We start from the raw sequence: 60,948 nt of genomic DNA, 5'->3' as shown, positions 1-60,948 counted from the left end.
TGTGATCAGGTGTCCACAAACGTTTGTGCATATAGTATGATGCCATATAATACCATATGTTAATATTTCTGTGAGACTGGGTTGATGATAGGCTGCATAAATCTTCTGGCAAAAGCTAGAAAGAGATCATGTCTATCATTCTGTGTGCTTTTTCCCCCATATCTATTGTGCTTAAAGTCAGTAAGCTTTGTAAAAACCCTAAAAAATACCTTTAAACATTTATTTACAATAAATAATTGTATGTATTTGGCAAAAAAAAAGTCATAATAGAATAATATTCAGTCAATAATAATCAAATGATTCATTGAATTGTAGTCACTACAGTGTAATGGGTTTCTATGATCATTCATTTGTTTATAAATGCATCTTTAGATGTATCTGTCCAAATCATGCAATCCTTTCGTCCTTATCAAACTAATTAAACTGTTCCAAACCTAAACCTTCCCCTTTCTTTCACTTGGCATTGTTTTACCAAAAGTAGGAAGATAAAGTTTTTCCCAGACTCATGTATAATACTATCATATACATCTTCATCATTTTTCTCTGTGTGTCCTCCAGCAAGACAGCGGTCTACATACACAGTAGAAATCTGCTGACATCATCGTCCAACATCCATTTGCTTAAAAGAGCAAAAGGGGGGGTGGAAGAATTGAGTGATAGAACAAGTGAGAAGAGAAGGACGAAGAGGCTGTAGAATAGCAAAGCAGAGGATATGCAGAAAAAAAAGCAAGAGACAAGGAGTAGAGAGTAAGTGAAAGATAGAGTGAGGGGAGTAGAGATATAAAGTGAGGGAGGGTGTTACAAAAGGAGATAGAGGTTGTGAGACTGCAGGTGGAAAGGGAAAGAGAGAGAGAGAGAGAGAGAGAGAGAGAGAGAGAGAGAGAGAGAGAGAGAGAGAGAGAGAGACAGAGGGAGAGGGGTTGGGCTGAGGACTCGCTGCATTCAGTGGGAGCACTGCAGCTTTCTCTCAGATTCCACCCATCCTTCTGCAGCCTCTCTCTCTCTCTCTCTTTCCCACACACATAAACACACTCAGCAGCCAAGCATCTCAGCAACATACCCTGCACTCATTTGCAGCCTCGTGAGCTCCTGTCCTCCATTTCTAACAAGTGCGTCAGAGGCTGGGTAAGGACCAACATGCCTGGGGATACACAAGGCATGCTGGACACGGATGCAGAGCTACCAGGTGAGACATATGAAACAACATGAATTAGGGAAAGATAAAAAAGAAAGCGATAAATCGAAGAAGTGTGTTTGGCGTTTATCATGATTGCATGGGAGAGTTTGGGATTATGGTAATGTTTGTGAAAGTGTGCAGCTTGTTAGTGATGTGAGCAGAGAAATGTCTTGTGTCTAAAAGAGAAGAGTGGATGCTTTCTATAGGAAGTGTGCAGTTTCTGGGTAAAATAAGAAAGAGAGAGAGAGAGAGAGAGAGGTTGCGTTTGGCCGCACCCTGAAACAGCATCAGCATTGTCCCAAAAGAGATGCTGTAATACATCCAGAGCATGACACAGCATCACTGAGGACCCCTAGCTTGAGAAACAAGTGGCCAAAACAAATGCCTGCTGTAAAAATATGATGTTGATGCATAAAAATGGCTTTTTTTTTGCATAAGAATTATTTGGGGCAGTAGCATTCTTGCTTTGTGCTGTTGCTGCAGTGATACAGCATCTCAGATTAAGTATATTTAATATCTTTGTGTAAATGATATGTATGTGACGTGAATTTATATATATATATATATATATATATAAACACTAGACTCTAGATTTTTGTTTTGCAGTAAACAACAAGGGAGTACTTTCCGAATGCAGCTATAATTGAGGTCAATCTTAAAGATGACCAGGGTGTATAAAGCATCCAAAATGATGGCAGAACACAAGCGTGTGAGTGTGTGAGGTGGCCTAAAAAATAATCTCTCTTGTGCCAGTGTGTCACCACTATCTTTAGCGTACTGAGCAAATTAGATGAGATGAGCAGATAGTCCTCAGTGGAATAACACAGACTTAGAGTAATGCATAGCACTAATGCGTCTTCAGTAGTTCTAAGATGAGATGGTTGTAAAAAAAACAAAAACAATCAAGCATTTAAAAGAAATGAACTATACTAAAATAAAAAAAGCAGCTTCTTTCAATCCATGAAAATGGCTTCTTTCGAATTTATACTGACACTTGGGAATTCTTTCAGCATCCTATTTCATCCAAGGTAATGTGATCTGACCGTACATTCACATATTATGTTGCATTGAAAAGACCAAAAAAAAAGCTTTTAGCTTTTTTTAAAGCAAGGGGTCTTTAAAAGGGGGCCATTATGACGAACTAGAGTGGAGTGACAAGTGCAACGTAAATAGATCTTGGCTGCTTTTGTTTGACCTTTTAATCTAACGTGGCTCATTACATCACACAGTCAGTTGAGGACGTATAGATTGGAGGATAATCTGGAAGCCGTATTTGGTGGAAGTGTATGCTGGGCATGTATGCTTTTTGCTAATTCTTGCTAAACATCCAAATAACAAATCGCTAACAACAAATAAATAATTATTCAAATATTAAATAAATAAATCATTATGTCTCAATCGTCTACTGTAATGTGAACACAGTATTTCACAAAGTTTTACAAAGGACCTGTAACAGACTCACATCACCCATGAATAATTATGGCATCATATAAATACATTTATTTTTTCAAAGCAATATTCATTTCTGGAGTGCAATTTCTGGAGTGCAATTTACATTAATGTACGTTACATTTACATAAATGTACATTAAACCCAGATGCCTGAAATATTGTGAGCTCTTTGTAGAGATTCAATGACTCCTTCTCTTTGTTGGTACAGTATGTGTTTTATTTTTGGAGCCACACACACATTAGGTTTGAGAAGCTGTATGAAATAGAACTAAAATAAAATTGTGGTTATTTTTCACATGCACAATTCACGTACTATGACTGTCTGGAGCAAAAAAATTGAAAAAAATTAAAAAAAATTGCAGAATGAAAACAGAGCTTACAACATCCAAAATTAAGGAAAGAAAGAAATATATATAGAAGATATTAATTATAAAAAATAGTAAGAAAAATAGTAAGAAAAGGTAAGCATTGAGGAATCTGAATATCATGTGATATCAGCATAATGTTGATTCTCCCTAGCATGCAAGGGACTAAATTATTTTTGTAATGTTTTATTTGTAATTATGGAGTATATTTAGCAGAGATGGGACTAATTCGCACAGCAGCACTTCAGATATAAGAGAAATACGCAGAAGCCGGTGAAGAAGTGAAGCTTAAGCTGTTATTTCTCTGGACGTGAGAGATACAGCCATGTCACATCAAAGTGACATGCTCCCAAGAAGTGATCTCAGTTGTTGTTGATAATTTTCAGTCTGCTTTGTAGACACGTCATACGCAGTGTAAAATAGAACTGTGCTGTGTAAAAGGGATTATTCATGGATCTATCATACTTTTTTCACACAATATCAATGGAAACACAGTATTAAGCTGGTAAAGATGGACAGACTTTGAAACAGCAATCATTTCAGTGTGTTTTTGTGTGTAATATTCTGACAACATTCTTAATACGCTCTTGATGATACCTGGTGATATAATGCACTGCCCAACCCTAAAACAGTCTTGAGATACTGCTAGAGCTAAAAGTTTGATCTTTCCAGTGAATTTCACAACCAGCTGCTATTTATCTTTTGTAATCAGAAACAAAGAGTGATTAAGGCATACTTCCATCCAGAACACAGTTTTTTGAGCTATGGGTTGCTTTCCAACACATTAAACCTTTCCAACACATTCCAACACATTTTTTGGGAATATTATTTACAGCATAAAACCAGTTTCTTTTTTGGACATTCTCTGTTGCTGTACCTTTCTTGGGGGTGTTTCCCACAATTTCTTACTTAGAGCCAAGCCTAACATGTGCTTTCCCTAGGCTAGGCAACCACATTTAAATTTTTTCCCAACTGATACTCATTCTGTATCATAGCACAGCACAGTCAAACTTACTTTTCCTCATACTTTTGCTCCCAGGTGACTATGAATGGTTATGAGTGTCGCAGGCTGTCGCTGTGATTGACAGGGAGGAGAGAATATGTTACGCCTACACAGTAGCATATTTACTAGTGGTTGAGTAGAAGATACCAGGAATCGTATTGTGTTGTACAACTAAAATGTGTGGGTTTTTTAATGGTTACTGTTTTATAAAAATTTTGCAGATACGATGACTATGCAAAAAAAAAAAATTGCCCAATCAATGCCGTGCTGAATGTCAGAGAGATTTGACTGAGTCTAGTTTTAATATTTATGTTTAGGTTTGTGGACAGAAACAACGGAAATCTTTTGTTTATTGCCTTACACCTTGTGCACATTCTGTTTTGTAAGCTGCAGGGGTTTGGTAGGGAAGGGCATCCAAGAAAGAGGTCATGCATACAAAGAGGGGAAGAGAGAGAAAGAGAGAGAGAGAGACTGCTGCATCTGTTTGTGCACTCCATGAGCAAATGCAACCCACACATTAGCAGTGTGGTTTTATAAGAACAGGAAGTCTTTTCTTTTATTCTTTTGCTACCCCTCAAACATACACACAATCTGGCAACAACATTATACTGTTTTTCATGCTACGAAATAACAGTTGCTCCGTGTGCCGGGTGTGACAGAATGATGTAATCATTTCGCATCATGAGTAAGCACAACAAACAACCCATAGCAAACATACGTATACACTGGCAGAGCTGAGAGGCTATCTGGCTCACATACGCACAAAGACACACACTAGCTGGGAGAAACAAATAGCAACCTGACAACCACAATCTGAATAACCACAAAATACGTAAACCCGAAAAACATTGCTGGTGTATGATAGAACACTAAGGTAACAATATTAAGTTTGCCATAGCCTAATTTTTACACAGAAATTTCCCCACTGTGGGACGAATAAATTTATATCTTATCTTATCTGATCTTATTTTATTTGGCAGAAATTTTATTTAGATCATTCACTCTAAAACAAGATCCTGGCAACCCCTGATTATTTTTAGACTAGCCCAGAAACTAGCTTGCCTGCAGACTGTTTCCGCCTGTGACCTTGTTCTAAATCTCACACGAAGGTGTTGATTGTGTCTGTTCATGTTTGTGTATCATATAAATACCGCGCAATTATTCAGGTATCTGCAGGTCTTAATGTTAGATAAACCAAAGCCATCAAACCAAACAAATGACATCTTTAAATTACTAGCCTTTGTATGTGATCTGCAACTTGTTTTAGAGTATATTGGGTAAATAGTTTACACATAAACAAGACATAAAACCCTTTTCTGAGAAAAGATCGAGTTCTTCAACCAGATCTCGATTCAGTTAAACATTTATGGGAGATTTTGAATTATCAGATGATGCTCCACATCAATATCACTGGAGGCTTTGAATAATACACATCAAAGTTGCATTGAAGCCCAGAACCTTACTAAACCACTTTATGTTGGTTTTTCCCTCTGTACACACAATAAATTACACTGTCTGTGTGTGCGCTTGCACGACTATTCTGCTGATGGTAAATTAGATTCCTCCTTTTACTGTCAGTACTGTCAGTCTAGGTTTGCCTTGCATGCAGAATGAGGAAATACTTCAATGAGGCAGTTCTTCAACAGGCATTTTAATTGCTGTTTCTCGCTATCTAACTAAGCTCCTTACACAATCACTACCCTCTAGAGTGATGAGATAATTCAAATAGCCTTCTTTAGGAATTATCGCTACAAAGCTGCTGGTGTGTAGCCCAAATTCATACGTAATGCCTGGACCAAAATTGAAAGAATGTTGTAGGTTTTTTAATGTTACTCTAATATTTATTTCGTTAAAAAAGTAAGGGTCTTGAGACCTTTTGAGTTTTACATTTACATTTATGGCATTTGGCAGATGCCCTTATCTAGACTTACTTAACTTATCTAAGCATTTGAGGGTCAAGGGCTTTGCTCAAGGACCCAGCAGTAGCAGCTTGGTGGTGCTGGGATTTGATCTGATCCTTCCCTGAGTCCAATGCCTGAACCACTGAGCTACCGCCTCCAGAGTTTTAACTCCAAATTTAGGCTGTAAATTTTAAAATGTATTTATTTTTTATTTTTTAAAGACTGAAATCATTTATTTAAATCCTATCAACATTAGTCATTGTGACTGTTAACGAAATAGATAACTACTAAGTGCTATACTTATATAGTAGGTTTGTAAATAGATTTAGTTGAAATGTGGCATCAGGTCTTTTGATCATTGATATTAATATGTTGATTTAATGTTCTATAAATTGAAAAACTCAGTGATAGTACAAGAAAGTCAGTAAACCTAAAGAACGTTTGTGATTTACTATTGATTTTATTTCAATGAAATGCCGAAAGCACTTCAGCGAGACTTCTTTCATTGTGGCTGACCTTTCCAAGTCATATACTGAATATTTGATGTGACATTTTGGAGGAATTCCTGAGTATGCATTCATGTCTGCAGCATCAGGAAGTGATAAAAATGTACAAGACCACATATAGCGTTATACAAAGGATTATGTTATGATTTACCAAAGATGACACATAAGCAAACTTATTGCTTATGTATTTCCTAAATTCCTAAAGAAATTCCTAAATCTCCCTCTTTTTCAGATTTGTCCAGGCAAACCTCAAGCTCAACAGCCTCAACTCCAACTGACAGTGCCTCCAGCCCATCACCGAGCACTCCACCCAAGCTCTCTCCACAATGCACCTCTCCCTTTGGACCTCGCTTAGTCATGTCTAAACCAAACACTTCTACTCGACCTCAACCAGAGGGTGCTAGCTTTGAATCAGATAAGCGCACTGTAGGCCGGCTAACCGGGCGGTTTGGTAAAGGTGGATGCAGAAGGGGGCCAGTAAAAATGGAGAGGATTAAAGTTCTAACTGGATCTGAAGTGGAGAGCGACTACCAAGAACCTGAGTCCATGGATGCAAGGGTTGTTATGGGACAAGAAGCATTACTGAAAAACCTGGAGACACAGACTGGTGTGCCTCAGGAAAAAAAGACAAGCAAAGAATCAGCCAGTTCAGAACCACCACACTCAGATACCCTTCTGGTAGGGAGACAGATGATGGTAGAGGAAAAAATTAAACTTGATACTGGTCAAGAGATTGAAAAACCAGACCAGATCAAGACAGCCCCTGAGCAAGAGAAAAGTCTAGATCAGCTACTTGAATGCCCAATTTTAGAAACCAAATCAGCAGATACTGGGCTAACCGAAAGCTGCACCTTTTTCCCAGATGATGAAGGAGACACAGTGTCACTATCTCAGGGTGAAGTGCCTTCCTTGTCCTTCTCCGAGCCCTCCTATCCAGTTGATCCTCAACGCATTGGTGTTCTTCCTGGACTTGACCCAGATCGTTATTACACAGCCCCGTCCACCCCGATTAAGATGGCCTATTGTTCACATCTTAAGCAACAATGGCAACCAGGCAATCCAAGCACAGGTCCGGGTTCACCAACAGATGAGTCTGATCTGTGCTCCCCTCCCACTTCTCCCTCCGGATCCTACATTACTGCTGAAGGTGGCAGTTGGACTTCCTCTTATAATTCTGGCACTTCTCACTCTTGTTCGCCTAATCTAACCGCTGAAGCTGAATTGCAGGAGGTCCCTGCCTGCTATGTGGGCTCTCTTTCTGAGATTGGGGATGAGCTGGGAGATGAAAGGGAGCACTGCCTCTGTAAACCTGTCATGCCAGAGCTAGATGAGAGTGAGGAACATGTGGAGGAACAGATAAAAAGAGAGAGTTGCAGGCCTCACTGGGTGACAGAGAATGTTTCACCACACAGAAGCAGCAGTGGTAGAACCACAACCACATCAGAACTTGAGGGAGGAGGATCCGAGGTCACCTTAGTCAAGGCCGAAATTCCAAGTGCCACTGACATATTACAGTCTTTAGATGACACAGAACAGGGGCTAGAGATGGACTTCAATGACTGTATCTCAGAGCACTTTGCCAGACACAATGCCCCTCTAAGCCTTGAAGAGGATTTTCCCTCAGATTTGGCATGTTCTTCTCCCTTCAGTCACCAGCAGGCAGCAGCTTCAACCACTTTTGAGACAGGCAGTCTAACCCCTGCCACTTGCTCATCAGAGATTTCAGACACTGATAATAACAGCCTGTATAGTGAGATGGGCTCTTCTGCTCTACTTTTCCATGGGTGCTCCAGGGATGATGGACCTTTAGGAGAGGGGATGATTCCTGCATCTATGCTACCAGTTCATGCCAGCTTAATTTTTCAGGCAGATTCAATGGAAATCACATTATTCCCTACAGAAGATGAACCAGAAAATGATGTTGATGCATATGCTGCTGGAGAGGAAGAGGGAGATGTGGATGAATATGATGATGAAGATGAGGACATAAATGATAACAGTGATTTGGAGCAGCATGTTGACGCCCTGAAGATTGTAGCAAGGGGTGCTAATGATCCAAATGAAGAGGATACATCGGCCTCCTTCCTAAATTCACTTTCTGAGATCTCAATAAATGATGGTGTAGATGAGTCATTTGCTTATCAGGATGACACCCAGGAGTCAATTGATTCAACGTCTTGCAATGGAGATGAAGATGATCACCTGTACAGTACAGAGAGACATGCCGAGCTTGCACAGCAATTTCCTGCACAAGAAGACCTTGTGCAGTCAATAAGCCATGCACGACCAGAATCCTCTGGAAGTGAGAGTGAAATGGAGATTTCCTCTGGATCTTCTGGGCCATTGAATGTATTAGTTCAAGAACATATTTCAGTGTGCACGGCGCATGCTGAAGACTTAAGCACGACACGTACTGAAAACATAAGCACACTTAATTCAAAGGCAGAATGTGCAAAGAAACTCGATTCTTCAAGGGATTCTTTAATTGAAGAGAATAAGCAGATAATGGATCTGAAAAATGAAGAAACAGACAACGCATTCTGTGTGGAGGCTCAACAAAGTGTCCATACAAAAATTCAAAGCTCAGGAAATCAAGCGAGCTCAGAAGAAATAGCTAAAGTTTCAGAGACCTACATTAAACCTATACTTTGTGTGCTTGGTGCCACAGCAGCAGGCACAGACAATAAGATAAATATTCAAGATGACAAAGATCTAGATCAGAAAAATGGAAATAACTCTGAATTCATTATTACCTCACTCCAGCTTAATGAGACAGCAACTAATGATCTCAACAAGGGAGTCCCTTTGTTGTCCTATCCTAAAGATGATTGTAGCCCCACAAACATACCAGTTTGTGCCTATCCCGAACTGTCTGAAGTACCAGATAACTTAACTCCGGCTGATATTTCCCCAACTGAACAGTCTCTTGACCAAGACAACCTGACCGAAAATCAACCCAGCACAGAGGATATAGGATGCGTTGGCTCTTTAAATATGTCCTCTTCTACTTACAGCATTCTCGCCATCTCACCAAAGAAGGAGAACTCCCGAAATAGCATAACAGAAAAGAGTGTTTCTGTTGAGGATTGGGTGCCAGAAGAGCCCTTGTCTTTAGACACATGCTGTAACTTTAGGCCTGAGAATTTGCTTATGTGTGAGATAGCTGGAACGCTGCACAATAAAGGGCTATCTGTAGCTCCCAACCTTTCGGCTCAAGATAACATCATGGGTGACCTTGAAGACAACAACAGCTATTGTGACTTGCCAGAAAAGATGGAAAATAATGAGGCTAGTATGCTGGAGTCAAATCTGTCCACTTGGAAATCCATTGAGGACCTTTCAGAGGCAGGAGGAGGTGAAGATGATGCAAACAACCTCCAGAGTCCAGACAATAACGCACTTATACAATGCCATCCAGGAAAAAAGCAGGAAACCACATGGAACAACCAAGAAAAGAGCTGTTCGCCCAGTATCCCAGGTGTACAATCAATGTGTATACCTTTAAATATCCTTTCACCCAATGAGAAAGATGAAAAAGACCAAATCACTGACACAGAGTTTAACATACCTGGGGAACCTACATCACAAATGTTTATAGACGGATGTCCTGACATTTTGCCTAAAGAGGAGCAAGTTCTTGATTCAGCTCAAGAACACGATGAAGAACTGATTGCAGGTTCTACCAACTCTTACAAACAAAATGATCTCTGTGGGCCCCACTCAGCAAATCAAATATCAGACAAACCGAGGGACACAAAAATTCCAGAACCCTCAAAAAAAATGTGCATGGAAAATACACATTCGGTAGTATTAGAGAACAAGGATGTATTTAAACTCGAAGGGGGCTCATTTGGCAAATTTGAACACAGAAGGAAATCTTCTGACAAGTCTCCGATACACAAGGAAACAGCTACCTGCTCTAATAAAGGGGTTACAAGTGGCGTGGCAAATCTAAATACCAGACAATTACAGTCTAACATTACAAAAGGTGAAAATCAGCCTAATTCTGGTAGTCAAGTGGCTCACAAAGAAATTGAACCAAAGACTGAAAGAAAGGGATGTACTTCACTCAAAGAAGAGGAGGATAAGAAAGATGTGGAAAAATGTCCTAAAGAGGCAGAAAATGAAATTGTCACAGAAAAAAGTTATGTTTTAGAAGTGAGCAAACAGGTGACTAAAGTCTCACAGAAATCAAATAACTCTGAATCAGAAAAAATAGAACCGAATACCACTATTGTCAGCTCTGGTCCAGAAAACACTGACAACAGCAGAACAGTTGCTGCCCTGGAGAAAAAGGAAGACGTCAAAGACAGTACTCCGGAACCTCAACAACAAATACACACAACTGATGCTAGAAGAGAGAAAACCAATCATCAAACACCAGTACAAACTATACTCCACCCTGCAGTCTCCAGCTCCAATACTCTTAAGACAAACCCTAATTTGGGAGAATCACTGAGTTCTACTGACTCAAATGTTCTTGGTGATTCAGATAAAAAAGAAGCACTTAATCTTGGCCCCTCAGAAGGACTGGAATCAGACAAAAGCACACAAGATGCCAGTGAAAACGAGGTCAGGTCTACTTTTGTAGAAGAAATTTTTAAACTCAGCAGACCTCCGGCTCCTTCCTCATCCGCAAATGTGCTGGATGAGGACCTTCCTGCACCTATACAAGAGTCCCAGGCTTCATTTACCAGTTCTCAAATACACAGTCTCCTCACTCATACCAAAACAGCACTAAATGATGGACATGCATCACAGACCCCTCTTCGAGCGATAAATGTGGAACAGCCAGATGTTGAGTCTGAGAAAGAATCATCGGTCTCACTTAGAATACAGGATACGCATCAAAATGTGAATGAGCAGTCAGGCTTACAATCAAAAACCTGCAGACAAGAGAAACCAGAAGGTGTGTGTTATTTGAAATCACTGCACTATTGTTTGTTAAATGTACAGAAGCAATATTATGCCGAATTAATATCTGGATATACATGGTTACCCTTAACAATAAAACAACTGATGCATTTTTTTTGTTCTTTTAAGCAGTATGTATGGAACACTGGCCAGAGTCACCTAAACGTACACAAACCCGCCCTACTCGATGTATAGGACACAGAGAGTGTAGTCCTGCTCACAGACAATCAGACTTGAGCAATGACAGAGAGATATTACCATGTATCACCTCTGCTTTAAATATCCCGGTGCAAGCACGGCAGACTCCACCTGAAAAGCACATTGATCACCAGGATGGGAGTTCAATCCACTACAGAACAACAGACTCAAAAGAAGAGGATCTCTCCTTAAAAAATACAAGTATTATTTTTTTTTGTCTTACTGAAAATGCATGAGCTCAATATTTCATTTTTAATAATCATGCCTTTTTAACTTGCATGAGTCACTTATACTAATTCATTGATTACAAAAAGTTTACACTGTCTCTATCTATCCCTATGTTTCAATTACAAAGTGGGCTCATGTAATGAAACTGACAGTGATGGATCAATTCCTGAGCTGGAAGAACCAAGCAGAAGCCTCTTAAAAACCTCAGACCCAGAAGTATGTCTATAATATGTCTTTATGTAGTTTATTTATAATATGTGTTCATACACATATGTGTAGATGCCGGTATGAAACAAGCTGCATGCAAGAAAAATGAATTTATAACAAAGTGTATCTGATTCGCCCTCTCTCAGATATCACATGCTACAAATGATGAGTCAGTGAGCAAAACTAAGCAGAGCCGAAGTGAGAAAAAAGCACGAAAGGTACACGAAAGGTTCAACTTTTAGAGCCTTATAACAATATTTCTCTTACAATAATGCCTGTTCTTGCTCTTTTTGCTAAAAATATATATTTTTCTGTTTTGGTTTGGATGTCTTTTCTAGGCTATGTCTAAGCTTGGCTTAAAACAGATCCACGGAGTAACACGGATCACTATCCGGAAGTCCAAGAATATCCTGTTTGTTATCACACGCCCAGATGTCTTCAAAAGCCCTGCATCAGATATCTACATAGTCTTTGGGGAGGCTAAGGTTAGCATTTTTGTTAGCTTTTAATCATTTTTGCAACTTTTGTCCAGTGGTTATTAAAATTAAACCTCATGTGAAGGTAAAAATTTCTAAAAACATGAATATAACTAAATAACTAAATACATATATAGCCATATGTGGTCCTTTTACAGAAGCGTTTTACAATTGCTAGAGGCACACAATTGTATAGGATGTGATAGCATCAAATTCTCCTTTCACTTGAACCAGAAGTCCCAAATCTGTTTCAACATGACAATGCCCCTGTACCCATGGGTAACATAGGTTGTAGTGAAAGAACTTAAGTGGGTTGTTATAGAGCTTTGACCTAGAGCACCTCATCTACATCAGTATATATATATATGTATGTATACAGTATATATATGTATGTGTGTGTGTGTGTGTGTGTGTGTGTGTGTGTGTGTGTGTGTATAGATATATATATTACATTTTTGTCTTTAAATAAGACCATTTAAAATGTCTTGCTTTATTGTTTTACACACCACCATTTTCCATTTTTAACTGTGAATTCATATTTTAAATCTGACACAGAATAAACATATGTTTCTCTGTCTTTAATTTCATAGAAAAATGGGATCTTACCTAATATTTCTGAAGGCTGTGGTCAATCTCTGGTCCAAAAATCTGCTTTCAGTTGCAATAATTTTATTTAAACATTTGATGACCCTAGTACAAGTACTTTTTGACAAGAACAATTAACTTTAGTGTAGGCTTGTAAATTATGCCTCAAATACATCAAAAAAACATTTATCCATTACACCATTACAGATTGAGGACCTGTCACAACAAGTTCACAAGGCTGCTGCGGAGAAATTTAAGGTTCCCCTTGACCCATCACCACTGACCCCTGACATCATGCCCAGCCTCACAATAAAAGAGGAGAGCGAGGAAGAAGAGGAGGTAAAGAAATTACACCATCTTTTCAATAGCTTTTTAGTAACTTGATGCTCATGATGTTTATTGAAATGTAATTGGCATGATGACGAATGGAGTTTGGAAAGATTTTATTCAGATTACCAGCAATCTTGTGGGCATGGTCTTTGTCCTTAACCTCACATAGCATAACAATTCCATTTGGCCACCTCTATTACACCGATGTCTCCACTGGCCTAAAATGAACAAATAATTTTATGACTATCTCTCAATCAGGTGGATGAGAGTGGACTGGAACAGAGAGATATAGAGCTGGTAATGGCACAAGCTAACGTGGCTCGCGCTAAAGCTGTCCGCGCACTACGTCACAACAAGAACGATATTGTCAATGCTATTATGGTAAGAATATTTCTTTTTATAGTGTATCATCTTATAAACATGTATATGATTTTTTTTTTTTTTTTTTTATAAATATAATACTGTTACAGGAGATTATTCAAAAAGGCTTCTACAAAATTTCTTATTCACAAAGTGTCTGTCTGTCTGTCTGTCTGTCTGTCTGTCTGTCTATCTATCTATCTATCTATCTATCTATCTATCTATCTATCTATCTATCTATCTATCTATCTATCTATCTTCAGGAGCTAACCATGTGATAGAAGAGGTCTTGCCTGCCCCAGCTTTTCTTCCTGGCATTCCCATCAACCTTTCCCAGTAATGCTGCAACATACCGTCAATGCCCCTTACCTGCTAAATAAACTCTATAAAAACTGACCTGTTTGTCGTTTCATATATTTAATTATCTGAAAGTCACCCACACAGTGTAATAATTGTGATATTTTTGATGCATGTCTACATTTGCAGTTTTTCCCAGTTGCTTTTGAGCATTTGTCAGATCAGAAATGAAATTCTCAAAACTCCTTGTTCAACCTCCACGTCATTTAGTCACATGTGCACATCAAATATACAATTCTTGTTGCTTTGATCAAATTGCGACTGCAGTAGTACATTCATTTACAGTTTTTCTCAGTTGCTTTGGAGCATTTCTCTAATCATACTTACTATTTGCAAACCAGTAAGTGCATTCTCATAACAATTTGTACAAAGCCCAATACATTGGATGTACTTTTCTTGAAATCCTTAGTTCTCTCTCAAAATTAAGTATTTGTGTCAAGGAACATCTCATTCCCATCAGAATGAAAAGTCCCTTTTTCATTGTTCACAAACAGAATCATCAAAATGTTTAGTCATGCTGTCAGTATGACGCTGCAGTTTCAGAATTTCTTGATATAAACTTATGTTTGGATCACAGTGACAATGCACAAAATGTTGTGTTCAAGTGTTCATTTTTGCATATTTGATTTATTTTGATTGCAAGAGACCAGACAGACAGGATTGACACTTTTACTATAATTTAAAGATTTTCGTTCGTTTTTTGGTTGTTCATCCATTTTCAGAATTTATAATTATTTGTTTTGCTCTGTCTGTATAGAGTCTTTAATTGAAGGTTCACAAGATTCACCTTTGACCTGTTTTAGAGAACCACTTGATCATTGGTTGATCTGATGCCATTACTCGCTGTCACTAGTAAAATTCAAGATTCATCTGCACAATTCATCAATCTAATGTTTTATAGGAAGTTAAGCTTGACAGATGATGACAACTGCTCTAACAATATTTCATTCAATGACTGATGCTCAGATGTGTTTGGGGGTTAAGACGATTCAAGATTGTAATATAATATATTTTGATAAAAATGACAAACAAATGATAATGTAGAAAACAGCAGACACTTGTAATGCTTTTATGATGTGCAGAAGTGACTACATGATGTGGAGGTTAAAGAAGTAGTTTTGAGAACTAATTTCTGATCTGAGAAATGCTTAAAAGCAACTGAGAAAAACTGTATTATATATATATATATATATATATATATATATATATATATATATATATATATATAATCCTTTGCTAATGGCTCAATTTCGGTGATGGCAAAACTAGAATTTGTGTCAAAGACCTGTTTTAAACACACAATATATAAGACCATGATATCTATTCATTCATAGTTCGATCTTCAGTAACTACCTACTCCTGGTCTATGCTTTATTCATGGAACAATGTGCATAAAAAGGATAAATACCCTGGAGTGGACACAAGTCTATTGTATGTCACCATGTCCATGTGCATTCACACTCATTTACACTTTGCGCAGATTAGCATAGAGAAATGCACATTCTGTCATGTTCTTGTGAGATGGAGGAAATCACAGAAACCAGTGTAATTAGGATGCTTGTTACTAATTTTTGTTTAAAATGTTCAAATATTAAGAACATTTGCCTCACACCTCCTAAGTTGGGGGAGTTAGTAGGGTGTTAGTAAAGTCTGGAACCGATGTTGGGGGAGGAGGCCTGGGGTGTATTCAGCATTCCATTTTATCCCAAAGGTGTTCAGTAGGGTTGACATCAGAGCTCTATAGCAGACCACTCAAGACCTTCCACTCTAACCCATGTTAAGCATATCTTCATGGCGCTGGCCTGGTGCACAGGGGTATTGTCATGCTGGAACAGGTTTGGGTCTCCGAGTTCAAGTGAAGGGAAAATATAATTCTACCACATTCAGTTGTGTGCCTTAAAGTCATGTTAACAGTTTGGGGAAGAGACACATAGAGCTGAAAAAGAGTGTGTGACAATGGGCCTTGTAATGGTTTGGCACCCTATCCAAGGTGTCCCCTGCTTTGTGCTTAGAGTTCCCTGAAATAGGCTCAACCCTATTTACGTCGTTCGGAAAATTAACAGATTTAAAAAAAATTTGCAAATGCAATAAAAAAATATAAAATGCAGTAACGCATTTTAGGCTGTTCATTGTTAATCGGCAGTTCACGAATTCACAAGCATTAGGAGTAAAGATTGATGACACACCACTGTATAAAAGATATGGTTTATTCATTTATTACATTTACGGCATTTGGCAGATAGTGTTCGTAATACTAGACCAGTTGTTGAAGAAACAGAGAACAAAGTATTAGATTAAAGTCAAGTCTATCGCTGCCATGTGGTCCAAAAAGTTATAATGTGTACAGTTCAAAGTGTTTTGTTGTGAAGTATACAGAATGAAAGATTTGTGAATTGAAAAAAAAACACAACTGTATGGTTAGACTAGCCAAAGACTAGTGTTTTTTAAATTTCCGTCTTCTAAGTAACAACAGATATAAAAAACTCCCATTGCTGTGTTATGAATGAAATGTAAAACTGAAAGACAAACTCACACAGACATGTTTAAATGTTTAGTGCTGTCGGTCATTCAAACAACAACCGTGAAAAAATACAGACAAAACACTAGCTTTTTTCTTTAATGGAAAGGAGAAACATTTGAAAACATGCCATAGGCTTATGTTCAGTGCTTCAGCGTTAAACTGAAACACCATGAACCATTTATGTGGACATTTCTAGAGCTTACCCTTGAATTTCACCTTTAACTATAATACAGGAGACTGTGTGTTTGTGTATGAGCACTAGGGGATTATTTATCTGAAATTACATGTCTAAAAATACATAGGCACTTATATTAGCTGAATGATCTTACAATACTGTAAAGATGTTCCAATTTTCAGGTTTAACATGGACTAAGCTTAGTATTAAAAATAAATGTAACATTCTAAGGCCAACTAAACTGTAAGGCATCAGTGTGTTTAAAAAAAAAAGAAAAAAAAAAGCCCTGTAAGGCTTCAATGCACTGCTTTCAGACCAGTGTTCAATCTGCCCTAACAATCCATGGACCTCTAGCTCCACATTCATGTCAGGATCAGCTCTTAGGAGGCAAGACATTAGCCTGAAAGTGGCCCTGATTAGTGATATTCCCAGCAGGAAAGTAGCGAGCCACCACAAACGTGGAGCCATCGGATGCAACGGCTTTACCGACACCCAGCTTCTTTGAGCTCTTCCACACCATCGCAGTGAAGTGACCTGAATAAGGGATGACAAATAAGTTACTTAGAAGTAGGAGCGTCAGAATGTCAGAGTGATTTCGTAAGCGCAACTGCGCAAAATATTTACGTATCAAGAGAGGAAGTGAAAAGGAATGGATAGCATTTATCACATTGAAAATGTTCTCTTGCTCAGCTTCCTTCCTTTAAACTTCCCCTTTTTTCGTCTCCATGGTGATTTGCTAATAAAATCACCAAATAATAGATAGTTCCAAGATAGAGGTGACACAATCCAACTGCCTTTAATGCTTGTGGTATGCTGGGAGATATTACTCATGAACAGTTTTGTTTATTGAACATCCTGGGCGAGGGGCTTTCTGGAAACACTTGTCAAATATAATGCTGCTTTTTTCTTCAAATGATAGCTTCAGCTTATTGGGATTAAAAAATATTTTCCATCATAAAGCCAAGCTAATTCAGGGTTAAATTGAAGAGCATGCTTACCAGTTCCTGAGGAGAATCCAGGCTGGTTAAAGTTGTACTGGTTCACTTCATTATACCAGCGATCAGACACATCCTTTCCTATCAGCAAAAACATTAGTACTGACTGTTAACATACCATTGTCATTTATGGCATTTGGCAGACATCCTTTATCCAGAGTCGAATTAACAGTTATTTTTACAACTGAGCAGTTGAGGGTTAAAAGCCTTGCTCAAGGGTTTCAGCTTGATGGTGTTGAGATTTGAAGTCACGATTGAATTCAATTTTAATTCAATTAATTTTTATTTGTATAGCGGCGCTTATATTATATATTTTTTTATTTTTATCACCACATAAAACTATTACTATAATAGCGCTTTAAACAATGGACATTGTCTCAACGCAGCTTTACACAGATAATGTGGTGATAAAAATGAATAAGATGTTCTTTAGAGTGTAAGTTTGTCCCTGATGAGCGAGCCGGTGGCAACTGTGGCAGGGAAAAACTCCCTGAGATAGCATAAGGAAGAAACTTAGAGGAACCAGACTAAAGAGGAAACCCATCCTCATCTGGGTGGATCTAAGCTTTTAACCGAAGATTTGTACAAAAAATGCATGTTGCATTCCTTCTGACTTCAGACCCCATTTAGATATGTTTTAGTAAAAGTAATATAAATGTTACATTGGGATCAGTCATTTCTTTGTTCGATTAAATGGTTGATTATTTTTTATTTTTACATGCTTATAAAAGACACAATATTGTGAAATTACAAATTATAAGCACTCCTACCACACCCTGAAAGAGGAAATATGGACAAGATCTAGACCACTTTACGCAGTAATTTCACCTCATGAAATAAAGCTTAAATGTGCATTATCACAAAGCAGCTTTAGAGAAATATAGTACACGAATTAAGAATATAACTTTTAACATTTTTACAATCATAAAATAATTAATTTTTTACATTCATAAATGTTTTTCTCTAATAAAGGTGAGAAAGAAAAGTAAAAATGTCATTAGATTATATGAGGAAGAAACCTTGACAGGAACCAGACTCAAAACTGAACCCATCCTCATCTGGGTGATAGTGAATATTATGTATCTCATTTACAAGTCCACCAACTAACTTAGTGTTTTCCTAAAATGTCCCTACATTATCCCTCAAGTAGCATTAGCATAGGCAACTGACAAAACATAGCATACGCTGTTGCTGCCATGTACTGGTTTGGGTAATTAAAAGCAGCTTTTTCAAGCAAAATCTGTGTTTGAAAAAACACAGGGCCTCATATTTATAAACTGGCTACACGAAAAACCCTGTACACAAGTCTCTCAATATCTCAGTATCTTATAACATACTGTATTTTAAAGAAATACCTATGAGCCAGCAAAAATGCTCAATGAAGTAAACGCATCGTACCAAACATTTAGGAAACATACAAAAATATATTTCATTTGCACTATAAAGACAACAAATATACTATATATTCAGGCTCACACAATCTTTTTGTTTCTGTTCAAACTCTTTCTAAACTTTAATGTATGTTTGTCACACATTATGAATCACCCTGGACTGGTCAGACATTCCATTCCGCTTAGTCAGCATATTAACAAGGCTAACATGGAGAGTGTCACTACAAAATCAGTCCCAGCTGTTGCAAAGGGAAGAGCAGACAGGGGTGAAGAGGAGGTGCAGCCATGTTTAAACAACATTAGCATTTGCCATGTTTGGAACAAAATCTCAGTAAGACTTTTTTCCCCCATTAAGTCAGTATTCTTACCGGTTTGATCATAAGATGCCCAGGCCAGATTTTCCCCACAGTTTCCTCTACTGGATTCAACACTGTGCTTTAAAATCCTGGTGCTAGCCAAACTCTCTGAATATCTGAAATAACAAAGTGGGTGGTGATACGGAACAAAAACAGACCAGTGTTAGTGTGATCAGAGTAGCAGGCAGGAAAATAATCTATTACACTGTGTGAGCAGTCTTACCTCACCGCCTCTCTGCAAAGTTTTTTGCTGAGCTTCATTGGCGGCGCTTGATGCTTCTTTCTGTACTCGTTGTGAGACTTCAGCACCTCCTCGTTGAACGTCTTTGAGGCTAAAAGAGAGATTACAAAGCCACAGTCCCAATAATAAATGATACAGCTGCAGTATAAGATTTGCACTTAACATTTGTTTATTCGGGGGACTTTTGTACTCCAGAACGCTGATTATCTATTTCGTACAAGGGACCCCCATTGTACGATGTCCCACAGATTTGTGACTGCATGTTGACAATACACTCACTGTAAAGACACACACCCATGTTACACACACAGAATTACAAAACTTATTTTATACTTCACCAATAATGTCTTTTTTTTTGTTGTTAAACTTAACCATAACCTGAGCCATGTTAGTTAAAGGGAAATAGATCATATTATATAAAGGCATGACATTTCTAAGCCTCATTTTGGCCACATTGGGTCTGCAGGATTTGAGGTTTAAGTAACTTTAAGCTATGTATTTTCGAAACTTGACTTTAGCACCAAAAGCTAAACAATCCATCCTTGTAAGAACAATTATGGCTACTTAATGGGCCTATTAATAAAACCAACTACATCATACTAGATGCTAAACAATGCAGTGCCTATGGTCTCCATCTCACACACAAAGCAAGCCAGTTTAATATAATTGCATACATGATTGTCTGTAAAAAAGACTCTCATTAAAAATAACAAAACTGTGACATAGTAATCTGAAATTTCATAATAAATCCAGGTTTTCTTACCTGACTTGCCCATGATGAAGAGAGATTCCTTTCGTGGCCTTGTGCTTTTTCACTGCTCTTGGCAGCTTCCACCCTTTCTCTTTCTCTCTCTCTCTCTTTTTCTCTCTCGCTTCCTCTCCCTCTCCCCCTCTCTTCTCAGACTGCTTTCAAGTCTTGCTGTCCTGCAATTCATCCACTTGCTAGATCTCACTTAACCATGAACACACACTCTGCAGTAAGCAGTTCAAAATCCAGACTGTGAAAGTGCGTTACCTTTCACTCCTTTTTCTTTTGTATCACATTCCCTCCTCTCTCTCTCTCTCTCTCTCTCACACTCTCACTCTCTCTCAGTCCTACTCTTTCTGTGCATGTGAAGACAGCAGAGAGAAGGAAACCTCTTTGATTACATCATCACTATGAGCCATGTGACCTTATATGGGACCTTATTTGGGGCTGCCTGCTTTCACATGGAAACAGTAATCCAGAGCACAGCTGTAGGCTTACAAAAGAAGGGCTCAACTGTTACAAGCATGTCTGATCAACCGAGGGTCAGAATTACACAAGAACAGCATGCTATTACTTTTTGAGAATGTTTGCATTGTGTTTTTTCCCCATGCTCCTTCGTGGTTACACACATTATTTTTCATCTGTTGTTAAAGCTGGAAAAATATCAAGAGATTAAAAAATGCAGAATAATTACATGTATAAATATCCAAATAAATATGAATGTATAAATAATAATCAGTATAAATTTGAATATTGCAAGCGTTCAAATCAATATGTCATATTAATAATAAAAAGCTGCATAAAGCAGCTTTTGTAAAGAAGGGTCTGTAAAGAAGAATGGATGGATATTATTTGAGTAGATATTTTTGGCTACAGTCAAAGACTCAAACTCTTACATCTCAAGCACAATGATGGTCTAGATAACAGATTCCGTACCATAAAACGCTGATAGGTTGTAAATGGGTGTAAACATGTACAGCAAGATTATCATTACATACACACTTATCTTAGCACACACATTTGCTTTCCTAACACTCCATGCTTTGCTGTTGGAGTTTTCACCAAACACATTACCACCATTATCAAAAAATATTTTTGAAGCCTGTATGTGCTCTAAAGATGAGAGCCGACCACCAAAAACTGCTCAGCCTGTGCCATTTCTAGTAGATACAGCAGATACAGTGAACGGCATTACATTACAGTTCTAGTATAAACACACACTGAGCTACAAATGGATATGCTGGCAGCTCACAACACCCTGCCTTAGTGCACATTTGCACTCATTGCGTTGATCTCTTTCTCTTTATCTGTAAGCAGCATGCACACACAGACATATTTTTCATCTGTGCAGTGGACACACCCACACTCTCAATGAGAAATTGTTTAGGCGGGTGCCAGGAAGGTAAGCTAAATTTAAAGCTTTAATTCCGCTTAACAAAAGACTATTATGGGATTAAATTTATGACTAAAGGGTTGACTTTGTATGCAATATTATCCACTTGGGATTTCTGATCAAGAATTTCATGATGCACAAGTTAATCAAGAACTGGTTCCAATTGGTTACCAGGGATACATTGCTTCCATAAGTAATTTGCACAATTACTTTTCAAATAGTTTTGAATTGACATAATGAATGTTAACTATTTGATTTATACCATATATCTACCATTTAAAGGTGAAAAATATTTCATTGTGACAAAGTTGTTGGTTATCATTTATGAGTCCCAGATGTCCACGATTTCTTCTGGAGAAGCACAGAAGCACTTTTAACATTGAACATTGTCTCAAAGCAGCTTTACACAGATAATGTGGTGATAAAAATGAATAAGATGTTCTTTATAAGTGTAAGTTTGGCCCTGATGAGTGAGCAGGTGGTGACTGTGGCAAGAAAAAACTCCTCGAGATGGCATAAGGAAGAAACCTTTAGAGGAACCAGACTCAAGAGGGAACCTATCCTCATCTGGGTTGCACCAAATGTCCATTTATTACAGCTAAACATGTTAAGTGATGGTGATCAGATGCAAACTGTAGTCCTGAGTCAGTGTAGCAGACTGTTGATATTAACTACAGTCCAAATCCACCCTCAAAGCTTCTGTTCTTATTTCGTAATTTCGAAGATTATTTCAGGTGACTCTAGCACATCTAATGCATATTGAGGGTAATGGGCTGAAGGACATTTGTATTTGTAGATGTGGATAGATGCGGCTAAGGGTCATTTACATTTTCAGATCTGGATATAGCCGATGCCCTTATCCAGGGTGACTTACAATTATCTCATTTTAAACACTTTTGCTCAAAGCCCAGCAGTTACAGATGGTGGGCTGTATTTGAGATTGTGAAGTCCAACATCCTAAAGACTGTGCTACCACACTTGCCCACCATCAGGCCTTTGCTGATGTGAGACATCCGACTAATATGACTGTGCTTTACCAGTGTTACATTTTTTTACAGTAGCCATCATGCTTTTCAGATCTTCTACACTCTAACTGTGGTTTTGCAGTTTCAGCAGGCACATGGGCCTTTTGCAGGAAGGAGTAAAGGTATACCTGCATGCCGTAGAACTTACACGTCAAGCATCATGTCCTGTGACCCATAATGCAGAATTTTCTCATGTGGAAGTGGATGAGCTGCTTCTAGAAGATCTAGGTTCCACAAGAGACTGAGAGTTCTAAACTTTGAGACATTCAACAACATCTGTTAATGGCCTCACTGCCTTTGGCAATTGTACTGATTGTTGCTCACGGTATGCTCACCAGGCACAGGCAGAGACATGATTTTTGTCTTTGTGGTGCTAATGAACTTGCCACATGATAAGAAGAGGTCAATCACACTCTACATTTCTTGGTTTGTATTGGTAGGTAAAGCACAGGACTACAGTTTCTTTCACCTGATTACCATCTGTATTTGACCCAGATTAGTCAGGAAATGTGAGAAAAGACTATACTGGAGCAAACATGTTAAAGAGAAGGTGTTAGATTCCTCTCTATTGTTTTAAATTAACAAAATTTGCATTCTTGTCTGTATTTTAAAAAGCTAATGTCCATTAATTTATTTATTTTTACAGTCGGTAAATCGTGGCTGTGTCATGTTCCCGTAATTTTATTACATGTCCACTCATTTATAAAATCCACACACTGTTGCTCTGCTCAGTGACTTAATTCTAACCCAATTAGCTGCAACTCATTATTTTTATAGCTTGCAATGTTGTTTTTTATTTTAAAAGAAAAAATATTCCGTCTGGAAAAATAGTCCGTTCGGCAGTTCCGAAATTGTTCTGAAATTCCTCTGGCTACAATTAAATAACAGTACAATTTATTATTGGATACGTTAGAATTAAAATTGTAATCTTTCAGAATATTGAGGATCGTGTGCTTTGTGCTGATATGGAAAACTAAAAAACAGCATTTCTTGGCAAACCTATACAAAATATATATTTTAAATTATAATATATATTATATACTTAAATAAATGTTAAGAAATTATATATGAGGTGATATTGAAAGTTTTAAGACTAATGGTGCTGTTTACCACATCTGCAGTTAGAACAAAGAGCAAACATGAAATTCTGTGTGAAACTGGGCAAATCTGCCACAGAGGCATTTGAGATGACATATGTTGAAAATAGTGATGTTGCAATTAATAGTTTGAGGTGTTTTGAGAGGTATGTGTGCTCAAAATCATTAGAACATCACTGGAAGACAACAAGAGATCAGGAAGACCTTCTATGAGGTCAACCCACGAAATGTTGAAACTATTCAGCAACTTGTGCATGATGATCGTCGGAGAACAATCCGCATGATGTCACTTCCGTACCCACCCTACTCGCCATATTTGGCTTTCTGAAAAAGCCAATTTCGGTGTCGAAACTATTCTTCCTGATCTCTTTGTATAGCAGTACAGATTTACTGTCCTCTGAAAATAACTCATCACACAGCCATTATTATCTCAATTCTATTTAAACATGTTTTATTAAAATAAATAAATAAATAAATAAAAAAGGGGTGAAATTAAAATCTTCAACACAACAGACATTTATTCATGATTTCCTTTCTTTACTCAGATATAAAAAAAAAAAAATTGAATCATTAAACATTTGTTTTACTGATACGGCAAGTATCAAACCAAGAACCAAAATCTGCCATGATGCACACATCCGGCAATTAAAACCGTCCGTGTGGAAACATAGCAAAAGTTCTGCTTGGTGTCCTGATGATTTACGTAATTTAAAAAATCATCATTTAAAACATTTACAAGAATAATTTATTTGTTTTTAATGTTAATTCCCTGCAAAGTGCAAGCATAGCTGGAAAACTAAGAGAAAAAAAAATTATTTCTTGTATTATTTCTTGTAAAATGGTAAATTGCTGTGAATCTACAAATTACATTTTACTACACTGATGATTATATGCTTTAAATAGAAAATGTTAATTACCTGCATGGGAGCAATTGTATTGATTAATCAAATTTATTTATTAAAATTGATTTATTAAATATTCTGTTTTAGAAATACTTTCTACACAGTGTATATGTAGGCAAAATAATGAACAATAAATTAAGAATGATAAGAAGTACATTTACAGAAATATTTTCCATTCTGGACCCACACTTATACAAATTACTCAATATGCATGTGCACACCACATTATCAATTTAATAATACACTCAATCCCACTCCAATCTTCCGGAAAATAGAATTCCTTTCATAACTTTTATTGCATTTTCGTAATAGTGGGCAACAAAACTAACAGAACTGAACAGAACAAATAGACTTTTTAGGATACAAAAACAATGCTATCAAAAACACTTAAAGTAACAAATTAAATACAGTATCTGATCTATATGTTAGGAATATAACAAAGCATTTATGAAGGATTTGCATGTTCAAAAAAATGAAGGGCTTCAACAGCAGCCATCTAGTGGACATTATTAGAAAAACAGATTGTCTTTTCTCATGTCACCTGTGGCATGAAAACTTTCTAAGCATTATTTTTTAGTAAAAAAAATAAAAAATAACCTCAATGACCTTTCTACACAAAGCTTCACGGTATCAACAATCCTATAATATAAACGTCATCTGAATTTCAGCCTGCACCACCCTCTAATTTTCTGTGTCTTAAAAATTAATCTTTATCTTTGAGAATTCAGAATATTACAATGCTGTGGCATATTTTATTTTTATTTAGACATACTTTTAGATTTTAATGAAATGCTCTCGGTATATCGGTTAGAATTCCACAAACTTTTGTGAAACTATAGAAGCAAGGCAAACTGCATGTGATTATAAGTACTGGTTTTTCAATTCCTGTACCTCAGCCTCAGCCTCACTGAAAGACAATTGTGTTTCTCTTAACAAATGTATTGAAGCTGTCTCACATACACTTAACCTCTCAAATAGTTGTTTGCGGCCTACACCCAGTACCCAACGCGGTTTCATGTGAAAGGCCAGGACTATATTATCCCATACATAATATTCTGGCCTAATCAGCGGTTCGATATCAAAGAAACCATCATTCATTTTCATGCGATATTCATAGTTATCTGAGGGAGACTGGCAATTCCACGACATGAACCCTTTCCTGTACGCACACAGAAATGTATCGTCAATGGGTAACCGAGGGTATTTCCTATAGCGTGTTATATGTCGTGGATGCACCACAACTGAATATGCAATCTCTTTCTTGTAGAGCTTGGTGTCTAGAATGCGCAGAATTGGAGCAGTTTCACGGCAGAACTGCTTGCTGTAGGCACGCAGAAGCTCTCTGAGAGTAAAAGTGAAGCGAAAGTTGCCATAACGGGATTCCCTCTGGAATGCAGGTGAAGTAGTGAATTTTTCTAGGAAAGGATTTTGGTTCCGGCTTTGCCACGGGAAATTGTCCTCAGCATCGGCGATATCATCATCGGTCACTGAAAGACCCCACCAGAGAAAGTTATTATTCCCACGGAATCCTCCATCTTTCAAGATTCCATGTAGGGCGTCCTTTTCAGTTACATGACAAACATTGGATGCATGGAAAACACAATCCGGGTACATGGGAACTTTGTTTCTCAGGTAGCCGTGGTCTGGATTTTCAGCTTTCAGATCAGATAAACTCACATGATTCCCTTCATAATAAATGAAGTTTTTGGATCTGGAGTTTCTAAAAAAGTAAGAAAAAAAACATTGTTTTAATTTATCAGGCATTTCATTTGTATATGTTTTACAATTCTACAATATGATACAAAATACTACGATTAAAAAGTGCTTGTGTCAGGCTTATGTATTGTAATACTCCAAGGCATGTACCAAAGTGATGGTAAATTTGGTGTTTCTTCAATTCTAAACTAATTTCACTCCAAAGTAGGAGTTAGGACAAGACAATCCCCCCAAAAGGGGTTAACTGTCATATGGACAATTTATCTCTTATTTTATAATTCTAAGTAAAAAAGACATCTGTCTAAACAATCATCACTTGAACATTTGGGTGGTCATTCCTGTAACGACTTCGATAATGTGAGAAAGGAAAGTGATTACATCAGCCGTTATTTTTGGTTTACCTGTAAAGCGAGACCTCTAATTTGAAAAGCAGCATTAAATTTCTCAACTGATATTGTCCATAGTTCATTTTTCTCTAATTAATCTGAAGTGTATATACTTTGTGAATGGATCTGCTGAAGACTAAAATATTAAGGTACTGTACATTTTGTAATAATTTTTTATTTTTTTTTATCTGTGTCTGGTTATTATCATACTTTAGTCATTATATTATTGTTATATATATATATATATATAAAGGAATATCTTATCTTATAAATCATTATATGGTCGTTATTGTATGAGTATATTGCTTCATAACAAAAAAATATATTTTTTAAACGAATATAACAAATATGTATAATATGGGAGGTGGTGGCTCGGCGGTTAAAACATTGGACTTTGGATTGGAAGGTCACAAGTTCAAATCCCACCGCTACCAATGCTGGGCCCTTGAGCAAGGCCCTTAACCTTCCCCTGCTCAGTTGTAAGTCGCTCTGGATAAGGGCATCTGCCAAATGCCGTAAATGTGGTTCATTTCAAGTACAATTTATGTTTTTTTTATGAAGAAAAAAACATGCAGGATCTTTACTATTACATTTTAAAATATTTTAAAAGTATAAATTTGTTGAATTTTTATATCATACATCAGCAAAAGTACTGAAACACCTAGTCTCATTGTTATTAAGAGACGTGCATGTTTCTTTTGTTTCTATGTAACAAACAAGGTCAAATAAAAAGTAAGCTGATCAAGTAACTGATTCTTATGAGACCCAGTACTTGGTCTTCACCTATTATCCATTTATACTCATCTCTTGGTGAGTTCATATCCTCATATAGGTTTTCATACTATTGCAATGCAGATGGCACTCAACTAATTCTCTCTTTCCCCCTACACAACACTTGTTTCTGCTTTGAACCTCGCACCTCTGACCGATTTCTCATCATGGATCTTAAGCTAAATGACTTTCATCCAAGGAAATTTATCTCCACTTCAAGATCTTTTGTAATTTCTATGTATCTACCCTTCACAACTGCATGGTAATCACGAACGAATCAACTGTCATCTTTTAATCACATTGCATGTGATGCTCATGTTGATTTTCAAAATCAGAATTTCTGTCCACAAAGGCCTCACAGGTGCTTGTTTAGTCCCTCATCATCTGAACACTGGACAACTGCAACTTGCTCATGGCAGGTCTGTCTCTGAAAGACAATCTGTCTCTGCACCTGATTCAAAACGCAACTTTTCTAGGTTCTCCCACACCACCCCACTTCCAGCTGTAAACACATTCATTCTGATTCATTCAGTGGGTCGAGTAATTGAGTTTTTAGTTGTTTTGTCTCCATGAATGGCACAATTTTCAGTTTTTACTGCGTACACGATTTTATATTTGGATTTATAGTAAAGAAAATGAGAAACTTGATTTTTTTTTGTATCTTTTTGTTTTGTTATAGGAATGATGTACGATTTTCAATAGTAATCTTCGGCATGGAGAACATGTTACACATGCTACTACTTGGTTAGACACACACGACTGCAATTATAACATTATTAGGTTACGTGTATTGTAACTGTCAATACAATTAATAAATATTTATTTCCTTACCCCAAGTTTGCCATTGTCACGTCTTGTTTGCTATTCTCAGTCTGCAAAAGATCAGCTTCTTCCACACCCCTATGAAACACACACACACACACACACACACACACACACACACACACGTAAGTATTTCCTGTATAATAGAAATATGCAATACCATACTTTCAAGTCTAGTATTGTCAATATATGCCTGCAAAATACAATACAAATGTTGATTGCTTCATCTTGCATACTCAAATGCTGTTTTGTTTTTGTTTTTTTTTGCTTTTTTTTACAGAAAGAAACCCAACATGGGGGCATTTGTTGAAAGGAGAAATCCCCCATGCATTCCTCAACAAGCAGCCATTATAATATTTTAAATTAAAGATAGTTAAACTCACTATGTGGCTTTTGTACTTTTTAAGTACACTTTTATACATAAATACCTGAATTCAGGTTATTGAAAATTAAACATTTTAACCAAAACCAGGTTAGCTTCTCTGTGTCCTGCTAAGTACTCATACTATATATTAATTCAAATATTAGCCTAACAAGATGAAATATGTACTCACCAATTTAATGAGTCAGGTCTGGTTGTCTGAGTAGTTTTGCAATCTGTGGAAACAATGCAGCTCAAACCAGTATAAAAAGACACACAGCTCCACCCCTGCCTTCCTTTTTGCATTTTTGCCTTCCAACTGGCCCAAAACTTCCAAAACTTCCATCTTAGCCATGCAAATGAAGACTGAGATATATATATATATATATATATATATATATATATATATATATATATATATATATATATATATATATATATATATATATATTTTTTTTTTTTTTTTTTTTTTTCATTTATTTTATTATTTTGTTTTTTGGTTTGGTTTGGTTTGGGTTTTTTTGGTTTTTCCCCCACCAGAATTTAGGAGTTCATTTACAATATTTTTTATCCAATTATTTATTTAAGCCACCCTCTGTTTCTCTTTTATTTTTTCCCTCGATTTATTTATCTTGGTTAAAAATAATTAAGAAAAAAACCCAAATAGTCAAAGATGAAAGAACTATTAACATTAATTTTGCACATAAACATTACACTTTTTTGTACAGGAATACATGCAAATTGGCTTAATATATCTAATACCATTGACTGATACACACACACACACACACACACACACACACTCAAAAATAATTAATTTAGTGCTGAGAACAATCTACTATTTAAATAATATCTGTCTTTTTCTGTCATTATCATGTCAATAGTCCTCATTTATGAATCTTTCAGTAAAGGTGTGTGTAAACTAAAAATACATACTCTGTACTCACGTGTTAATAAATTAAAATTACATGTACGAAATAACAAAATAATAATTCGCTAAACTTTTCTCAATAAATGATATATCAAAAGGTAACGTTCATAGAGAGCTGAAGACAAAATAATGTATAATGATGTCAAATCACTTCTACCTTCCAATAATAAGTGTATACAGTGTCTGATCAAGATATATAAAAGATCAGAGAGATAACAAGCACTTTAGTGTCAACAATGTTGTGCCAAATCATCCAATAAGTCCCGTGAGTCATCTCGAAACCTATAACTTATTACCATGTGGCTTAGATATTATGGTGGTGGTTGGAAACTTTAATTCAGTGTAAGGTGAAATGAAACCTACAGGCATGTCTCAACATGCCTAAATATAGCTGTTCATGACGAAACAAAAACCAAAATTTGCTTAATGTTTCCATTTCTTGCCGAATAAATGGCTGTGGTTTGAATAGAACATTTCTGTCGAAATAAAATATGAAATTTAATTGAAGCGTTTACATTTGATAGATGATCAGAACGTATAATACCAGCTGAACCAGACAACTCAACTAAATCAGTGAATAATTTGTGGCTTTCAGACCAGGCTTATACCAAAGCTAAAAAAACTTCGAAACTCAAACCAGTTCAGAAAAACCCACAGCTCCACCTTTTTACTGACTTTTTAACTTATTTATTTGTTCATAAAATCTGGATACGCACTCATCACATTCAATCTTCAGACACTTTTAAATAAAGACTGCTGTGTTTCTAAACACATATGCTGTATTTTCCCATTAAGAGTATGACCATGAAGAGACCATTGTCATTTCTATATTTTAAAGAATAAACTAAAATTTAAAATAAAACAAGAATACACATATTTTAGAGTTACACACACTCCCTCTATCACATTAGTGTTATTGTAGTGGTGAGAATGATCAACCCCTCAAATAATATCTGGTCATTGGTTCATTTCCACTGCCTGAAAAATGAAATACAGTCCAAAACTGTGTACTATGGTGTATTTTAAACACCATATAACACCATTATAAAAAACAAGTTCATTTGATTAAACAAAAATAATCAATTTACGATATGTTAATCACAGTTCTGCTACTTTGCTGTGTATTTCTTTTGGGTGAACCCATATGTTATCAGACAGATATGTGTATGTGTGTGTGTGTGTCTCTGTGTGTTGTTTGTGCACCTCAAGCAGCCCAGGGAACCCTTAAAGAGACAATGGTCGTGGAATTCCAGAAAGTTAGGTGTTTTTGCGAGGGAAATCCCTGCCTGATGTAAGAACCATTTTAAAACTGTATGAAAGTGTGTGCTGACACTGAGTTCACAACAGATGCACAGCTGACCAGGTTGGCTTTGTTTCTTTATAGTAAAGATAATTGGTATGATATAACCTTATCTGCCAGTAACAACTCTCCACCAACGATCAAAATAATAATTATAATTATTGTGGGAATAATCTATGTACATATATTTGTTTTGGATACAACCTTTGCTCTGAACAAACCGTTAAGTGTAAGTGTTTAAAGTTACAGCACAAACACAGCCTTTTTATACTGTTTTTACAGCATTGATAACAACCCTTATTCTTAATTGTGAATGTTTACTCATCCCTTATTTTGTATTAGACATCAGCTACCTCGCCTGGCGCCATTATTTGCTAAAGGTACGGTACTTTCTCTTTCCAATGATTTAATGGTGGCAGAGCCCAGAATTAACGGAAACCTAACGGAAAATTGTTAATTGCTGTGAACCTACAAATTAAATTTTTCTACACTGATGATTATATGCTTTGTATAGAAAATGTAAATTATCTGCATGGGAGCAATTGTATTGATCAATCAAATTTATTTATTAAAATACATTTATTAAGTATTCTGTTTTAAAAATACTTTCTACACAGTGTATATGTAGGCAAAATAATGAATAAAAAATTAAGAATCATAAGTAGAAGTACATTTACAGACATATTTTCCATTCTGGACCCACACTTATACAAATTATTCAATATGCATGTGCACACCACATTATCAATTTAATAATACACTCAATCCCACTCCAATCTTCATAAAAAATTCCTTTCATAACTTTTATTGCATTTTTGTATCAGTGGGCAACAAAACTAACAGAACTGAACAGAACAAATTGACTTTTTAGGATACAAAAACAATGCTATCAAAAACACTTGAAGTAACAAATTAAATAAAGTATCTGATCTATATGTTAGGAATATAACAAAGCATTTATGAAGGATTTGCATGTTCAAAATATTAAAGGGCTTCAACAGCAGCCATCTAGTGGACATTATTTTAAGAAAACAGATTGTCTTTTCTCATGTCACCTGTGGCATGAAAACTTTCTAAGCATTATAAACAGCACTGACACCGAACACTTCTTTCAGTAAAAAAAATAATAAAATAACCTCAATGACCTTTCTACACAAAGCTTCACGGTATCAACAATCCTACGCATAACAAAAATGTATTCATATAAACGTCATCTGAATTTCAGCCTGCACCACTCTCTAATTTTCTGTGTCTTAAAAATTAATCTTAATCTTTGAGAATTCAGAATATTACAATGCTGTGGCATATTTTTTTTTAATTTAGACATACCTTTAGATTTTAATGAAAAGCTCTCGGTATATCGGTTAGAATTCCACAAACGTTTGTGAAACTATAGAAGCAAGGCAAACTGCCTGTGATTATAAATACTGGTTTTTCAATTCCTGTACCTCAGCCTCAGCCTCACTGAAAGACATTTTTTTTTTTTTTAACAAATTTTTTGAAGCTGTCTCACATACACTTAACTTCTCAAATAGTCGTTCACGACTTACATGCAGTACACTATACGGTTCCATGTGAAAGGCCACGACTATATTATCCCATACATAATATTTTGGCCTAATCAGCGGTTCGATTTTAAAGAAACCATCATTCATTTTCATGCGATATTCATAGTTATCTGAGGGAGACTGGCAATTCCATGACATGAACCCTTTCCTGTACGCACACAAAAATCTGTTGTCGATGGGTAACCGAGGGTATTTCCTATAGCGTGTTATATGTCGTGGATGCACCACAACTGAATATGCAATCTCTTTCTTGTAGAGCTTGGTGTCTAGAATGCGCAGAATTGGAGCAGTTTTATTGCAGAACTGCTTGCTGTAATCACGCAGAAGCTCTCTGAGAGTAAAAGTGAAGCGAAAGTTGCCATAACGGGATTCCCTCTGGAATGCAGGTGAAGTAGTGAATTTTTCTAGGAAAGGATTTTGGTTCCGGCTTTGCCACGGGAAATTGTCCTCAGCATCGGCGATATCATCATCGGTCACTGAAAGACCCCACCAGAGAAAGTTATCATTCCCACGGAATCCTTCATCTTTCAAGATTCCATGTAGGGCTTCCTTTTCAGTTACATGACAAACATTGGATGCATGGAAAACACAATCAGGGTACATGGGAACTTTGTTTCTCAGGTATCCGTGGTCTGGATTTTCAGCTTTCAGATCAGATAAACTCACATGATTCCCTTCATAATAAATGAAGTAATCGGATCTGGAGTTTCTAGAAAAGTAAGAAAAAAAACATGGTTTTAATTTATCAGGCATTTCATTTGTATATGTTTTACAATTCTACAATATGATACAAAATACTACGATTAAAAAGTGCTTGTGTCAGGCTAATGTATTGTAATACTTCAAGGCATGTACCAAAGTGATGGTAAATTTGGTGTTTCTTCAATTCTAAGCTAATTTCAATCCAAAGTAGGAGTTAGGACAAGACAATCCCCCCAAAAGGGGTTAACTGTCATATGGACAATTTATCTCTTATTTCATAATTCTAAGTAAAAAAGGCATCTGTCTAAACAATCATCACTTGAACATTTGGGTGGTCATTCCTGTAACGACTTCGATAATGTGAGAAAGGAAAGTGATTACATCAGCCGTTATATTTGGTTTACCTGTAAAGCGAGACCTCTAATTTGAAAAGCAGCATTAAATTTCTCAACTGATATTGTCCATAGTTCATTTTTCTCTAATTAATCTGAAGTGTATATACTTTGTGAATGGATCTGCTGAAGACTAAAATATTAAGGTACTGTACGTTTTGTAATAATTTAATTATTTTTATCTGTGTCTGGTTATTATCATACTTTAGTCATTATATTTTATATATATATATATATATATATATATATATATATATATATATATATATATATATATATATATATATATATATATAATATACATAAAGGTATATCTTATCTTATAAATCATTATATGGTCGTTATTGTATGAGTATATTGCTTCTTAAAAAAATATATTTTTGAAACAAATATAACAAATATGTATATTATGGGAGGTGGTGGCTCGGTGGTTAAAGCATTGGACTTTGGATTGGAAGGTCACAAGTTCAAATCCCACCGCTACCAATGCTGGGCCCTTGAGCAAGGTCCTTAACCTTCCCCTGCTTAGTTCTAAATCGCTCTGGATAAGGGCATCTGCCAAATGCCGTAAATGTGGTTCATTTCAAGTACGATTTGTGTTTTTTTTTTTTTATGGAAAAAAAACACGCAGGATCATAACTATTACATTTTAAAATATTTTAAAAGTATAAATTTGTCAAATTTTTCTATCATACATCAGCAAAAGTACTGAAACACCTAGTCTCATTGTTATTAGGAGACGTGCATGTTCCTTTTGCTTCCTATGTAACAAACTAGGTCAAATAAAAAGTCCATTTATACTCCTCTCTTGGTGAGTTCATATCCTCATATAGGTTTTCATACTATTGCAATGCAGATGGCACTCAACTAATTCTCTCTTTCCCCCTACACAACACTTGTTTCTGCTTTGAACCTCTCACCTCTGACCGAATTCTCATCATGGATCTAAAGCGAAATGACTTTCATCCAAGGAAATTTATCTCCACTTCAAGATCTTTTGTAATTTCTATGTATCTACCCTTCACAACTGCATGGTAATCAGGAACGAATCAACTGTCATCTTTTAATCACATTGCATGTGACGCTCATGTTGATTTCTCTTGTACAAAATCAAAATTTCTGTCCACAAAGGTCTTAAAGGTGCTTGTTTAGTCCCTCATCATCTGAACACTGGACAACTGCAACTTGCTCATGGCAGGTCTGTCTCTGAAAGACAATCTGTCTCTGCACCTGATTCAAAACGCAACACTTCTAGGTTCTCCCACACCACCCCACTTCCAGCTGTAAACACATTCATTCTGATTCATTCAGTGGGTCGAGAAATTGAGTTTTAGTTGTTTTGTCTCCATGAATGGCACAATTTTCAGTTTTTACTGCGTACACGATTTTATATTTGGATTTATAGTAAAGGAAATGAGAAACTTGATTTTTTTTTGTATCTTTTTGTTTTGTTATAGGAATGACGTACGATTTTCAATAGTAATCGTCGGCATGGAGAACATGCTACACATGCTACTACTTGGTTAGACACACACGACTGCAATTATAACATTATTAGTTTACGTGTATTGTAACTGTCAATACAATTAATAAATATTTATTTCCTTACCCCAAGTTTGCCATTGTCACGTCTTGTTTGCTATTCTCAGTCTGCAAAAGATCAGCTTCTTCCACACCCCTATGAAACACACACACACACACACACACACACACACGTAAGTATTTCCTGTATAAAAGAAATATGCAATACCATACTTTGAAGTCTAGTATTGTTGATATATGCCTGCAAAATACAATACAAATGTTGATTGCTTCATCTTGCATACTCAAATGCTGTTTTGTTTTTGTTTTTTTGCTTTTTTACAGAAAGAAACCCAACATGGGGGCATTTGTTGAAAGGACAAATCCCCCATGCACTCCTCAACAAGCAGCCATTATAAGCTTTTAAATTAAAGATAGTTAAACTCACTATGTGGCTTTTGTACTTTTTAAGTACACTTTTATACATAAATACCCGAATTCAGGTTATTGAAAATTAAAAATTTCAACCAAAACCAGGTTAGCTTCTCTGTGTCCTGCTAAGTACTCATACTATATATTAATTCAAATATTAGCCTAACAAGATGAAATATGTACTCACCAATTTAATGAGTCAGGTCTGGTTGTCTGAGTAGTGTTGCAATCTGTGGAAACAAAGCAGCTCAAACCAGTATAAAAAGACACACAGCTCCACCCCTGCCTTCCTTTTTGCATTTTTGCCTTCCAACTGGCCCAAAACTTCCAAAACTTCCATCTTAGCCATGCAAATGAAGACTGATATATATATAATATATATATATTTTTTTTTTCATTTATTTTTATTATTTTGTTTTTTGGTTTGGTTTGGTTTGGGTTTTTTTGGTTTTTCCCCCACCAGAATTTAGGAGTTCATTTACAATATTTTTTATCCAATTATTTATTTAAGCCACCCTCTGTTTCTCTTTTATTTTTTCCCTTAATTTATTTATCTTGGTTAAAAATATTTAAGAAAAAAACCCAAATAGTCAAAGATGAAAGAACGATTAACATTAATTTTGCACATAAACATTACACTTTTTTGTACAGGAATACATGCAAATTGACTTAATATATCTAATACCATTGACTGATACACACACACACACACACACACACACACACACACACTCAAAAATAATTAATTTAGTGCTGAGAACAATCTACTATTTAAATAATATCTGGTCAATGGTTTCTGTCATTATCATGTCAATAGTCCTCATTTATGAATCTTTCAGTAAAGGTGTGTGTGTAAACTAAAAATACATACTCTGTACTCACGTGTTAATAAATTAAAATTACATGTACGAAATAACAAAATAATAATTCGCTAAACTTTTCTCAATAAACGATACATCAAAAGGTAACGTTCATAGAGAGCTGAAGACAAAATAATGTATAATGATGTCAAATCACTTCTACCTTCCAATAATAAGTGTATACAGTGTATGATCAAGATATATAAAAGATCAGAGAGATAACAAGCACTTTAGTGTCAACAATGTTGTGCCAAATCATCCAATAAGTCCCGTGAGTCATCTCGAAACCTATAACTTATTACCATGTGGCTTAGATATTATGGTGGTGGTTGGAAACTTTAATTCAGTGTAAGGTGAAATGAAACCTACAGGCATGTCTCAACATGCCTAAATATAGCTGTTCATGACGAAACAAAAACCAAAATTTGCTTAATGTTTCCATTTCTTGCCGAATAAATGGCTGTGGTTTGAATAGAACATTTCTGTCGAAATAAAATATGAAATTTAATTGAAGCGTTTACATTTGATAGATGATCAGAACGTATAATACCAGCTGAACCAGACAACTCAACTAAATCAGTGAATAATTTGTGGCTTTCAGACCAGGCTTATACCAAAGCTAAAAAACTTGAAACTCAAACCAGTTCAGAAAACCCACAGCTCCACCTTTTACTGACTTTTTAACTTATTTATTTGTTCATAAAATCTGGATACGCACTCATCACATTCAATCTTCAGACACTTTTAAATAAAGACTGCTGTGTTTCTAAACACATATGCTGTATTTTCCCATTAAGAGTATGACCATGAAGAGACCATTGTCATTTCTATATTTTAAAGAATAAACTAAAATTTAAAATAAAACAAGAATACACATATTTTAGAGTTACACACACTCCCTCTATCACATTAGTGTTATTGTAGTGGTGAGAATGATCAACCCCTCAAATAATATCTGGTCATTGGTTCATTTCCACTGCCTGAAAAATGAAATACAGTCCAAAACTGTGTACTATGGTGTATTTTAAACACCATATAACACCATTATAAAAACAAGTTCATTTGATTAAACAAAAATAATCAATTTACGATATGTTAATCACAGTTCTGCTACTTTGCTGTGTATTTCTTTTGGGTGAACCCATATGTTATCAGACAGATATGTATGTGTGTGTGTGTGTCTCTGTGTGTTGTTTGTGCACCTCAAGCAGCCCAGGGAACCCTTAAAGAGACAATGGTCGTGGAATTCCAGAAAGTTAGGTGTTTTTGCGAGGGAAATCCCTGCCTGATGTAAGAACCATTTTAAAACTGTATGAAAGTGTGTGCTGACACTGAGTTCACAACAGATGCACAGCTGACCAGGTTGGCTTTGTTTCTTTATAGTAAAGATAATTGGTATGATATAACCTTATCTGCCAGTAACAACTCTCCACCAACGATCAAAAGAATAATTATTGTGGGAATAATCTATGTACATATATTTGTTTTGGATACAACCTTTGCTCTGAACATTAGGTTCTCATCTTCTGTTACATTTGCGGCATTTGGCAGACGCGCTTATCCAGAGCGACTTACAACTGAGGAGGGGAGGGTTTTAGGGCTTTGCTCAAGGGCCCAGCAGTGGCAGCTTGGTGGTGGTGGGATTTGAACCTGTGACCTTCTGATCCAAAGCCCAAAGCCTTAACCACTGAGCTAGCACCTCCACCGTTACATGTTACATACACATACACATATATGTACATCGCTAAGTTTCAGATTTTTCCCTCCATTACAGAACATTCTGTTCTCGTGGTTATCTTCTATTTTTTACATATCCAGACCTTTTGATACTCGCTAAATCTGCACGTATACTCTACATAGACGGTTCCTCTTTTTCCACAGACAGTGACCTTTCTTTCACCCTGTATCTGTGATATACAGCGGGGAAAATAAGTATTTGACACATCAGCATTTTTATCAGTAAGGGGATTTCTAAGTGGGCTATTGACAAACTTTCCACCAGATGTAGCCATCAAGCCAAATATTGAATTCCTACTAAGAAATCAGAACATTTAAGTATACAAGTTGAGTCATAATAAATAAAGTGAAATGACAATGAGTCAAAGTCAAACCGTTAAGTGTAAGTGTTTAAAGTTACAGCACAAACACAGCCTTTTTATACTGTTTTTACAGCATTGATAACAACCCTTATTCTTATTTGTGAATGTTTACTCATCCCTAATTTTCTATTAGACATCAGCTACCTCGCCTGGCGCCATTATTTGCTAAAGGTACGGTACTTTCTCTTTCCAATGATTTAATGGTGGCAGAGCCCAGAATTAACGGAAACCTAACGGAAAATTGTTAATTGCTGTGAACCTACAAATTAAATTTTTCTACACTGATGATTATATGCTTTATATAGAAAATGTAAATTACCTGCATGGGAGCAATTGTATTGATCAATCAAATGTATTTATTAAAATACATTTATTAAGTATTCTGTTTTAAAAATACTTTCTACACAGTGTATATGTAGGCAAAATAATGAATAAAAAATTAAGAATCATAAGTAGAAGTACATTTACAGACATATTTTCCATTCTGGACCCACACTTATACAAATTATTCAATATGCATGTGCACACCACATTATCAATTTAATAATACACTCAATCCCACTCCAATCTTCAGGAAAATAGAATTCCTTTCATAACTTTTATTGCATTTTTGTATCAGTGGGCAACAAAACTAACAGAACTGAACAGAACAAATAGACTTTTTAGGATACAAAAACAATGCTATCAAAAACACTTGAAGTAACAAATTAAATACAGTATCTGATCTATATGTTAGGAATATAACAAAGCATTTATGAAGGATTTGCATGTTCAAAATATTAAAGGGCTTCAACAGCAGCCATCTAGTGGACATTATTTTAAGAAAACAGATTGTCTTTTCTCATGTCACCTGTGGCATGAAAACTTTCTAAGCATTATAAACAGCACTGACACCGAACACTTCTTTCAGTAAAAAAAATAATAAAATAACCTCAATGACCTTTCTACACAAAGCTTCACGGTATCAACAATCCTACGCATAACAAAAATGTATTCATATAAACGTCATCTGAATTTCAGCCTGCACCACTCTCTAATTTTCTGTGTCTTAAAAATTAATCTTAATCTTTGAGAATTCAGAATATTACAATGCTGTGGCATATTTTTTTTAAATTTAGACATACCTTTAGATTTTAATGAAATGCTCTCGGTATATCGGTTAGAATTCCACAAACGTTTGTGAAACTATAGAAGCAAGGCAAACTGCCTGTGATTATAAATACTGGTTTTTCAATTCCTGTACCTCAGCCTCAGCCTCACTGAAAGACATTTTTTTTTTTTTTAACAAATGTATTGAAGCTGTCTCACATACACTTAACCTCTCAAATAGTTGTTTGCGGCCTACACCCAGTACCCAACGCGGTTTCATGTGAAAGGCCAGGACTATATTATCCCATACATAATATTCTGGCCTAATCAGCGGTTCGATATCAAAGAAACCATCATTCATTTTCATGCGATATTCATAGTTATCTGAGGGAGACTGGCAATTCCACGACATGAACCCTTTCCTGTACGCACACAGAAATGTATCGTCGATGGGTAACCGAGGGCATTTCCTATAGTGTTTTATCTTTCGTGGATGCACCACAACTGAATATGCAATCTCTTTCTTGTAGAGCTTGGTGTCTAGAATGCGCAGAATTGGAGCAGTTTTATTGCAGAACTTCTTGCTGTAGGCATGCAGAAGCTCTCTGAGAGTAAAAGTGAAGCGAAAGTTGCCATAACGGGATTCCCTCTGGAATGCAGGTGAAGTAGTAAATTTTTCTAGGAAAGGATTTTGATTCCGGCTTTGCCACAGGAAATTGTCCTCAGCATCGGCGATATCATCATCGGTCACTGAAAGGCCCCACCAGAGAAAGTTACCATTCCCGCGGAATCCTCCATCTTTTAAGATTCTATGTAGGGCTTCCTTTTCAGTTACATGACAAACATTGGATGCACGGAAAACACAATCAGGGTACATGGGAACGTCTTTCTTTTTCAGGTAGCCGTGGTCTGGATTTTCAGCTTTCAGATCAGATAATATCACATGATTCCTTTTATAAGGAATGAAGTTATTGGATCTGGAGTTTCTAGAAAAGTAAGAAAAAAACATTGTTTTAATTCATCAGGCATTTCATTTGTATCTGTTTTACAATTCTACAATATGATACAAAATACTATTATTAAAAAGTGCTTTTGTCAGGCTAATGTATTGTAATACTTCAAGGCATGTACCAAAGTGATGGCAAATTTGGTGTTTCTTCAACTCTATGCTTATTTCACTCCAAAGTAGGAGTTAGGACAAGACAATCCCCCCAAAAGGATTTAACTGTCATATGGACAATTTATCTCTTATTTTATAATTCTAAGTAAAAAAAGACATCTGTCTAAACAATCATCACTTGAACATTTGGGTGGTCATTCCTGTAAAAAAAGTAAAAGTAAAGCAGCATTAAATGTCTCAACTGATATTGTATCTGTGTCTGGTTATTATCATACTTTTAGTCATTATATACTGTATATATATATATACTGGCGATCAAAATTAGAGAACAATGTATAAACAATTGAACAATTCTGAAATAATGTAATCTACACTGCTCAACAGTTGAAGTTTTTGTTCTGTCTATTCCATGCTACCAGAACACCTTTTCCACAAAATAACTAAGGCAATTAAAAAAAAAACATTCTTTTGCAGAAAACACACTGATCAAAATTAGAGAACACTTTCAGATACCTCCCAGTTATTGGTGTTAATCTGGTACCTAGTGCTAATTTCCTTAATTATCTGTCAACCCCTATTTAACTGGCAGCCTAACTTCCAGTTTCACCGACTCTGCAAGATGGTGGGCCGTTCTAAAGTGACTGAAAGCCTCCGGCAGCAAGTTGTCCAGATGAAGGCCAAAGGGATGACCCTATCAGCCATAGCAAGACAAGTTGTTCGTTCTAAATCTGTGATTTCAAGAATATTGAATCTTTACAACATCACAAACTCATTCAAGTCCGCCAAGAAGGCTGGTCGTTTACGGAAGACAAATACAAGAGAGGACAGGATACTGCGGAGGATCTCAATGGGCAATCGTTTCCACACTGCAGCTGGAATTGCTCACCAGTTCAGCGCTGAACAGGGTAAAAGGATCTGTCTCGTCATACAGTGTCCCGACGTTTAAGAACATTTGGACTGAAAGCCCACTCTGCAGTGACCAAACCTCTCATTAGCAGAAAGAATCAAAAGGCTAGACTAAGCATGTTGTGTGGACAGAGGAGAACTGGTCCAAAGTTCACTTCAGTGATAAAAGCAAGTTTAATTTATTTGGGTCCGATGGGAAACATTATGTTCGGCGACAAACTGGAGAAAGACTGAACTCAAAGTGTGTAAAGAAGTCAGTGAAAAGTGGAGGAGGAAGTGTCATGGTTTGGGGAATGTTTTCTGCAGCAGCTACATGGCAGAGTGAAGTGATTTTTATCAGAAGCTTCTTCAACAACATATGGTTCCTTCACTGCGTTCATCACCCAATCAGCCCAGTCATGCAGGACAACGCTCCATGTCACACAGCAAAATGGGTAAAGCAGTTCCTTAAAACTGAAAACATTGAAATAATGACATGGCCACGAACTGTGGAGGAGACTGGAAGAAGAGTGGACCAAAATCACACCAGAGCAGTGTGAGAGACTAGTGCTGTCCTGTGGCCGGAGATGTGCTGAAGTCATTCAGAGCAGAGGCCTGTACACTTCCTACTAATTGCTGACTGTTGTAACCTTCAGAACATTTTGTTGTAATATTTTTCCATGCTAGTCATTGTTGTTCTCTAATTTTGATCAGTGTGTTTTCTGGAAAATAATGTTTTTTTTAAATGCCTTAGTTAATTTGTGGAAAAGGTGTTCTGGTAGCATGGTATAGACAGGAAAAAACTCCTTCAACTGTTGAGCAGTGAAGATGACATTATTTCAGAATTGTTCAATTGTTTATACATTGTGCTCTAATTTTGATCGCCAGTGTGTGTGTATATATATATATATATATATATATAAAATACTGTATACATAAAGGTATATCTTTTCTTATAAATCATTATATGGTCGTTATTGTATGAGTATATTGCTTCTTAACAAAAAAAAATATCTTTGAAACAAATATAAAAAATATGTATAATATGGGAGGTGGTGGCTCGGTGGTTAAAACATTGGATTTTGACTCAGAAGGTCACAAATCCCACCACCACCAAGCTGGCAATGCTGGGCCCTTGAGCAAGGCCCTTAACCTTCCCCTGTTAAGTTGTAAGTCGCTCTGGATAAGGGCATCTGCCAAATGCCGTAAATGTGGTTCATTTCAAGTACGATTTATGTGTTTTTTATGGAAAAAAAAAAACATGCAGGATCTTTACTATTACATTTTAAAATATTTTACAAGTATAAATTTGTCGAATTTTTATATCATACATCAGCAAAAGTACTGAAACACCTAGTCTCATTGTTATTAAGAGACGTGCATGTTCCTTTTGTTTCTATGTAACAAACTAGGTCAAATAAAAAGTAAGTTGATCAAGTAACTCTGATTCTCACAAGACCCAGTACTTGGTCTTCACCTATTATCCATTTATACTCCTCTCTTGGTGAGTTCATATCCTCATATAGGTTTTCATACTATTGCAATGCAGATGGCACTTAACTAATTCTCTCTTTCCCCCTACACAACATTTGTTTCTGCTTTGAACCTCTCACCTCTGACCGATTTCTCATCATGGATCTGAAGCTAAATGACTTTCATCCAAGGAAATTTATCTCCACTTCAAGATCTTTTGTAATTTCTATGTATCTACCCTTCACAACTGCATGGTAATCACGAACGAATAAACTGTCATTCATTCAGTGGGTCGAGAAATTGAGTTTTTAGTTGTTTTGTCTCGATGTATGGCACAATTTTCAGTTTTTACTGCATCCACGATTTTATACTTGGATTTACAAGGAAGGAACAAGTGAAGGAAATGAGAAACTTGTTGCTTTTTTGTATCGTTTTTTGTGTTGTTATAGGAATGACGTACGATTTTCGATAGTAATCTTCGGCATGGAGTTTCTATCCACAAAAATTAAAAAAGTTGTTTATTTTTCTTCCAGTTTCTGACAGAATGTTTCAAAAGCTAAACAGGCCAAACTTAATACAAGTTTAAAAATGAAGGTTATATGAGGTTCAAGTTGATCTGGTAAATAAGTATACAAATAATGCGAGCTGAACAAATGAATAAAATAATAAAGAATTCAAATAATTCAGGGATAGCATTATTCCCTCCATATGCTACTACTTGGTTAGAAAATAAGACTTAAGAAGCTGAACACACACACGACTGCAATTATAACATTATTAGTTTACGTGTATTGTAACTGTCAATACAATTAATAAATATTTATTTCCTTACCCCAAGTTTGCCATTGTCACGTCTTGTTTGCTATTCTCAGTCTGCAAAAGATCAGCTTCTTCCACACCCCTATGAAACACACACACACACACACACACACACACACACACACACACACGTAAGTATTTCCTGTATAATAGAAATATGCAACACCATACTTTCAAGTCTAGTATTGTTGATATATGCCTGCAAAATACAATACAAATGTTGATTGCTTCATCTTGCATACTTAAATGCTGTTTTGTTTTTGTTATTTTGCTTTTTTACAGAAAGAAACCCAACATGGGGGAATTTGTTGAAAGCAGAAATCCCCCATGCATTCCTCAACAAGCAGCCATTATAATCTTTTAAATTAAAGATAGTTAAACTCACTATGTGGCTTTTGTATTTTTTAAGTACACTTTTATACATAAATACCCGAATTCAGGGTATTAAAAATTTTAACCAAAACCAGGTTAGCTTCTCTGTGTCCTCAAGTATTCATACTATATATTAATTCAAATATTAGACTATTAGATAAAATATGTACTCACCAAATTAATGAGTCAAGTCTGGTTGTCTGATTAGTTTTGCAATCTGTGGAAACAATGCAGCTCAAACCAGTATAAAAAGACACACAGCTTCACCTCCTCTGCCTTCCTTTTTGCATTTTTGCAACTTTTTTTTTTTTCATTTTTTTTTTATTATTTAGTTTTTTCCCCCAACAGAATTTAGGAGTTCATTTACAATATTTTTTATCCAATTATTTATTTAAGCCACCCTCTGTTTTTATTTTATTTTTTGCCCTTGATTTATTTATCTTGGTTAAAAATAATTAAGAAAATAAACCTAAATAGCCAAAGATGAAAGAACTATTAACATTAATTTTGCACATAAACATTACACTTTTTTGTACAGGAATACATGCAAATTAATATATCTAAAACCACACACACACACACACACACACACACACACACACACACACACACACACAAAAAGAGTGCTGAGAACAATCTACTATTTAAATAATATCTGGTCAATGGTTTCTGTAATTATCATGTCAATAGTCCTCATTTATGAATCTTTCAGTAAAGGTGTGTGTGTAAACTAAAAATACATACTCTGTACTTAGATATTATGGTGGTGGTTGGAAACTTCAATTCAGTGTAAGGTGAAACGAAACCGACAGGCATGTCTCAACATGCCTAAATATAGCTGTTCATGACGAAATAAAAACCAAAATTTGCTTAATGTTTCCATTTCTTGCCAAATAAATGGCTGTGGTTTTTAACTTATTTATTTGTTTATAAAATCTGGATACGCACTCATCATATTCAATCTTCAGACACTTTTAAATAAAGACTGCTGTGTTTCTAAACACATATGCTGTATTTTCCCATTAAGAGTACGACCATGAAGAGACCATGGTCATTTCTATATTTTGAAGAATAAACAAAAATTGAAAATAAAACAAGAATACGCCTCATACACGTATTTTAGAGTTACACACACTCCCTCTATCACATTACTGTTGTGTAGTGCTGAGAATGATCAACCCCTCGAATAATATCTGGTCATTGGTTCATTTCCACTGCCTGAAAAATGAAATACAGTCAGAAACTGTGTACTATGGTGTATTTAAAAAAAAAAAAGTTCATTATAATAAACAAAAAGAATCAATTTATGATATGTTAATAACAGTTCTGCTACTTTGCTGTGTATTTCTGTCGGGTGAACCCATATGTTATCAGACAACTATGTGTATGTGTCTGTGTGTGTTGTTTGAGCACCTTAAGCAGCCCAGGGAACCCTTAAAGAGACAATGGTCGTGGAATTCCAGAAAATTAGGTGTTTTTGCGAGGGAAATCCCTGCCTGATGTAAGAACCATTTTAAAACTGTATGAAAGTGTGTGCTGACACTGAGTTCACAACAGATGCACAGCTGACCAGGTTGGCTTTGTTTCTTTATAGTAAAGATTATTGGTATGATATAACCTTATCTGCCAGTAACAACTCTCCGCCATTGATAAAAATAATAATAATTATAATGATATATTATTTATATTATTATTGGCTCTACTAATCACAAATGATTTAAATGGAACTAAAATGTGTATGATTTATTTTAAATCAAAGTGTGTCACATTCTGAAATACTGAATGAAATTTTTTGGCTAAATCTCTCTTTTAATCTAAAGGTGAATTTGGCTAATTGTGAGAACAACTCCAACCAGAACGGAAAACAAAGTCAAAACATTAAACGGAATTGTTTGACAGCACAAACACAGCCTTTTTATAATCTTTTTACAGCATAGATAACAACCCTTATTCTTAATTGTGAATGTTTACTCATCCCTAATTCAATAAATCAGGTATGTCGCATAGCACCATTATTTGTAAAAGGTACGGTACTTTCTCCTTCCAGTGATTTAATGGTGGCAGAGCTCGAAATTAACGGAAACTAATTGTGTTGGGAGCGAAACTCCCTTTAAGGCTGGCAAAGGAACTACTGACCATGAATGAGACTTATGCTTTTACCCACTCGCACATATTAGGCCTTACTTGTGGATATACAAAGTGCACTTTTCTTTGGTTATACTGAGTGGTAGAAATATTAAAAAATAATAGAAAAAGAAATAACATTGTGAATGTAAACAAATAATTAATAACATAAAATAAATCAAAAGGAATGACTAAAGAAATAACTAATAAATATAGCTGCAAGCAGCGATGGCGGGCCCTCGCACATTTGTGTATCGCTATACGGTGCCCCCCAGAAAACAATGCACAGTGTGCAAGTGCATCAAGTGGGTAAATATCAGTGGACTATTTTATGTTGTTACTGACCCATTTGGGGACTGTAAGTAAAAGAAACCCCACATTTTAGACAAACGGGGGCGCTAGTGGGCCACTTAAGAGACACACCCTTGTCCGACCTTTTTGGAGACACTTAACAGCCGACAAATGTGATGTATGTGTCAAATTTCAAGTTAATTTAAGCACGCCAAAAGCCTTAAATATGCCTGAAATAAAATGTAAGTTTGACGCGTTGCCATGAGAACAGCGTTCAAAATATCAAAAATCACTTTGCAAATTATCATCTACAATGTCTCCCCATCATGTTGATTACGTTTGGTGGCAATCGCATGAATATCCTAGGAGGAGTATTTAAAAGTTCACCACATGCAACTGTCAAAAAATCCACCTTTTGTGACTGACACACTTCCTGGGGCCTGTTGGTGGCGCTATGTCCAAGATTCACAATAGGCACATCGATGCGATCGGAATCCTTGGCCGAACATACACACTGCGTGTCGTCCGAATAAGACATTTTTTGCTTTAGATATTAGACACTTCCTGTTTCTCTGAATTCGCCATAAATTTGTCGCCTCGCCATGGCAGCACCGTTCAAAATATAAAAAAATCCCTTCACAATTTAGCAAGTGCAATGTCTCGGCATCATGTTCACCATGTTTGATGTCAATCGCATGAATTCCCTAGGAGGAGTATTTAAAAGTTCACCACATGCACTTATGAAACCATCCAAAATGGCCGACTTCTTGTTGGGCGGAGCTAATAGGTTTGATTGTGAAAGTTGTTCGGGTCGATGAGATCTATATGCCTACCAACTCTCGTACATGCGCGTACACATGTTTGCCCGATCTGTGCACGAATGTTTGTTTTTTAATTACAGGGGGCGCTACAGAGCCCCCCTGCCACGCCTGTATACCAGCCTTTGTACGGCCCTAGTGACAAAGGACTCTGACGTGTGTGCCAAATTTCAAGAGTTTTCGAGTATGTTAAGGGACCCCAAATGGCCCATGTGTGTAAAAAAAAAAAATAAATAAATAAAATAAAAAAATTAATTCTAAGGAAAACAATAGGGCTTCGCACCTCTGGTGCAGGCCATTCTGGCCTGCTCCTCGGTGCTCGGGCCCTAATAATGTGGCATGTGATATGTGCTACAAAAAAACACCATACTGGTTGGAAAAGATTTCATTCTGTCTAACGTCTTGTGCAGTTTTCTAGATTATAATTCTGTATACTTTAATGTTAACTTGTTTATTTGTGTCTTTGCCTAAAAAAATTGTATATATCAGGTAAAAGACAAAGTCTTTCTTCCCTGTTTGATTATCGAATCATTAAAAAATAAAAGGAAAATAATGTATATTACAGTCATTGCTAGTCCATTTCATCCTATTATACTGTTTGGCCTTGATGGTCTATGTTCTGAACAATGATGAAAGGAATGTGAAAGCTATCAAAATGCCATTTTTTCTGAGCAGGCCAATACGAAAGGGAGAAAATGTTATCTCAGTGACTGGCCATGACATGGTTTCTTGTCCCGGGTGGTCTGATATCTTCACACAACAGTCTCTAAAGTGATACAGAGCTGTGCAGACAACGAACAGCTGGGTGAAACTAGAATAATGGAGAATGAATAGACTGAGTACAGAGGATGCACTGACTAGACCTGGATGACAGCAAGGTAATGAATCTAAATAAAACTCAAATGTGGTCAACAGAAATGTAGTTCAGACCTTTGAGAACTCTTGGGATGAGTGTTTTTTTTTAAAATACTCAAAGCAGCTTGACTGAGATAGTATTTGTGATGTGAACATTAGGAGATCAACACTTCCAAAAACAGATAAAGTAAATAAATCAATTAATAAAGTGATTAAAAAGAAAGAAAGTAAAAAAGAAAGAAAACTCACCCTGCATTTTCACGGTTTTTACTTCTAAATAATGTCATACAATCAATACAGTCATCAGTGATGTAGAAAAACACTGGCTTTCATCAGCTATACAGAGGCATGTATTAATAAGAATTAACAAACTAACAACTATACAAAAAATACCCTTAAAAAAACATACAAATCAAATCCAATCCTAACAAATCCATTAAAAACATGAAGAAATCAAACAACAACTTGCTTTGAGAATGAAAATTATAAAGTATTTGCTACAATCAAATTGGCTTAAAAAAATGCTGAACAGAAAAGAACTGCTAAATAATTTAAATGAGGAATCGTTTGTCAACCAGAGTTTTTCTGGCTAGGTTCCTGCGTCCTGAGACATTTCGAATCAGCCTGAAGATCTGCGAGAAGACACATACACACAGATTCTGATTATCATCTGATTGATTCTAAACAGTCATAACCATTCAAAAATATTCAGTCCTAATAAAAACATTTGGCTTAAGAATAAAATAATTGTAACGATTAAATTGCTGAATTTACATATATAAACTACAATAAAAAAAATGGGTCAGTCAGAAATCCATTAATCTTAAAAATTCACATTTAAGATTACCGTCTTTAATTTAATTTAAAGATAATTATAATTATACATTAACCAATTCAATTCAATTTGTATAGCGCTTTTAACAATGAACATTGTCTCAAAGCAGCTTTACACAGATAATGTGGTGATAAAGAATGAATAAGATGTTCTTTATAAGTGTAAGTTTGTCCCTGATGAGTGAGCCGGTGGCAACTGTGGTAAGGAAAAACTCCCCGAGATGGCATAAGGAAGAAACCTTGAGAGGAACCAGACTCAAGAGGAAACCCATCCTCATCTGGGTTGCACCGAATGTCCATTTATTACAGCTAAACAATGTTATGGTGTGCAGTGATGGTGATCAGATGTGAACTGTTGACATTAACTATAGTTTTGCACAGGCTTTGACCAGCACAAAGTAGACAAAATAGAATGGATATATTTAATTTCTGATCTTTCCCAGGCCAAAGATGAAACTGTGTCATTAGAAGCACTGTATGAGGGCCAAGACATCAAGTAGTCAATAGAATAATTCAAGTCAAGTTTATTTCTATAGTGCTTTTTACAACAGATATTGTCTAAAAGCAACTTTACAAAATGTAAGAGTTAAGGTGAACGATGTGTATTGACCCCTGATGAGCAGCCATGGTGACTGTGGCAAGGAAAATCTCCCTTAGATGACATGAGGAAGAAACCTTGAGAGGAACCAGACTCAAAAGGGGAAACCATCCTCATTTGGGTGACATCAAGAGTGTGATTATAAATAATTAATCAATACAGAACACTGGAGAGTGAGAACTAACATGAGCATAACTCAGTATACTCAAAAAAGAAAGATTATATGATGAGAACTGTCAGCAAAATCAATATCTATACACCTTAACTAAATGGTTATCGAGCATCCATTACTGGAATCTCCTAAAGGGATTGTGTAGGGTCTGTGGGAGTCTAAGACAATCACATGAGCACTATATAATGGGTCTGAGAGCCATTTAAGTACCTGATAAAAACCAAGATGCTCAAAGTTGAAAATTTGCCTTATTAGAATATACTTCACATTATGCTAGGTATACATGACAGTGTTTTTTTTTTTTTATTAAACATTTCCATCTCTTTTAAACACACACCTGCACCCACACAGAAATATACTGACCAGTTGCTGTACATATGTTAATACAGCTGCAAGAATGTAGTTCTGGCTTCCAAGATCGACGACACAGAAAAAGAGTGTGTCAAAGATCAAGAGCGTCGCCTCGTTCCCGTAGAAAAGCACCTCTGCGAAGGAGTGGGAATCATCTGGGAAGAAAATGCAATTCCATTTGATTTAAAATGCATTTTTAACAATGGAAATGGTCGCAAAGCAGCTTCATGGATATCCGAATACAGGTATAAACTTACAGGTATTCCTAGGAATGACATGAGCCACAAAAACTAATGTACAACATTTATGTTTTTGTAAATGAATAATTTGTAATAATTAAAAAAAGTACCATTATAAAAAATGCTTTTGTCGAGCGGTTCAATGAACTCCATTCCGATGACTCTTTCGAAGAGAAGTTTATCTTTTACAATATAATCCATCTCACGATGACCCTGTTACAGGAAGCATAAAAAGATGACCGTGCTGCACACAGTGCCATGCTTAAGAGTAATAAAATGGAGTTCGCAAGTCTCACATGGTCGATAACGGAGGCGAGAAAGCGGTTCATGGTGTGATAGGCTCTTGTGTTCTGCTCGAAAGGGTTTGGCGAGGCATCGATCAATCGCGAGGGCCCATTACTCTGTGTAATGATAGAAGAGAAATTAATAGTAAAGGTCCAAAAAAAACTAGCATTTCTAGGAACAACTGGTATATCAATCTATATGCCCTGACTTGTCATGCTAAATCACTAGCTATACTATGTGGTTACTATCTAAACTAAGTGGTTAGTAAGTTACTACTACTAAATAAAATTAACTTGCGATCTTATAATCTGTCCAATGGTGTCAACATGTTGGTCTACTGTAATTTAAATGAATGGATTCCTACTTCACCTACAATGGAGTTCAACCACCGGTTCATACTGGTGCTGTTGAAGTTTCTTCCTAGAAAATCATCTCTACCATCTTTACCTATGAAGTGCCTCTATGACTCTCTATGTGTCGAAAACCAAAAACTTCTTATTGGATTAAAAAATCGCAGCATCAACCAGTAAAACAGCACATTATCATGAAGAACATCACAAAACCCTCAATAAAAAGATATTTGATTTGATGAGATATAAAAATGCTAAATATAAACATATTTAATGCGTTTTGAGGAACTGCAATAAAGAAATCCATATCCCAACAGAAAAAAATATTTAGGATGAAAGTGTGTGCTTACTCTGTTGAGAGGCTCCAATATGCGATCATACTGCGCCCTCAGACGACTTGTAATGGAGATCTGAAAAGTCTGAATGTCAGAATTAGGTGCCAGTCCTCTCTGGCCGCATAGATTCTCCTATGGAATTCATCCACACACACACACACACACACACACACACAGGAAACACATTTGTATCAAGCATCATTAATCAAATCAATCAAAATCGATTCAAAGATTCAAAGAAATCTTACAGCTTCTTTCTTCAGGTTCAAGTTCATCTCCTCCATGTTCGTGTCGGCGTGGCCATGAACAGACCGGCCGTGGATGTAGTAGCCGAAACAGCGCAGAGAAAGCAACAGCACCGATACCTAAAACACACCCAATATCGAAACACATACAACAAACACAATAATTCAAGCGCAACTTCATTTAAGGTCCCAAATTATGAAAAAAATCCCCAAAGCATGAATTAGTGTTATAATTTAGTGAATGACAAAAGCAATGGGCATGTTGTGTGCTTTAACCGAAAAAAAATAACTGCAAAGAAAAGGGGGAGGGTTAGAAGGGTTACAGTAATTGACAGTAATTGCTGTGAAAATTAAGCACAACTAGAGACTGAAGAATGTCTGAAAGTTTAAAGAAAAAAAGAAAAATTATATATATTTTTTTTATGTAAACCTTTTTACGTAAACTTTACGATCTTCGTTGTCCTCAATTTTTTATAAAAAAAAAAAAAAACAAATTAATAATAATAAAAAATAAATAAAATAAATATATATATATATATATATATATATATATATATATATATATATATATATATATATATATAAAATTCATTTTTAATTAATTAATTTATTTTTAGTATTATTTTTAAATAAAAAATGATGAGGACAACAAAGATCGTAATGAAGAAGAAGTTAATAACTGCATAGCAGTCACAAAATACATGAAGCACTTTGGGTTCATCGGAGTCAGAAAGAACCCAGTCATCCTTTAAATGTAAATTAAATGTAGGACTTGCATGAAAGAACAACAGGCTGGGGGATACCACTCTCGAGCCGGAGGTTAGCAGGTGGTAATCACCGGTATTTATACCTTTGCTGTTGCCGGCCTCCCAGCGAGTCGGGTCAGGGTATTGTTTAAATGATCAATGAAAATCATTGTCTCAGACACCGTTTGGTTAGAGATAGTCCTTGATGGCTTGCTGATTCTCCCAGACTCATTAAAGTTAGACTATGATTAAGATTGATAACACTGAAATTCTACATCAAACTATATAACTACTTTTGTGAAATTTAAGCCGTTTTGCAGATGAGCTTAATTTGATATACAGTAAAACCCTATTGGACGAGCAACTAATAGTACGAGCAAACGGAGATACGGGCAACCTCGCTCGTCCAATGGGGTTTTACTGTAGCGTGGGGTGGAATCTGGGTTGAGGCAGTCTGTAATTCTTACAAAATATATATATATATATATATATATATATATATATATATATATTGTAATATATATTCAAATATTTTGCCATTTGTGAATAATGGCTCTCACTGGGGTTCCCTGGAGTCTGAAAGCATTAGAAATGGCTTTATAACCTTTTCCAGAATGATAGAAGTATCTCAATTACTTTCTTTCTCATTTGTTTCTGAATGTCTTTGGATTTTGGCATGATGTCTAGCTTTTGAGGATCTTTTGGTCTACTTCACTTTGTCAGGCAGGACCTATTTAAGAGATTGAATGTGAACAGGTGTAGCAGTAATCAGGCCTGGGTGTGGCAAGAGAAATTTAACTCTACTGTGATAAACCACAGTTTTAAAAGCGGACAAACACTTTATTTACACAGGGCCATGTCGTTTTGGATTTTGTTTTCCCTTAGTAATAAAAACCTTCATTTAAAAACTGCATGTTGTGTTCACTTGTGTATCTTTTACTAATATTTAAATTAGTTTCATGATCTGAAACATTAAAGTGTGACAAACATGCAAAACAATATGAAATCAGGAAGGGGCAAACACTTTTTCATACCACTGTATAATACAATAATTATGTAATTATAAATAGGCTTCTTCAAATTTAATACCTGTACCATTTTTATTTTCATATGAATTTTCTCTTCTTGCTTATTACTCAGTTTAAAATCTATGTACATTTCTCCATTTTTGCCCAGTGAAGAGAGTTGATTGCTCAGTAATAGAGACGTGCATCTCCATAACTAAGGCAGTGCGATCCGATCTCGATTTTGATTTGATTCAACACAGTGCGATTCAATGCTGTATGTTGCAATGAAAAAAATACGATGCTATGCAATTCAATATGGTACAGATAGTGTTTTGTTGTTTTGGTTCAGACAGACAGCAAATCATAAATTTTCCTAACTGCCTTTTGACTCACAAACAGGCCTTTGTAGTGCAAAAAAAAAAAAAAAAAAAAAAAATAAAAATATAAATATATATATATATATATATATATATATATAAAATTCTTTTCATATATAAGAATTCTTTTCATTCTTTTCCTGTTCTCTCTCTGGGAAGATGCAGCTCTACCTCTGCCATGTTAATCTGTATTCATTGTGACTCTCAGGACATGCGTCGGTCTCTGCAGTGTGGTGCTGAGAGAACGCACTTGAGAGAACTTGAGTGAACGAGGAGAAATCAATCTACATATAAAATATTGGTCACAAATTATTTGCCACTTTCTAAATAATAAAATTATAGTGCATCTACAAATAATTATATATAAATAAATCGGTTTTCACTGATGCAAACTTGTTAAAAATGATGCTCGCGATACAAATGGCAACTTGTATCCAATGCACTCGATGCATCGCATCGTTAACTTTAATCGGTGGATCGGTAAAACCTACCACCTCTACTGGGATATTTGGTAAGGTCAACTGATGAGGCCCTGCCTCCATACATAATATCGACCGTAGACGAGTGACAAGACTTAACAAGCCCAGTGGCAAAAGGAAGGACATTCATATTTTCACTTCTCACTTCTCACAAAAAACATAGTGTTTTTGCATATCTTCTTTTCTGGGTCAGCTCACCAGAGAGTCACTATAGCAGTCATTTTCGCTTGTACTTAACTTGTGCATGTTATTAGGCTTGCAAATGGTTTTATTGTGTTAGTTTTTAGTGTGATTACATTCTGCAAACCGGCATAAGGAATACATCTGCTATGCAGACTCACGTTGCTGATGGAGCAGAGATCCACGAACTGGCGAATCTTATCTTCCACAAAGCGATCGTAGAAAACTGAGAAGAAGATGATCTGGAGAAAAGAAACATACGTTTATGTTTGTATATGTACATGTACATGTATATGTATATGCTGAACCCTGGATGTATAAGGAATAAAATATAATTTACTTTCCATGAAGTTGATCATTTATCCAGTTTTTTTTTTATTCCATTTACTGGACACCATGACAATCACATACACTATATTGCCAAAAGTATTGGGTCACCTGACCTTTCCTCTGGAGGCACTCAATTCTATAGGACGTCTTTAAATTCGCACTAATAAAATTTAGCATTCACTTGAATTCGGAAACCCAAACCTGTTCCAGCATGGTGATGCCCCTGTGCACAAAGTGAGCTCCTTGAAGATCTGCTTTACATGCTTTGAAGAGGAAGATCTTGAGTGGTCTGTTATAGAGCTCTGATCTCATCCCTACTGAACACCTTTGGGTTGAATGTGAACGCTGACTGCACCCCAGGTCTCCTCACCTACATCAGTACCTGCCTTTCCTAATACCCTTGTGGCTGATGAACACAAATATCCATAAGCACACTCCAAAATCTAGTGAAACATCTTCCCAGAAGAGTGGAGGGAATTATAAGAGCAATTTGAGTCTAAATGTGGAATGCAATGCTCAAAAATAACACCATGTGACCCTTTTGGCAATATAGTGTACATTAAGGTATCTATAAACAGAAAAAAGTATTACAAAATGCTGTTTTGGTGGATCATTTAATTTCACAATTTCCTTACTTTGCTTATTCTTTCCATTTTAATTCTGCATTCACTTATTTATGTGCAGAACCAGATGTTTATCACATCACATTTTATTATCTACAAATGTGCTGGGGAGGATATATGAAGATGCCCTTGAAGGCCTGATTTAAGGCATAGTGGGAGTTTTTCCCTTTAAGGAATGAATTAGCGCACTTGGCCTGGAAGCTAAATACATGAACTAATTCTTATGTCCTTGGTGTTATGTTACACACTTTGCACACACTCATATTTATACCCTGGAGTCACATGGTACCTTTGTTTTTTTCTAATTTCTTTATCTTAGCAATTTCCCCTTATTTTCCCGATATCACCTTCTTTTTTCAGTTCCCCTTATCTTCAAACCTTGGTTCTCCACCCCTTTCTGTGATTCCATATTTGGGTTTTCCTGTTTAACACCATTACCCTTATTTTCAGCCTTTCTCTGTTTTAATTTAAAAAAGTATGTGTATAAAACCTTCACTCTCTCAGCCAGGTACCGCTTCATCCTGTTCTCAGCCTTTCAAGTGTGGACAACCATTCTGCGGCCTATTTTGTCTTCCTGCATCTGCAATGTGTAAGTGTTCTGCTTTTCTACTTTTCTGAACTGACTATGTTACATAGATATAATCTATATAAATACTCTAAAGTGGAGAGAGCTTATCCTATGACAAATGTTTGTATTATTGGTGTGTGTGTGTGTGTGTGTGTGTGTGTGTGTGTGTGTGTGTGTGTAAGTATGGGTACCTGAATGAATCCAATGCTGAGCCACATAGCAGCTGCCACACCGTAGCGCAGAATGCGGCTGTAGTCAGGTATGTATTCCTCTGTATTCCGCTGAAGCTCCGAAGAAGGATCTCTCAAAGCAAGGCTGGAAAAACTCACTACCTGTCAATACCCACAAAAGCACACACACCAATTTTAACCATGCATACGCACGTAGATTTAAGGCACTGCATGAGGAGCATCTCACCTCCAGGAAGAAGAGCACAGAGATGATTTGGAAGGTTGGGTTGATTTTACGGATGGTCTGGATCTCGTTCCATTCATTCGCCACAAAATACGTTCTCCAGATGCTGACTGTAGGTGCTGCGCTCTTTCCTTCACCACACCCTGAAAACACAGGTTTACTTTTGCTAAAGTAATTTAAGATAAAACATAATAAAACATTGTATGGAAGGTATAATCTGAATTATCACACACTTGCTAAACTAGAGATTATACATTTATGCTTAGATTATACTTAGCCCCATAGCTAAGCTGATAAGAAGCTGATATTAAAGAAGAGATGGGAACCAATGCCTGGCACTGCGTTACAAGAAAGATAATAGGAATAACCTTCTACAGGTTTACTGGACTTGCTGCTGCGAGGTCTTTCCCAGTCTATAAAGAATATATCCACTGACATCTGCAACCACAACTCGTGAAGAAACTGCACAGCCTACAGGATAGTGAAAGAGGATTAAATGTATTCAAATGAGTTTTAGAAAAGTTTATTTCTGGTAATTCATGCGGCTGTGTTTTAGAAATAGTTAAAAGCATCTACTATGAAAGATAAAATAAAAAAATGTATTTAGAAATGTATTAGTTTTATTTTTATAAAAAATATTATTGTATTTTTCACCTTTAGTGCAAAAGCGCAGCCAACGTATATCACAAAACGGTCCTCTTCAGCTGGTAATGGCAACAGTACAGATACAAACTGCTGTGCCTGGACAAAATACACGAGAAGTGAAAAATACAAACTTGTTGATAACATCAATACATTTTTACTTCACTCTCACTCTCAAAATTGTGTTCAAAATTTTATACCAAAGCTTCAAAACGATATATATATATATATATATATATATATATATATATATATATATATATATATATATATAATAGATAAAGCAGTGTTCAACAGTTTGATAGATAGATAGATAGATAGATAGATAGATAGATAGATAGATAGATAGATAGATAGATAGATAGATAGATAGATAGTATAGTATAACATTTGTTGTGTAATACTGGCAATTAATAAATTCATTAATTAATTACATAAAGTTTTAATTTTTTTTATAAACCAACCCAACATACAAAAATCTAAAATTATTTTGCAATTATTATACACAAAACACTGACCTTATAAAAAATTAGCCAGTACAGACCAGTTCCCATAGTGATGAAAAAGAAAATGTTTGCCAAATCTCCGGCGTAGAACAGCAAGAACTTCAAAATGGTCTGAATGAAATAGAGGTAGGTACTATTTTAGAGGTCTATTAATAATAGCAATAATAACAATAACATAATAATAACCTACAATATAAATATTTTCTTTTTTTTATTATGCATGTCGATATAATTCCAAAGCAGCAATTAAAAATGTTTTAAAAAGGTTGTGAATGGTTAAAGAAATATGAAAGTGTATTTTAGAATAGGGCAATTATGCCATTTATAATATTCATGCATTAAAACCCTTTTGCATCTGAACTGTGACTCACATTTGACACATACTCCAAACAACTTGTATTAATAGTTCAAATGAACATGAGATTCTCATTTTGTAGATTTAATATTTCTTGGTCACTTTGCTTATTGCTTCCATACATTACCCACATTGCAGCTCGATTGTCTTCTGATAGATGTGCAATAGGATTTAGCCCTTATGTCATCTCAAGTCAAGTAGCTTTTATTGTCATTTCAACTATAGGACTAAGGACTAAAGTAAGTTGTCCTAACCACATGAAGTGCATTGTGTGCAACCAAGTGCAATCAGATAATACAAGACAGGGTAGGACTGAATAGCGCCACCAATAAACCATTTCATGACACTGCTAACTAAACGATTGAGCATTTCATGTGGAAATTATTTGAATATCCTTTACTTTATCTCATGCATAAAATCTGTATTTTATTAAAATGTAATTGTATTCGTGCTGATTCGTACTATTTGTGAATGTTACTAGTGTGGTATGATTTATCATGCAGTATCTCACAAAAGCGAGTACACCCCTCAAACTTCTGCATACATTTAAGTATATCTTCCCAGAAGATGTAGAATATACGCTATATCTGCCAAAAGTTTGCGGACACCTGATCATAAGTTTGGTATGTGCTTTTAGAGAATTCTACATTTGGTCCCAATTTGCTCTTATAATTCCCTCTATTTTTCTAGGAAGATGTTCCTAGAAGATGGGAAATTTGTGTTCAAGTCAGGTACTGATGTAGGGTGAGGAGGCCTTGGGTATGCTGTCAGTGTTCCAGTTCATCCCAAAGGTGTTCAGAGGGGTTGAGATCAGCTCTATAGCAGGCCTTTCAGTACTCCCCAAACCATGTTAACAATATCTCCATAAAGCTCGCTTTGTGCACAGGGGAATTGCTATGCTGGAACAGGCATGGGCTTCTTCAAGTGAACGCAACATTTTATTACGCCATATCCAAAGACGTCCTATACAATTGTGTGCCTCCAACTTTGGGGTAACAATATAGAGAAGAACCACATATGGCAGGAAAACTGAGGTGTCCCAATACTTTTGTCCATATAGTGTATCTGCACTGCACTGTACTATCTCGTCGCTACTTCTACATTGATTTTTCATGAATATGATGAGAAAATGATGAGATGGTTTCAGCTTTTTCTCCACAAAATCCCAGTATCAACTCCTTCTTTTAGTGTGTGTGTATACTGCATTTCATTGGCTCTGTACATGTACCCTGCACAATGACAATAAAGTTGAATCTAATCTAATCTAATCTATACATGTGCGAATATGTCTTAGTACATGCACTTGCCTTTACGTCAACAATAGGGGAGGCGATTCTTCTCTTCCAGCTTGCTGTCTTCAACAAAGAGTACACAACTGCTACTCCACCCAACACACCAAGAGCAATCTGGACAAAACCGCACACACATCATCATCATCATCATCATCATCATCATCATCATCATAAAACAGAACTAAACATAGTCATTTAAACACTTACATCGGTTTTAACTTGAGCATCGTTCTGATCCATTTCATACTCCAAAGAGAATGATACCTAAAACACACACACACACACACACACACACACACACACACACACACACACACACACACGTGAACACCTTTGGACATATGGTCAATACATACATTTCATACTTGATATATACCTACAGCTACAGTTTGCTTGGCCTGGTCAGTGATGAGAATATCAGTATAGGACACAGTCACCAGAGGAGGGTACACCTGTCCATTCTGGGTATTTGGAACCAGCTGAAACCTACAAGGCACAAAACACTATTAGTAAGAACATAAGACATTCACAATTATCATTGTGCGATTATCATTAACGCCTGTGAATATGGCTACGCAATATTAATAGATATTTTACAAAGAAAAAAATTTGAATAAAACAAAAACCATTGATATGCACACTCGATCTTTTCAATGCTATAATATCATTATTATATCACTCAGGGTAATATACATATATATCCACAGAGCAAAAACAAATAAATAGAGAGATAAATAGAGAGATAAAAAAATAAGGAAAGCCAAACATCTGATATTAAATTTGGATCCATTTGCTCTATGTATGCCAGCACTTGCTGCTTAATAGAGACAAACGTTCGACTGCAGAATTTAGTGGAGAACCGAACCATCTTCTCCAATATGAGATGATTCGCAAGATCCCTGATCCAGTGACTAAAAGAAGGTGGAGATTTGTCCTTCCATTTTACGCAATATATTACCACACCTGGTCATCAAGGTTGAAAAAGAAATCATATTGTTTGTTTTACCCAAACAGAGTTCTTTACTTAAACCGAATATGGCAAGAATAGGAGAAAGATTAATAGTTAAACACAAAACGTCTAAAAAGAAAATGAAATATTCCAATATCGCATGCATTTTACCTAAGTTTTAAGTTATTGGCCACACGAATAACTCTGGGGGTCACACTCATTTCTCTGCCGCTTAAAGTGTCTACGACCAGCAGCCTTCGCGTCAGGTACCAGCTATTCATGTTAGAGGCTAGGACACACACAAACACAGAGATATATTAGGAAGAAAAAGAAAAAGAAAAAAAAACACAATGGCAATTAAGTGTATATTCAGAATCGGTTACGCAGGTGATTATTTGATTTACTGACTGTCCATTTAGAATTACATTTACAGCATTTGGCAGATGCCCTTATTCGAGTGAC

General features: G+C 36.0%; 6 protein-coding genes and 1 long non-coding RNA gene across 10 annotated transcripts in view; 2 read left to right on the top strand and 5 right to left on the bottom strand.

Annotated features, from left to right (window-relative positions):
- The first annotated feature begins 880 nt into the window (after nt 1–880).
- nacad (NAC alpha domain containing) lies at nt 881–14,097 on the top strand. 2 transcript variants are annotated; one of them, XM_046834056.1, is made up of 9 exons: nt 881–1,186; nt 6,636–11,312; nt 11,447–11,716; nt 11,871–11,959; nt 12,097–12,168; nt 12,289–12,435; nt 13,219–13,350; nt 13,600–13,722; nt 13,965–14,097. In XM_046834056.1, exons 1-9 carry the CDS (start codon nt 1,138–1,140, stop codon nt 13,977–13,979), a joined length of 5,574 nt encoding a protein of 1,857 aa, XP_046690012.1. In that variant the 5' UTR covers nt 881–1,137; the 3' UTR covers nt 13,980–14,097. The 2 variants fall into 2 exon arrangements, with proteins under 2 accessions (XP_046690012.1, XP_046690013.1); XM_046834057.1 differs by having other exon boundaries at nt 882–1,186; nt 11,450–11,716.
- Nucleotides 14,098–16,247: 2,150 nt separating this feature from the next.
- On the bottom strand, nt 16,248–20,854 carry glipr2l (GLI pathogenesis-related 2, like). Its single transcript, XM_046877277.1, has 5 exons — nt 20,501–20,854; nt 19,720–19,828; nt 19,509–19,612; nt 17,753–17,830; nt 16,248–17,288 (listed from the first exon to the last, which is right to left on the bottom strand). The coding sequence occupies exons 1-5, from the start codon at nt 20,511–20,513 to the stop codon at nt 17,128–17,130; spliced, it is 465 nt and encodes a 154-aa protein (XP_046733233.1). The 5' UTR covers nt 20,514–20,854; the 3' UTR covers nt 16,248–17,127.
- A 951-nt stretch (nt 20,855–21,805) lies between these two features.
- Nucleotides 21,806–25,167, top strand: LOC124375459. The gene is made up of 2 exons (XR_006923692.1): nt 21,806–21,887; nt 22,986–25,167. It is a non-coding gene; the product is annotated as an uncharacterized LOC124375459 (long non-coding RNA).
- Nucleotides 25,165–34,374, bottom strand: LOC124375458. Of its 2 annotated transcripts, XM_046833818.1 has the most exons (4): nt 34,332–34,374; nt 33,766–33,835; nt 28,607–28,634; nt 25,165–26,622 (listed from the first exon to the last, which is right to left on the bottom strand). In XM_046833818.1, exons 3-4 carry the CDS (start codon nt 28,618–28,620, stop codon nt 25,764–25,766), a joined length of 873 nt encoding a protein of 290 aa, XP_046689774.1. In that variant the 5' UTR covers nt 28,621–28,634; nt 33,766–33,835; nt 34,332–34,374; the 3' UTR covers nt 25,165–25,763. The 2 variants fall into 2 exon arrangements, with proteins under 2 accessions (XP_046689774.1, XP_046689773.1); XM_046833817.1 differs by lacking the exons at nt 33,766–33,835; nt 34,332–34,374 and adding an exon at nt 29,152–29,254 and having other exon boundaries at nt 28,607–28,675.
- Nucleotides 31,968–41,178, bottom strand: LOC124375456. 2 transcript variants are annotated; one of them, XM_046833815.1, is made up of 3 exons: nt 41,138–41,178; nt 35,461–35,488; nt 31,968–33,466 (listed from the first exon to the last, which is right to left on the bottom strand). In XM_046833815.1, exons 2-3 carry the CDS (start codon nt 35,472–35,474, stop codon nt 32,608–32,610), a joined length of 873 nt encoding a protein of 290 aa, XP_046689771.1. In that variant the 5' UTR covers nt 35,475–35,488; nt 41,138–41,178; the 3' UTR covers nt 31,968–32,607. The 2 variants fall into 2 exon arrangements, with proteins under 2 accessions (XP_046689771.1, XP_046689770.1); XM_046833814.1 differs by lacking the exon at nt 41,138–41,178 and adding an exon at nt 35,992–36,130 and having other exon boundaries at nt 35,461–35,529.
- LOC124375457 lies at nt 39,333–44,798 on the bottom strand. Its single transcript, XM_046833816.1, has 3 exons — nt 44,696–44,798; nt 44,163–44,231; nt 39,333–40,838 (listed from the first exon to the last, which is right to left on the bottom strand). The coding sequence occupies exons 2-3, from the start codon at nt 44,174–44,176 to the stop codon at nt 39,977–39,979; spliced, it is 876 nt and encodes a 291-aa protein (XP_046689772.1). The 5' UTR covers nt 44,177–44,231; nt 44,696–44,798; the 3' UTR covers nt 39,333–39,976.
- Nucleotides 44,799–48,860: 4,062 nt separating this feature from the next.
- tmem67 (transmembrane protein 67) overlaps nt 48,861–60,948 on the bottom strand; it is a 29,675-nt gene continuing 17,587 nt past the window's right edge. The window contains exons 13-28 of the mRNA XM_046877426.1: nt 60,658–60,775; nt 59,918–60,023; nt 59,745–59,801; nt 59,553–59,651; nt 57,903–58,001; nt 57,397–57,483; nt 57,111–57,213; nt 56,746–56,885; nt 56,520–56,660; nt 54,969–55,049; nt 52,022–52,138; nt 51,789–51,905; nt 51,100–51,204; nt 50,914–51,016; nt 50,577–50,719; nt 48,861–49,241 (exon numbers count right to left, since the gene is read on the bottom strand). Of these exons, the coding sequence (XP_046733382.1) occupies nt 49,161–49,241; nt 50,577–50,719; nt 50,914–51,016; nt 51,100–51,204; nt 51,789–51,905; nt 52,022–52,138; nt 54,969–55,049; nt 56,520–56,660; nt 56,746–56,885; nt 57,111–57,213; nt 57,397–57,483; nt 57,903–58,001; nt 59,553–59,651; nt 59,745–59,801; nt 59,918–60,023; nt 60,658–60,775 (1,697 nt within the window). The 3' untranslated portion in view covers nt 48,861–49,160. The remainder of the gene's footprint in view (nt 49,242–50,576; nt 50,720–50,913; nt 51,017–51,099; nt 51,205–51,788; nt 51,906–52,021; nt 52,139–54,968; nt 55,050–56,519; nt 56,661–56,745; nt 56,886–57,110; nt 57,214–57,396; nt 57,484–57,902; nt 58,002–59,552; nt 59,652–59,744; nt 59,802–59,917; nt 60,024–60,657; nt 60,776–60,948) is intronic.

This window comes from Silurus meridionalis, chromosome 21, assembly GCF_014805685.1.
Source record: "Silurus meridionalis isolate SWU-2019-XX chromosome 21, ASM1480568v1, whole genome shotgun sequence".
Lineage (NCBI taxonomy): Eukaryota > Metazoa > Chordata > Actinopteri > Siluriformes > Siluridae > Silurus > Silurus meridionalis.
Note: the sequence above shows the minus strand (reverse complement) of the source record. Positions and strands in the feature narration are given on the sequence as shown.

What these genes read in the sequence shown, in the direction of transcription:
- glipr2l (XM_046877277.1), bottom strand. An exon ending in CTTTGCAGAGAGGCGGTGAG is followed by an intron (nt 19,613 to 19,719) that starts GTAAGACTGCTC and finishes TTGTTATTTCAG; the next exon opens with ATATTCAGAGAGTTTGGCTA. An exon ending in TGGATTCTCCTCAGGAACTG is followed by an intron (nt 17,289 to 17,752) that starts GTAAGCATGCTC and finishes TCCCTTATTCAG; the next exon opens with GTCACTTCACTGCGATGGTG.
- nacad (XM_046834056.1), top strand. Translation starts at nt 1,138, where the DNA reads ATGCCTGGGGATACACAAGGCATGCTGGACACGGATGCAGAGCTACCA. An exon ending in CACGGATGCAGAGCTACCAG is followed by an intron (nt 1,187 to 6,635) that starts GTGAGACATATG and finishes CCTCTTTTTCAG; the next exon opens with ATTTGTCCAGGCAAACCTCA. An exon ending in GTGAGAAAAAAGCACGAAAG is followed by an intron (nt 12,169 to 12,288) that starts GTACACGAAAGG and finishes TGTCTTTTCTAG; the next exon opens with GCTATGTCTAAGCTTGGCTT.
- LOC124375456 (XM_046833814.1), bottom strand. Translation starts at nt 36,104, where the DNA reads ATGCAAAAAGGAAGGCAGGGGTGGAGCTGTGTGTCTTTTTATACTGGT. An exon ending in AGACCTGACTCATTAAATTG is followed by an intron (nt 35,530 to 35,991) that starts GTGAGTACATAT and finishes TGTGTTTCATAG; the next exon opens with GGGTGTGGAAGAAGCTGATC. An exon ending in GTGACAATGGCAAACTTGGG is followed by an intron (nt 33,467 to 35,460) that starts GTAAGGAAATAA and finishes TTACTTTTCTAG; the next exon opens with AAACTCCAGATCCGATTACT.